The sequence below is a fragment of the Coregonus clupeaformis genome, chromosome 13 (genome assembly GCF_020615455.1).
Source record: "Coregonus clupeaformis isolate EN_2021a chromosome 13, ASM2061545v1, whole genome shotgun sequence".
NCBI classification, from domain to species: domain Eukaryota; kingdom Metazoa; phylum Chordata; class Actinopteri; order Salmoniformes; family Salmonidae; genus Coregonus; species Coregonus clupeaformis.
Genome location: NC_059204.1, coordinates 55,989,517 through 56,058,114, shown reverse-complemented (window position 1 = coordinate 56,058,114; position 68,598 = coordinate 55,989,517). Strand labels below are relative to the sequence as shown.

The following is a 68,598-nucleotide window of genomic DNA, read 5'->3' as shown; positions in this document are numbered from 1 at the left end:
AGGTGGGTGACCAGTTTCAGGAGCTGAGTGAGCAGGGGATAGCTTTGGTGGATATGAGAGGGGATGTGAGTAGCGGGAAAAACTGGGTGAGAGCAGAATTAGTAGTGGCTACTGAGAAAAATTTACATAAATACAGCATATCAAATCCTATTGGTTACTTGAACCTCACTGTCTCATCTACAACAACCTCATCAGCTTCAGATAAGTGGTTACCTGTCTGTCTGACTGTCTGTGGCTTATTTCTTGGTTCTCCTGTTTTATATGGACAACTCCCCCTTCAGCTCATGTGTTTATGCAAACCGTTTATGATTTCACCCACTCTTCACATTGTATGTTTGTTGTTTTAACAATGTAATAACAATTTATAATGTAATATGTGTTTATAACAGTCAATAACAGTGTAATATAACAATGCACAGCACATCTACCAACGCAAAGATGTGTTTGACTACCTTAATCCTCAGACCCCTGATGTGGAGCAGAATGGGGGACAGTGCCATCAAGTGGAATGAAAATAACACACTTATTAGAATATTTAACTTTCAATCATTAATTCGTTTTCAACTCATTTACATGTAACATTGTTGTTTAATAAATATGTCAATGTCCCCTTATTAAAATAGAATGATTGAATCTTTTTTTTTTTTTACCAACCTTGGCAGAGTATTTACAAATAACCTCTAGAACTTAACCATAAGCCTTAATATCTACTAAAATAGCACGAAAAGATGAGGGTAGGATCATAAAAACAGAACGCATCTTGAAACAACAAACTATACCACAATTTGTGATAGTGTTAAAGTAAACCCATTACTTTGTTTTGAAGCTTTTTGCGCGATTTGGGACCCGTTAATGTCGCTTAATGTTGCTTAATGTCGCTGATTCTACGTAGCTATTAAATAGAAAGCACATGAGAGAATACGCCCCTTTCATAATATCTCGCGGGTTTACAGCAGTGAAATACCGCGATAACACAATTTATGCCACTAGAATTGTCTAAATAATATTGATATAATTTATACATTATGAACATAACGCTGGAAATGAATATAATTGAGATAGTAACACAATTTGTTGTTTTCTGTAATGTGTGCAAATCTTAAAATAGTGGGCATCAACAAAAACAATGGTGCATCCCATAAAATGCTCACATGCACAGCACTTGGTGATTTCTACAACACCTCTAATTCCCAAAGAATAACAATCCATGAGAACAACATAACTTCAACATAATTTGGAGCTATACATCATTTGTTTATAAAGTAGGCTATCTTTTGGAAATAAAATTGTTTCAAAAATGGAGAAAAATGTCTTAGTTTTTTTGTTTTTGTTTTAAATAAGTAAAATAAGAGAGTTAATCCTCAATACAGTTTATAAACCATATTCTTCTAAATTAAGGCTGTATTTCGTTGAAATTAGGCCTGCTAGATACAGTATCTACCACAAGATGGCAATCAGGGATAAGCCTTTACTGTCTCGTTCACCAGCCATGTATCTTGTGAAGAAAGGCAAGCTAGACCATTGCATTCCTGAAAGTATTCAGACCCCTTGACTTTTTCCACATTTTCTAAAATGGATTACATTACATTTTCCATCATCAATCTACACACAATACCCCATAATGTCAAAGAAAAACAGGTTTTTATAATCTTTTGCAAATTCATAAAGAAAAAACAATTGAAATATCACATTTACATAAGCATTCAGACCCTTTACTCAGCACTTTGTTGAAGCACCTTTGGCAGCGATTACAGCCTCGAGTCTTCTTGAGTATGATGCTAGAAGCTTGGCACACCTGTATTTGGGGAGTTTCTCCCATTCTTCTCTGCAGATCCTCTTAAGCTCTGTCAGGTTGGATGGGGAGCGTTGCTGCACAGCTTTTTTCAGGTCTCTCCAGAGATGTTCGATAGGGTTCAAGTCTGGGCTCTGGCTGGGCCACTCAAGGACATTCAAAGACTTGTCCCGAAGCCAATCCTGAATTGTCTTGGCTGTGTGCTTAGGGTCGTTGTCCTGCTGGAAGTTGAACCTTCGCCCCAGTCTGAGGTCCTGAGCGCTCTGGAGCAGGTTTTCATCAAGGATCTCTCTGTACTTTGCTCTGTTCATCTTTCCCTCGATCCTGACTAGTCTCCCAGTCCCTGACGCTGAAAAACATCTCCACAGCATGATACTGCCACCACCATGCTTCACCGTAGGGATGCTGCCATGTTTCCTCTAGACGTGATGCTTGGTATTCAGGCCAAAGAGATCAATCTTGGTTTCATCAGACCAGAGAATCTTGTTTCTCATGGTCTGAGAATCTTTAGGTGCCTTTTGGCAAACTCCAAGCGGGCTGTCATGTGCCTTTTACTGAGGATCGGCTTCCGTCTGGCCACTCTGCCCTAAAGGCCTGATTGGTGGAGTGCTGCAGAGATGGTTGTCCTTCTGGAAGGTTCTCCCATCTCCACAGAGGAGCTCTGGAGCTCTGTCAGAGTGACCATCCGGTTCTTGGTCACCTCCCTGACCAAGGCCCTTCTCCCCCGATTGCTCAGTTTGGCCGGGACCTTATATAGACAGGTGTGTGCCTTTCCAAATCATGTCCAATCAATTGAATTTACCACAGGTGGACTCCAATCAAGTTGTAGAAACATCTCAAGGATTATGAATTTCCAAGATGGCGTAGCAGTGCGGTCGTGTTTTCTGTAGTGTCCTTGTGTAAATAGCCAGTTTTTTAGTTTTTTGTCTATTTTGTATATATTTCTCAATTTTACTTTTCATTCTTTAACTAAATATAATTTCCTGCAACCCGCTTTACCCAACATGGAAAGGTTTCTATTATTTCTTTATAACTTTTATCAAGAACCTTAAGCTGAAACTAGTCTAGCTGCAACCAAATGGCTGTGGTAGCCAGCTAGCTAGCTACTTGCTATTAGCCACTGTTAGCGTCTTCACCATTGTCCGTGGCCTGCACTACCCACCAGCCAGCTCTAGCTCTAGCCTGGACAATTTGTCGGCCAGTCTGCACAGCGTGCTATCGACCCAGAGCATATCGGATTTTCTGCCAGAATCACTGGACCCTAGCGCCGGTTCATCGTAACCAGCTAGCTGCAACCAAATGGCTGTTGTTGTTGGCTAATTACCATTGCCCCTTAGCAAGCACCAGTTAGCCTTGAGCTAGCCTCAAGCCAGGCCCATCTCCCTGCTATCTACCTCTCTGTCAACCGGACGGGACCTCCTAGTGTTGACACGGAGCCCCGCCGATCCAACACGACTGTGTTAGGCCTACTGCTGCTAGGTAGCTCTCTCTGCTCTCTCCCTCCCCTCTGTCTGTCCTTGATTGCAGGAGTGAAGTCTGGTGTGCGGGAGTCAGGGTTCCAGCTGCAGCTCATTCACCATAATCACCTCAGCCTTTAAGACCCGGTCAAACTTACCACTCATCGTCAGATCATAGTCAAGACGACCATATATTTGGAACCTGACTCCTGCCTCCGCTTCACTCCTGCCACCACCATCCTGCTCTCCAATACCGGACCTCTCTTTTGGACTCATCACGGACACTAGGACATTACGGTACCACACCTGCCCTGATCTGGATCTGTTACCCTCCCTGTAACCTGGACTTGCTCTTCCCATATATTTGGAAACCTGGACTTGGAACATTGTAAATAAACCTGTTAAAACTTCTATGGCTTCGTGTACTTGTCTGCATTTGGGTTCTTATCCAGTTAAATCATAACAGACTGGTTTTCCAACGAAATCGTCTGATGTGGTTTCAACAGGCTACCCGTTACGACGTCGACCATGAAGATCCATCTGCTAGCCCCGGCCCGCTAGCACACGCAAGCCGGGCCTCTTGCTCGCCAGTGCTGTAGCAGCCCCCGAACTACCTCCGAACTCTCCTATTGCTGTTCACCGGACCTTATGATAACTCAGCTATACAGCTGATGCCTGCTGGACTGTTCCTTTATACAGTACCGCATCCTGTTTATGTTTAGCCTCAGCCCAAACTTTGTCGCCATTACCAGCTGTTGTCTTAGCTCTCTCGAATAACACCTGTGATTGCTTTATGCCTCTCTCCCATGTCAATAAGCCTTGCTTATTGCTGTTTCGGTTATTTCTTATTGTACTATTTCACTGTAGAGCCCCCAGCCCAGCTCAACCTGCCTTAGACAGCTCCTTTGTCCCTACTCCCCAGGCGTTATCATTTGTTGACTTCTGTGACCGTAAAAGCCTTGGTTTCTTGCACGTTAACATCAGAAGCCTCCTCCCTAAGTTTGAGTTATTTACTGCGTTAGCACACTCCGCCAACCCTGATGTTCTAGCAGTGTCTGAATCCTGGTTTAGGAAGGCCACAAAAATTCAGAAATGTCCATCCCCAACTACAACCTTTTCCATCTCGATAGAACTGCCAAAGGGGGTGGGGTTGCAATCTACTGTAGAGATAGCCTCCAGAGCTCTATCATACTATCCAGGTCTGTGCCCAAACAGTTTGAGCTTCTACTTCTAAAAATCCACCTTTCCAGAAATAAGTCTCTCACTGTTGCCGCTTGCTACAGACCCCCCTCAGCCTCGAGCTGTGCCCTGGACACCATATGTGAACTGATTGCCCCCCATCTATCCTCAGAGTTCGTACTGCTTGGTGACCTAAACTGGGATATGCTTAACACCCCGGCCAACCTAAAATCTAAAACTAGATGCCCTCAATCTCACACAAATTATCAACGAACCTACCAGGTACAACCCAAAATCTGTAAACATGGGTACCCTCACAGATATCATCCTGACAAATTTACCCTCTAAATATACCTCCACTGTCTTCAACCAGGATCTCAGCGATCACTGCCTTATTGCCTGCGTCCGTAATGGGTCCGCGGTCAAACGACCACCCCTCATCACTGTCAAAAGCTCCCTAAAACACTTTAGCGAGCAGGCCTTTCTAATTGACCTGGCCCGAGTATCCTGGATGGATATTGACCTCATTCCGTCAGTAGAGGATGCCTGGTTGTTCTTTAAAAGTGCTTTCCTCTCAATCTTAAATAAGCATGCCCCATTCAAAAAATTCAGAACTAAGAACTGATATAGCCCCTGGTTCTTCTCAGACTTGACTGCCCTTGACCAGCACAAAAACATCCTGTGGCGCACTGCATTAGCATCGAACAGCCCCCGCGATATGCAACTTTCAGGGAAGTCAGGAACCAATATACACAATCAGTTAGGAAAGCAAAGGCTAGCTTTTTCAAACAGAAATGTGCATCCTGTAGCACTAACTCCAAAAAGTTTTGGGACACTGTAAAGTCCATGGAGAATAAGAGCACCTCCTCCCAACTGCCCACTGCACTGAGGCTAGGAAACACTGTCACCACCGATAAATCTACAATAATCGAAAATTTAAACAACCATTTTGCTACGGCTGGCCATGCTTTCCACCTGGCTACCACTACCACGGCCACCAGCTCTGCACCCTCCGCTGAAACTTGCCCATGCCCCCCCCCCCCTCTTCTCCTTTACACAAATTCAGACAGCTGATGTTCTGAAAGAGCTGAAGAATCTGGACCTCTACAAATCAGCTGGGCTAGACAATCTGGACCCTTTCTTTCTAAAATTAGCTGCCGAAATTGTCGCAACCCCTATTACTAGCCTGTTCAAACTCTCATTCGTAACGTCTGAGATCCCCAGAGATTGGAAAGCTGCCGCGGTCATCCCCCTCTTCAAAGGGGGTGACACTCTAGATACAAACTGTTACAGACCTATATCCATCCTGCCCTGCCTTTCAAAAGTTTTTGAAAGCCAAGTTAACAAACAGATCACCGAGCATTTCGAATCCCACCGTACCTTCTCCGCTATGCAATCCGGTTTCCGAGCTGGTCATGGGTGCACCTCAGCCACGCTCGAGGTCCTAAACGATATTATAACCGTGATCGATAAAAGACAGTACTGCGCAGCCGTCTTCATCGACCTGGCCAAGGCTTTTGACTCTGTCAACCACCGCATTCTTATTGGCAGACTAAATAGCCTTGGTTTCTCAAATGACTGCCTCGCCTGGTTCACCAACTACTTCTCAGATAGAGTTCAATGTGTCAAATCGGAGGGCCTGTTGTCTGGACCTCTGGTAGTCTCTATGGGGGTGCCACAGGGTTCAATTCTCAGGCCGACTCTATTCTCTGTGTATATCAATGATGTCGCTTTTGCTGCTGGTGACGCTCGGATCCACCTCTATGTGGACGACACCATTTTGTATACATCTGGCCCTTCATTGGACACTGTGTTAACAAACCTCCAAACGAGCTTCAACGCCATACAACACTCCTTCCGTAGCCTCCAACTGCTCTTAAACACTAGTAAAACTAAATGCATGCTCTTCAACCGAACGCTGTTTGTACCCGCCCACCCGACTAGAATCACCACTCTTGGCGGGTCTGACCTAGAGTATGTGGACAACTACAAATACCTAGGTGTCTGGTTAGACTGTAAACTCTCCTTCCAGACTCACATTAAGCATCTCCAATCAAAAGTTAGATCTAGAATCGGCTTCCTATTTCGCAACAAAGCCTCCTTCACTCATGCTGCTAAACATGCCCTCGTAAAACTGACTATCCTACCGATCCTTGACTTCGGCGATGTCATCTACAAAATAGCCTCCAACACTCTACTCAGAAAATTGGATGCAGTCTATCACAGTGCCATCCGTTTTGTCACCAAAGCCCCATATACTACCCACCATTGTGACCTGTACGCTCTTGTTGGCTGGCCCTCACTACAAATTCGTCGCCAAACCCACTGGCTCCAGGTCATCTATAAATCACTTCTAGGCAAATCCCCGTCTTATCTTAGCTCACTGGTCACCATAGCAACACCCACCCGTAATGACTGGAACGAACTGCGAAAATCTCTGAAGCTGGAGACTCTTATCTCCCTCACTAACTTTAAGCGTCAGTTGTCAGAGCAGCTTACCGATCACTGCACCTGCACACAGCCATTCTGAAATTAGCACATCCAACTACCTCATCCCCATATTGTTATTTATTTCGTTAATTTGCACCCCAGTATCTCTATTTGCACATCATCTTTTGCACATCTATCATTCCAGTGTTAATACGAAATTGTAACTATTTTGCACTATGGCCTATTTATTTCCTTACCTCCATTATTTACTACATTCGCACACACTGTATATATATTTTCTGTTGTATTTTTTACTTTATGTTTTGTTTACCCCATATGTAACTCTGTGTTGTTGTTTTTATCGCACTGCTTTGCTTTATCTTGGCCAGGTCACAGTTGTAAATGAGAACTTGTTCTTAACTGGCTTACCTGGTTAAATAAAGGATAAATAAATCAAAAATACAAAACATCTATGGAAACAGGATGCACCTGAGCTCAATTTTGAGTGTCATAGCAACAGGTTGAATACTTATGTAAAAAGGTATTTCTGTTTTTTATTTTTAATATATTTGTACAAAAAATATAACCTGTTTTCACTTTGTCATTATGGGGTATTGTGTGTAGATTAATAAGGATTATAAAAACAAAAATCAATTTTAGAATACGGCTGTAATGTAACAAAATGTGGGAAAAGTCAAGGGGTCTGAATACTTTCCGAATGCACTGTACCTTTAGAAAGTATTCATACCCTTTGACTTCCACATTTTGTTGTGTTACAGCCTGAATTCAAAATATATTAAAATAAAATAAAAATCATACATCTACACACAATACCCCATAATGACAAAGTGAAAACATGTTTTTAGACATTTTTGCAAATTTATTGAAAATGAAATAAAGACATGTATGTAAGTATTCACACCCCTGAGTCAATATTTTGTAGAAACACCTTTGGCAGTGATTACAGCTGTGAGTCTTTCTGGGTACGTTTCTAAGAGCTTTCCACACCTTGATTGTGCAACATTTGTGTATTATTATTTTCAAAATTCTTCAAGCTCTGTCAAATTGGTTGATGATCATTGCTAGACAACCATTTTTAGGTCTTGCCATAGATTTTCAAGTAGATTTAAGTCAAACTGTAATTCGGCCACTCAGTAACATTCACTGTCTTCTTGGTAAGCAACTCCAGGGTAGATTTAGCCTTGTGTTTTAGGTTATTGTCCTGCTGAAAGGTGAATTGATCTCCCAGTGTCTGGTGGAATGGTTTTCCTCTAGGATTTTGCCTGTGCTTAGCCCAATTCAGTTTATTTTTTATCCTGAAAAACTCCCCAGTCCTTAACGATTACAAGCATACCCATAACATGATGCAGCCACCATTACGCTTGAAAATATGGAGAGTGGTACTCAGTAATGTGTTGTATTGGATTTGCCCCAAACATAACACTTTGTATTCAGGACAAAAAGTTAAAAGTTTAGTGCCTTATTGCAAACAGGAATATTTTTATTCTGCACAGGCTTCCTTCTTTTCACTCTGTCAATTAACATTTTAGTCATTTAGCAGATGCTATTATCCAGAGCAACTAAGGTTAAGTGCCTTGCTCAAGGGCAAATCAACCAATTTTCAGCTCTAGGATTTGAACTAGCAACCTTTCTGTTATTGGCCCAACACTCTAACCGCTAGGCTACCTGCCACCCTAAATTAGGTTAGTATTGTGGAGTAACTATAATGTTGTTGATCCATCCTCAGTATTCTCCTATCACAGCCATTAAACTCCGTAACTGTTTTAAAGTCACCATTGGCCTCATGGTGAAATCCCTGAGCGGTTTCCTTCCTCTCTGGCAATTGAGTTAGGAAGGACGCCTGTATCTTTGTAGTGACTGGATGTTTTGATTCACCATCCAACATGTAATTAATAACTTCACCATGCTGAAAGGGATATTTAATGTTAGCTTGTTTTTTTACCCATCTACCAATAGGTGCCCTTCTTTGCGAGGCATTGGAAAAACTCCCTGGTCTTTGTGGTTGAATCTGTGTTTGAAATTCACTGCTCGACTGAGGGACCTTACAGGTAATTGTATGTGTGTGGTACAGAGATTAGGTAGTCATTCAAAAATCATGTTAAACACTATTATTGCACACAGTAAGTCCATGCAACTTATTATGTGACTTGTTAAGCACATTTCTACTCCTGAACTTATTTAGGCTTACCACAACAAAGGGGTTGAATACTTATTGACTCAAGACATTTCAGCTTTTCATTTTAAATTAATTTGTACAATTTATAAAAATATAATTCCACTTTGACATTATGGGGTATTGTGTGTAGGCCAGTGACAAACAATCTCAATTGAATCCATTTTAAATGCAGGCTGTAACACAACAAAATGTTGAAGTCAAGTGGTGTGAATACTTTCTGAAGGCACTGTATGTATTTTTTACAATCATGTTAAGCCCTAAATCATTTGGCCTTAGACCAACAGAGCAGTTTTAGTTGTTGTTGTTTTGTTTTTGTTTTTATCAGGCAGAGGCATTCTAAATTAAAGCATGATGTCTCCTTCACTAAATTAATCTAAATAAAAAACCCTAGTTATTTAATTTCCCCTACAAGTAGCCTATTGTAATCAGTTTTATGTTTCAAAGTCAAAAGGTTTTTGTAGAATTTACATGAAAAATGCATTACCTGTCACGACTTCCGCCGAGGCTGCCTCCCCTCCTTGTTCGGGCAGGTTTCGGCATTCGTCGTCACCGGCTTACTAGCTACTGCCGATCCCATTCTCATCACTCCACTTGTCATGTCTTGTCTTGTCAATCACACACACCTGGTGCTCGGTTGAGCTACTCTTCCATTTGTTATTGCCAAGGTGGAATATTTCCCTTGTGATGTTTTCGTTTTGACGCTTGGTGCGTTTTATTTATGTAAACGGAATAAACTCTGGACTTCGGTGTTTTACCTCCTGCGCCTGACTCCTTCATTCACACCTCATCACATTACCAAGACTTGCTATAACGTTTTTCCTCTGTTAGTGTATTTAAAGTGCACAAACAAAATAACAAGTAAATTGTATTTTGTTATTGATTTGGTTGTTGTTCTAGGACTGACGTTGTTATTTTGGTACATACCGGTATTCTGACACTAAGACATTGAACATTGGGAGGGCTGATGTGACAGACGGCTCATGAAACTCCCTCCACAGCACTTTTCAGCCAGCCACAGTTCAACTACAGCTCATACACATGAGTGCTGCTCTGTTTAGAAAATATTATTCTCATGTGCTGGTCCTACAAGTACACTGGGTTTTAATGAGCAGAAGAGGGTGTCTCCCCCTATCTGCAACCCCCCTTTTCATTGTCTCTGTAAACACAAACAGATGCACACACACACACACACACACACATACTCACTCACATACATGTTCCTCTCTCTCTCTGTCTCTCTGTCTCTCTTTCTCTCTCTCTCTCACTTACTCACTCTCTCTGTCAGACCCACACAATCTACAGACCCACACACATCTACAGACAAGCATACGCACATCACCCCCCTCTCTCCCTCTCCCTCTTCCCCTCAGTTTTCTTCCTCTCTACCCCTCTCTCTCTCTCCATCTCCCCTTGTCTGTCAGTGTGATCAATGGCTTGACTTCCTCCTTTTGGTACGGCTGTAGGCTGTATACAAGAACACAGGACTCGCCTGGTGCTGCTCACAGTTTCACAGCAGCAGCAGCAGCCATCAGTGCTTAAAGACAATTATATCTAGAAAACACGCCGGATTCCCTCCGCAGTCAAGATGAGTGCAGGGGATGTGGTCTGCACCGGCTGGCTCATCAAATCTCCCCCTGAGAAGAAACTAAAGAGATACGTGAGTAGGGGAACAGGCTGGGGGGGTGGCTGGCTGGCTTCTGTGCTATTGTGATGCATTCTACCCAAGCAGTAGTAGTACCAGTTTCTGCTGCAGACAGAGCAGTGTGTGTGTGTATGTGTATGTGTGGGATTATCAGTGATCAACACAGCTGCACTGCTATGCCGTTAGTTCAGAAGATACTGTTGGTTTCTTTTCTGAAATTAAGCTTGCAGAGGCATGTAGAATAATGACCATTATATGCCTTTTTGTAAACAGTGTTTTCATGTAACCTCGCCTGTGTCTTCCTCCTCATTTTTATAGTAGTGGCCATTACATACTGTAGGACATGCTGTTATAACTGCTGGTCATACTGATGTGCATCATTAATGCACTGTGAAAATAGCATTTTAATGTCCTTCAGTAAATGCACATGTATTTTAAACATATCAAACTGCTTATAAACCATTATGTTTACAATTTTGAACTTTGTTTAGAATTTATATTTTTTGCAGATGGGTTTGCCTCTTATTAATAATTCAAGTGCATTATACTCTAATGTTAACATGTCTGGATGAGCATGTTGGACCAGAAGTGAACTGGGACAAGTGCCTGGCAATCTGCAGTGTTTCTGTAGGGGTCATGTGAGAGTGTTGTTGTGTAGGGAGGAAAGGGGGAGGCCACCCATTCTGGGATGTGTTGAGACTGTTGGCCTCTCATTCTGTGAAATGTGGGTGTGTATTGCAAAACATCGGAAGTACTGTCGCTGCCAAGCAGTACAAAATGACCCAACAGGCAGAAATGACCAGGCTTTATGATGGTTGTTTGCACTTTCTCTCTACAGAGGAAAGCAGAGGATGGCTTTTCTGAACACTAGCACAGATAAAGGGGGCAGTGGTAATTCACTGGAAAGAGAGTCACTGCAGAGATACTATTTGGTGGAAAATGGGGCTTTGTGGAGGACACAGACAAACAGGAAGGACATCGTTTTTCATTGCAAGGACCAGACTAACCATACACGAGCAAAGTGTGTGGGCATACATTGGACTCATCACTCCCTACACATAGCAAGTTAAGGTCCAGAGCAGCTAGCTCTTAGAAACACTAATGATCAGACTCAGGAAATCAGATAGTGAAAGTAACAGACAGTTTCAATTCTCCAACACACAGACGTCACAGCTAGCATTGCAAGTGGCCCATGCTGTTGTAAACAAACCCAAATGCATAAGTTAACCACATTTAAATATAAAATAGACAATGCCTGTGCAAGGGTAAACAAAACAAATTAAAGGATCTGTAAGGTAAAATAGTCTCATGTTTTCATTTCTTTATAACATAATAATGTGACATTTTATAAAGAATATCATGGGGAAACATGTTCCAAACAAAAATAGTATGGTTTAGAAACATCACTCTCAATAGAACAGGCCTAGTTTATTTTCCAGCAATGTTGAGCTCGCACTCAATAAGGCCGTTATCACCACAACAAGGAAGTGTTTTTCCGCATGATTCTATAGAGGTTTCTAGAGTGTGAGGATATTTCCCGTTAGTGGGTTAACCTGTTAGTGGGTTTTTGTATTGTATTTATTAAGGATCCCCATTAGCTGCAGCCAAGATAGCAGCTACTCTTCCTGGGGTCCAAACACATTAAGGCACTTACATCACATATAAAACAAAAGACAAAACGGTACTTCATATAACATTATTACACCACTACATATCTACAATACAAAATGTATAATACCACTATACAACAATATTAAAATGTATGTGTGTGTGCGTATGCGTGTTAATTATTCTCACACCATGCATTTTAAATGTGCTTTGACTTACTGAAAATGTACCATTGATGATGAACATGAGCTGCCCTGCTCTCTGTGTCTCTGTCCTCTTTGCTACTTTACTGTGTGATGCAAATGTATATTTACAACTTGTTAACTGTTTATGGTTTATTTGAATATGAGTGTGGGTACAACAAGACAGAGTTTTGGTTTCAAACAAACATTCTAAGCATGTTCATAACTCTCTTGAAAGATCATCACAAAGATATACAATATATTCCTGAAATTGGTGGCTGGTGGGTTATAGCACACATTTCCTTTGTCAACTGAGATAGGAATAATAGTGTAACACACAAAACTACAAAAAGTGTTGTTAATACCACTGCCTCTTCAAAACAAATCACATTTCTTCTTTATGGTAGGTTGTTTCATCAAATTACTCTCAAAGCTCAAAAACAGCTATGATTTAATTTCAGGCCATCCATCCAGTGTTCCATGCCAACAAATCAATGACAGGTAGAATAATGCATGAATCACCTGAATACTGAATTTATTAGGCAACGGTATAAAAATATACAACTCCTGCTAAAAAGGTGGTATTGGAAATGGCTTTAAATAATACATGGGTGAAGTTTGAAAAACAGACGTAGTAGGCCTATGGAAGTCAGTTATTAATATTTGACAGTTAGTATATAGATGGACATATGACTCATAGCCCATGTGAGTGACCATGAAGTCATCACGATCATGACCAAAATGTTAAAGTACTTCAGTTAGGCCTACTTATTCAGTATCAAAATGAAGAGAGTCAGCTAAGAATTAAATTCTCATAGCATTACTGAAAACAAAACCCCTCCTATACTAATCAGTATCCATTCTGGCATGAAAAACCTATCTCAGCAGAAAAAGAGGTTGCCTTTTGAATCGTCCCCAATATGTTAGTGACCCACACTGCAATACAATTAGCTTTTTGTTCGTGTCAGACATTCTCTTCTACATAGAATTCACTTCCTCTTCTCAGCACTTCTGGGAAACGCTGTTGTCAGTTCCTCACAACAACCGTACCAAAAGCAAGAAAAAGAGTGTTGTCTATAGTTGAGGTAAATTAAGGTTGTGTTGCTAAACTTGCCACTGAACGTGGTCAGAAGAGCAGTGATACATTTTCCATAACTAAAAATGTATGTTCCCCGATGAATTGCGTGTGACATAAACTGATTGACACAGGTCACAATGCTGGAAACTACATGAGGATAAAGACAGTGCTTTGTACAAAGAATCTTTAGTCACAGTCAGGGGACATAAAAATAGCTCACATTTTTCTGTATTGAGCTACCATGTTAAAATTGTTCACTGATGGTTCTGTTGATAAACTATGAAATAAACATTGATAGAGAACAGCAACATTATATTTCTGAGGCCTTGGATGAACCTAAAGTCACATAAAAATGCACCAACCATTATTACCAACCAGATATTTCTAAGGTTACTAACCAACTAAGGCAACTAGTCTACATATGTGTGCAGAATAATTGTATTATATTGATTTGTCTATTAGTACATGGTGCAACAGTACAGTATGTTAATCTGCGTAGTTCCCTGTTCCCTAGGCATGGAGAAGACGTTGGTTTGTTCTTCAAAGAGGACGTATGAGTGGGAACCCAGATGTGTTGGAGTACTACCGAAACAAGACCTCAAAGAAGCCCATCCGCACCATCGACCTGAGAGAGTGTGAGGTTCAGATGCAGACGGAGCAACGCCTGGTCAAAAGGGAGTTCCAGAACCAGCACCTCTTTGTTGTCAAGACGTCGTCTCGCCTGTTCTACCTGGTGGCCAAGACTGAGGAGGAGATGAACAGTTGGGTCAGTCAGATCAGGGAGATCTGTCACTTTGGACCTCTGAGTCTGGATGATGGGACAGGTAAGGAACTGGCACAGAAAAACGGTTCATTACAGTTCGAGTTTAAGCGCCTTGGGTGTGAGAAATGCGCTTTACAAATTAAATGAATGATTAGTATTAGTTACAAAATTACATTTATGTGTTCAATTTCTACAAAGAATATGGAGAAACATTGGTATTCAACTTTTGTTGGAGGCTTTCATCCCATGACTGAGTAGGCATGTAGGCATGTTTAGTGAACGCTGTTTATATTCAAGACTGAGATAACATACCATTTAGGTGATAATCTGATGATGACTGGTAAATCAATGAGTGGACAATATTAATTTGTCATGTGCAGTTTTGCATTGCATTTAAAGGAGATGTTTAAATTAGATGTGTTTATTCTCATTACTGCTGCAGGACAAGTGTGATACTGCCTCTAAAGTGTTGGGCCGTTACAAGTTCCTGGGCTCAAGAAATTTACTGATGTCACTTACGCAATGACATTGAAATATGATATGATATATGATTTATTGATGGTAAACTATTTTATGAATAGTATGAGCAGAATATATTTTATTTAAGCTTTATTTAACTAGGAAATACTCTGGAGGTTATAACCTGTTTTGCAAAGGGACCCTGATGTACAGTGCATTCGGAAAGTATTCAGACCCCTTGACTTCTTCCACATTTTGTTACGTTACAGCCTTATTCTAAAATGGATTAAATCGTTTTTTTTCCACTCATCAATCTACAAACAATACCCCATAATGACAAAGCAAAAACAGGTTTTTAGACATTTTTGCAAATGTATTACAAATAAATAACTGAAATATGACATTTACATAAGTATTCAGACCCTTTACTCAGTACTTTGTTGAAGCACCTTTGGCAGTGATTACAGCCTCGAGTCTTCTTGGGTATAAGCTTCGCACACCTGTATTTGGGGAGTTGTCCTGTTGGAAGGTGAATCTTCGCCCCAGTCTGAGGTCCTGAGCGCTCTGGAGCAGGTTTTCATCAAGGATCTCTTTGTACTTTGCTCCGTTCATCTTTGCCTCAATCCTGACTAGTCTCCTAGTCCCTGCCGCTGAAAAACATCCCCACAGCATGATGCTGCCACCACCATGCTTCACCATAGGGATGGTGCCAGGTTTCCTCCAGATGTGACGCTTGGCATTCAGGCCAAAGAGTTGAATCTTGGTTTTCATCAGACCAGAGAATCTTGTTTCTCATGGTCTGAGAGTCCTTTAGGTGCCTTTTGGCAAACTCCAAGCAGGCTGTCATGTGCCTTTTACTGAGGAGTGGCTTCCGTCTGGCCACTCTACCATAAAGGCCTGATTGGTGGAGTGCAAAGCTGTCATTAAGGCAAAGGGTGGATACTTTGAAGAATCTCAAATAAAAAATATACATTAGACCGGTGGAAATTTGTCCTTTGTTCTGGAGTCCAAATTGAAGATTTTTGGTTCCAACCGCCGTGTCTTTGTGAGACGCAGTGTGCGTTAACGGATGATCTGCGCATGTGTATTTCCCACCGTAAAGCATGGAGGAGGAGGTGTTATGGTGTGAGGGTGCTTTGCTGGTGACACTGTCTGTGATTTATTTTGAATTCAATGCACACTTAACCAGCATGGCTACCACAGCATTCTGCAGCAATACTCCATCCCATCTGGTTTGGGCTTAGTGGGACTATAATTTGTTATTCAACAGGAAAATGACCCAACACACCTCCAGGCTGTGTAAGGGCTATTTTACCAAGAAGGAGAGTGATGGAGTGCTGCATCAGAAAAGCAGCCAACAAGTGCTCAGCATATGTGGGAACTCCTTCAAGACTGTTGGAAAAGCATTCCTGCCCCACCTGCCCTGAATGACGCGTCACCACTGTCAAGGATGATCAATGGAAGCAGGATATACCTGAGCTCAATTTCGAGTCTCATAGCAAAGGGTCTGAATACTTACGTAAATAAGGTAATAAATTAGCACAAAAAAAAAATGTCATTATGGGGTATTGTGTGTGGATTGATGAATATTTTTAAAAAATGTAATCCATTTTAGAATAAGGCTGTTAAGTCACAAAATGTGGAAAAGGGGAAGGGTCTGAAAACTTTCCTAATGATAGACACACAAAGACGTATGCACACACCTACCTCAATGTTGTAGCAATAATCAAATCATTTTGCAGAGAGCTTCTGAGTGTTACAGTTTTTTTCAATCGCTTTGATGCATTTTTCACTAGTGTGTGGTACAACTCTTTGTACAACAATCTAAACAGATAATCAAAATTGGTCATGTTTCAAAACTCATTTTCAATTGACTAAGTACAGATGTAGGAACTTAATTTGATCACCCTGTTGCAGGATAACGTTCCTACAATGCAGGACATTTAAAACTTGTTGTGTATTTGAATTTTAAAAAGGCTTCTGAAGTTTGTAATTTCTACTTAAACATTTCTGACTTTATTTTCCCTTACAAAAAATGTATCAACCCCTACAAAGATGTTCATGAATTATAATCCACATAACAATTCACATTTCCTGTTGCTAGAGGATTATTTTCCTGCTTAGCAAACTGGCTCAAATTAAGATCCTACATATGAACAACAAACAAATTCACAAAGTCACTTGCTCACTGCACCAAATAACTCTTTCAATATTCAATCCAAGTATTTTCTTTTCACAATGCAATATTCACATTACTTTTGATATGATTGTCTTGTCATTTTGTTAACAGTCACTTAATCAAACGGCTCAAAACAGATAACTACTGAACCAAAATTATACAATGCCTAGTTTACGTACACTGAACAAAAATATAAACGCAACATGTAAAGTGTTGGTCCCATGTTTCATGAGCTGAAATAAAAGATCCCAGAAGTGATCCATATGCACAAAAAGCTTATCTCTCTCAAATTTTGTGGACAAATTTGTTTACATCCCTGTTAGTGACAATTTCTCATTTGCCAAGATAATCCATCCACCTGACAGATGTGGCATATCAAGAAGCTAAAATGTGCAGTTTTGTCACACAACACAATGTCACAGATGTCTGAAGTTTTGAGGGAGTGTGCAATTGGCATGCTGACTGCAGGAATGTCCACCAGAGCTGTTGCCAGATAATTGAATATTCGTTTATCTACCATAAGCCGCTTCTAACATCGATTTAGAGAATTTGGTAGTACGTCCAACCAGCTCACAACCACAGACCCCGTGTAACCACGCCAGCCCAGGACCTCCACATCCGGCTTCTTCACCTGTGGAATCGTCTGAGACTAGCAACCTAGACAGCTGATGAAACTGGGTTTGCACAACCGAATAAGTTCTGCACAAACTGTCAGAAACCGTCTCAGGGAAGCTCATCTGCGTGCTCGTCGTCCTCACCAGGGTCTTGACCTGACTTCAGTTCGGCGTCGTAGCTGACTTCAGTGGGCAAATTCTCATCTTCGATGGCCACTGGCACGCTGGAGAAGTGTGCTCTTTACGGATGAATCCTGGTTTCAACTGTACCGGGCAGATGGCAGACAGCATGTATGGCGTCGTGTGGGCGAGCTGTTTGCTGATGTCAACGGTGTAAACAGAGTGCCCCATGGTGGAGGTGGGTTTATGGTATGAGCAAGCATAAGTTACGGACAATGAACACAATTGCATTTTATCGATGGAGATACCGTGATGAGATCCTGAGGCCCATTGTCGTGCCATTCATCCGCCACGTTGCGTTTATATTTTTGTTCAGTGTATAAAGTTTGATAACTGCTGAACACTGTACAACTCTATATTTTTACATAAATGTATAAATTGACATCAATTTACATTGGAAGGTCAAAACCAAATCATATATGGATGTGGCTGTAAATACTTCGTCATAACCCTCCATCAACCAGTGTGCTTCAATTGTACAAAGTGGAAAGTCACTCTATGTGCTACAATTAGGAATTAATCCAATCAAATCTAATCAAAGTGTATTGGTCACGTACACAGTTTAGCAGATATTATAGCGGGTGCAGCGAAATGCTTGTGTTACTAGCTTCTAACAATGCAGTAAAATGTCAAACAAGTACACAAATAATCAAAAACTAAAATCAAGAAATCAAGAAATGTCAGAACGAATCCAATTAACAACCCAAATAACACTTTGTCAGTAATCCAAACGCAATCTATGCGTATATACACCAAAAAGGCCCCGTGTAGCTCAGTTGGTAGAGCTTGGCGTTTGCAACGCCAGGGTTGTGGGTTCGTTTCCCACGGGGGGCCAGTATGAAAAAAAATGTATGCACTCACTTAACTGTAAGTCGCTCTGGGTAAGAGCGTCTGCTAAATGACTAAAATGTAAATGTAAAAAGATATACTAAGAATTATATGTACAGCAGTAGATTTATTACAGTGAGCTATGTCAAGAATCCAGCATATAAATAGACGGTGTATATAAACAGTATAACAAAAATGCAATGTACACTAGTAGATACAGTATATTAGAATGAGTTATGTCGAGAATAAAGTATTTAAATACACAGAGTGAAAAACAGTATAAAAGAAACGGGAAGTGTCCAGTCAATGCACTGCTGAAATACCTGGGTTGCATATAACAATATATTCCACTCATTATCTGAATTTCATTGATACACTGTAAGCTGATGTATTTTGTCAAGCAGAGAGACAGGTGATACTGTATCAGTTGAAAAGTCAAATAGAAAAGGTGATCTACACCAATAACTTTTTACTGTAGGCTACTGCTTTACAATACATTATACCCCTATATCGTATGATTTCTTCTACGTACAGTGCCTTCAGAAAGTATTCAGACCCCTTGACCTTTTCCACATTTTGTTACGCTACAGCCTTATTCTAAAATGGATCAAATAAAATAAAAAACTCAGCAATATACACACAATACCCCACTATGACAAAGTGAAAACAGGTTTTTAGAACATTTTGGCAAATGTATTAAAAATAAAAAACAGAAATACCTTATTTACATAAGTATTCAGACCCTTTGCTATGAGACTCGAAATTGAGCTCAGGTGCATCCTGTTTCCCACAGGTCCCACAGCTGACAGTGCATGTCAGAGCAAAAACCAAGCCATGAGGTCGAAGGAATTGTCCATAGAGCTCTGAGATAGGATTGTGTTGAGGCACAGATCTGGGGAGGGTACCAAAAATGTCAGCAGCATTGCAGGTCCCCAAGAACACAGTGGCCTCCATCATTCTTAAATGGAAGATGTTTGGAACCACCAAGACTCTTCCTAGAGCTGACCGCCCAGTCAAGGAGGTGACCAAGAACCTGATGGTCACTCTGACAGAGCTCTAGAATCCTCTGTGGAGATGGGAGAACCTTCCAGAAGGACAACTATCTATGCAGCACTCCACCAATCAGGCCTGTATGGTAGAGTGGCCAGACAGAAGCCACTCCTCAGTAAAAGCAGATGACAGCCCATTTGGAGTTTGCCAAAAGGCACCTAAAGACTATCAGACCATGAGAAACAAGATTCTCTGGTCTGATGAAACCAAGATTGAACTCTTTGGCCTGAATGCCAAGCGTCATGTCTGGAGGAAACCTGGCACCATCCCTACGGTGAAGTATGGTGGTGGCAGCATCATGCTGTGGGGATGTTTTTCAGTGGCAGGGACTGGGAGACTAGTCAGGATCAAGGCAACGATGAATGGAGCAAAGTACAGAGATATCCTTGATGAAAACCTGCTCCAGAGCACTCAGGACCTCAGACTGGGGCGACGGACAGCACAACGACCCTAAGCACACAGCCAAGACAACGCAGGAGTGGCTTCAAATCAAATCAAATCAAATTGTATTTGTCACATACACGTGTTTAGAATATGTTATTGCGGATGTAGCGAAATACTTGTGCTTCTAGCTCCGACAGTGCAGTAATATCTAACAAATAATATCTAACAATTTCACAACATACAGTGGGGAAAAAAAGTATTTAGTCAGCCACCAATTGTGCAAGTTCTCCCACTTAAAAAGATGAGAGAGGCCTGTAATTTTCATCATAGGTACACGTCAACTATGACAGACAAAATGAGAGAAAAAAAATCCAGAAAATCACATTGTAGGATTTTTAATGAATTTATTTGCAAATTATGGTGGAAAATAAGTATTTGGTCAATAACAAAAGTTTCTCAATACTTTGTTATATACCCTTTGTTGGCAATGACACAGGTCAAACGTTTTCTGTAACTCTTCACAAGGTTTTCACACACTGTTGCTGGTATTTTGGCCCATTCTTTAATGCAGATCTCCTCTAGAGCAGTGATGTTTTGGGGCTGTCGCTGGGCAACACGGACTTTCAACTCCCCTCCAAAGATTTTCTATGGGGTTGAGATCTGGAGACTGGCTAGGCCACTCCAGGACCTTGAAATGCTTCTTACGAAGCCACTCCTTCGTTGCCCGGGCGGTGTATTTGGGATCATTGTCATGCTGAAAGACCCAGCCACGTTTCATCTTCAATGCCCTTGCTGATGGAAGGAGGTTTTCACTCAAAATCTCACGATACATGGCCCCATTCATTCTTTCCTTTACACGGATCAGTCGTCCTGGTCCCTTTGCAGAAAAACAGCCCCAAAGCATGATGTTTCCACCCCCATGCTTCACAGTAGGTATGGTGTTCTTTGGATGGAACTCAGCATTCTTTGTCCTCCAAACACGACGAGTTGAGTTTTTTTAACCAAAAAGTTATATTTTGGTTTCATCTGACCATATGACATTCTCCCAATCCTCTTCTGGATCATCCAAATGCACTCTAGCAAACTTCAGACGGGCCTGGACATGTACTGGCTTAAGCAGGGGGACACGTCTCCCACTACAGGATTTGAGTCCCTGGCGGCGTAGTGTGTTACTGATGGTAGGCTTTGTTACTTTGGTCCCAGCTCTCTGCCGGTCATTCACTAGGTCCCCCGTGTGGTTCTGGGATTTTTGCTCACCGTTCTTGTGATCATTTTGACCCCAAGGGGTGAGATCTTGCGTGGAGCCCCAGATCGAGGGAGATTATCAGTGGTCTTGTATGTCTTCCATTTCCTAATAATTGCTCCCACAGTTGATTTATTCAAACCAAGCTGCTTACCTATTGCAGATTCAGTCTTCCCAGCCTGGTGCAGGTCTACAATTCTGTTTCTGGTGTCCTTTGACAGCTCTTTGGTCTTGGCCATAGTGGAGTTTGGAGTGTGACTGTTTGAGGTTGTGGACAGGTGTCTTTTATACTGATAACAAGTTCAAACAGGTGCCATTAATACAGGTAACGAGTGGAGGACAGAGGAGCCTCTTAAAGAAGAAGTTACAGGTCTGTGAGAGCCAGAAATCTTGCTTGTTTGTAGGTGACCAAATACTTATTTTCCACCATAATTTGCAAATAAATTCATTAACAATCCTACAATGTGATTTTCTGGATTTTTTTTTCTCATTTTGTCTGTCATAGTTGACGTGTACCTATGATGAAAATTACAGGCCTCTCTCATCTTTTTAAGTGGGAGAACTTGCACAATTGGTGGCTGACTAAATACTTTTTTCCCCACTGTATACCCAAAGCACAAATCTGGTAAGGAATGGAATTTAAGAATATATACATATATGGACAAGCAATGACAGAGCGGCATGGACTAAGATACAGTAGAATATTATAGAATAGAATACAGTATATACATATGGGATGAGTAGTGCAAGATATGTAAACATGATTAAAGTGAATAGTGTTCCATTTCTTAAAGTCTCCTGAGTGGCGCAGTGGTCTAAGGCACTGCATCGCAGTGCTAGCTGTGCCACTAGAGATCCTGGTTCGAATCCAGGCTCTGTCGTAGCCGGCCGTGACCGGGAGACCCATGGGGCGGCGCGCAATTGGCCCAGCATCGTCCAGGGTAGGGGAGGGAATGGCCGGCAGGGATGTAGCTCAGTTGATAGAGCATGGCGTTTGCAACGCCAGGGTTGTGGGTTCGATTCCCACAGGGGGTATGAAAAAAAGTATAATAATGTAAGTCGCTCTGGATAAGAGCGTCTGCTAAATGACGTAAATGTAAATGTAAAGAGGCCAGTGATTTCAATAGGCAGCAGCAGCCTCTAATGTGCTACTGATAGCTATTTAACAGTCTGATGGCCTTGAGATAGAAGCTGTTTTTCATTCTCTCGGGACAAGTCTCTGAATGTCCTTGAGTGGCCCAGCCAGAGCCAAGACTTGAACCCGATCTAACATCTCTGGAGAGACCTGAAAATAGCTGTGCAGCAACGCTCCCCATCCAACCTGACAGAGCTTGAGAGGATCTGTAAAGAGGAATGGGAGAAACTCCCCAAATACAGGTGTGCCAAGCTTGTAGCGTCATACCCAAGAAGACTTGCTGCTGTAATCGCTGCCAAAGGTGCTTCAACAAAGTACTGAGTAAAAGGTCTGTATACTTATGTAAATGTAATATTTCCATTTTTTACTTTTTATCAAAAATCAATAAAAACCTGTTTTTGCTTTGTCACTATGGGGTTTTGTGTGTATATTGATGAGGAAGAAAAACAATTTAATCAATTTTAGAATAAGGCTGTAACGTAACAAAATGTGGTAAAAGTCAAGGGGTCTGAATACTTCTGAAGGCACTGTATGTACTGTAAGGATAATGCCACTGTAAGACACATTTTTCTCAACATGCTCCAAACTTACATAGGATACAAACAAATTATATAAAAAGAATGGTTTGCCATGAACTATAACATTTTGAAAAAACATATAGTAAAGCAGTGGACAGTGCTGCAGTAAAATCTGACTTATTTTACCCAATTCCGTTACTAGCTATCTTTCTCTGTGAAACTCATAGTGCCATAGACATTACAACTCTCTACATGCATGCAAGTTCAGCCAGGGTGATGCTTGAACAGTTAGAGGGGGATGCTTGAACACTTAGAAACCATGCTCATGTCTCATCCACAGCTCTCCCCCTGGTTTGGAGTTAATAAGAGTTGGCAGTTGGAACATTTAGTAAGACATTGTTGTCTGTATGGAGCAGATAGGGCAGACTACATGATATCCAGACAAAGAGAAGAGATTATAGCTCAGAGGAACAGTAGCAAAACCCAGGCTTACACATAACTGGGAAAGATAACACAACGTCAGACATTCAGTCAATGATATCCTGAACTTGTTGACTATTCAGGACACAAAAAAAGAAGAAAATCCTAAATGTATGTGAACGTAATTCCATCCATTGTGAAAGAAACACGAGATACTGCCACAATTATTTATTTTTATCTGCAGTTTCATGTGCTGAAAAAATAACAAGTTTATGCTCTGCCCTGATGTTACAGTATGAGTCTTATAAATACATAACTAATTAGAGCATTCAATATTCAAAGATGAGTTATTTCTGAAAATATATATTTTTTAAATGTTAGTGTATATCATTGTCTGTAGAAATATAAATACACAAAGTGTTTATAGATCAATCCCATATTATTTCCCCCATACTGATACCCATACTGTGTCTTTATAACTATAATGAACTCAGTTACTGAAAGCCCAGCAGAGATGATTACCAGTGATTAAGTGAAATACTAGTTAAGCAACGTGTGAATGATGATAACATGGATGTTTCCCCTTATACAGTGCTATGAAAAAGTATTTGCCCCCTTTCTAATTTTCTCCACTTTTGCATATTTGTGATACTGAATGTTATCAGATCTTCAACCAAAACCTAATATTAGATAAAGGGAACATAAGTGGACAAATAACACAACAATTACATATTTATTTCATTTATTTCATAAACAAAGTTATGCAACACCCAATTCCCCTGTGTGAAAAAGTAATTGCCCCCTTACACTCAATAACTGGTTGTGCCACCTTTAGCTGCAATGACTCCAACCAAATGCTTCCTGTAGTTGTTGATCAGTCTCTCACGTCGCTGTGGAGGAATTTTGGCCCACTCTTCCATGCATAACCGCTTTAACTCAGTGACGTGTGGGTTTTCAAGCATGAACTTCTCATTTCAAGTCCTGCCACAACATCTAAATTGGGATTAGGTCTAGACTTTGACTAGGCCATTCCAAAACTTCCAATTTGTTGCTTTTTAGCAATTTTCATGTAGACTTGATTGTGTGTTTTGGATCATTGTCTTGCTGCATGACCCAGCTGCGCTTCAGCTTCAGCTCACAGACGGATGGTCTGACATTCTCCTGTAGAATTCTCTGATACAGAGCAGAATTCATGGTTCCTTCTATTAAGGCAAATCGTCCAGTTCCTGAGGCAGCAAAGCATCCCCAAACCATCACACCACCACCACCATGCTTGACCTTTGGTATGATGTTCTTACTGTGGAATGCAGAGTTTGGTTTTCGCCAGGCATTACTGGAACCATGTCGTCCAAAAAGTTATACTTTTGAATCATGTGTCCATAGAACGTTCTTCCAAGAGTCTTGATGATCATCCAGGTGCTTTTTGGCAAACTTGAGTCAACTTTTCGGACGAGATGGGTCCCATTATGCCTGGCGAAAACCAAACACTGCATTCCACAGTAAGAACATCATACCAAAGGTCAAGCATGGTGGTGGTGGTGTGATGGTTTGGGGATGTTTTGCTGCCTCAGGACCTGGACGACTTGCCTTAATAGAAGGAACCATGAATTCTGCTCTGTATCAGAGAATTCTACAGGAGAATGTCAGACCATCCGTCTGTGAGCTGAAGCTGAAGCGCAGCTGGGTCATGCAGCAAGACAATGATCCAAAACACACAATCAAGTCTACATGAAAATTGCTAAAAAGCAACAAATTGGAAGTTTTGGAATGGCCTAGTCAAAGTCTAGACCTAATCCCAATTTAGATGTTGTGGCAGGACTTGAAATGAGAAGTTCATGCTTGAAAACCCACACGTCACTGAGTTAAAGCGGTTATGCATGGAAGAGTGGGCCAAAATTCCTCCACAGCGACGTGAGAGACTGATCAACAACTACAGGAAGCATTTGGTTGGAGTCATTGCAGCTAAAGGTGGCACAACCAGTTATTGAGTGTAAGGGGGCAATTACTTTTTCACACAGGGGAATTGGGTGTTGCATAACTTTGTTTATGAAATAAATGAAATAAATATGTAATTGTTGTGTTATTTGTTTACTTATGTTCCCTTTATCTAATATTAGGTTTTGGTTGAGGATCTGATAACATTCAGTATCACAAATATGCAAAAGTAGAGAAAATTAGAAAGGGGGCAAATACTTTTTCATAGCACTGTATATCCTGATCATATAGATCTCACGCTCCTGTCTGCATGTTCTCACCGCTCAACTAAAACCATTTTATAAGAAAACAAATAGTTATAGCTATGTTCCACTAGTCAGCACATTGCCTCAAACATTCTCAATAGAAAACTCAAACACACAACTCGGAAAGTATTCAGACCAATTGACTTTTTACACATTTTGTTACTTTATAGCCTTGTTCTAAAATTGATTAAATTGTCCCCCCCCCCCCCCTCCATCAAACTACACACAAAACCCCATAATGACAAAGCAAAAACGTGTTTTTAGACATTTTTGCAAAAGTAAAAAAAAAAAAAAAAAGGAAATATCACATTTACATAAGTATTCAGACCCTTTACTCAGTAGTTTGTTGAAGCAGCTTTGGCAGCCAATACAGCCTCGAGTCTTCTTGGGTATGACGCTACAAGCTTGGCACACCTGTATTTGGGGAGTTTCTCCCATTCTTCTCTGCAGATCCTCTCAAGCTCTGTCAGGTTGGATGGGGAGCGTCGCTGCACAGCTATTTTCAGGTTTCTCCAGAGATGTTCGATTGGGTTCAAGTCCAGGCTCTGGCTAGGCCACTCGAGGACATTCAGAGACTTGTCCCGAAGCCACTCCTGCATTGTCTTGGCTGTGTGCTTAGGGTCGTTGTCCTGTTGGAAGGTGAACCTTTGCCCCAGTCTGAGGTCCTTAGTGCTCTGGAGCAGGTTTTCATCAAGGATCTCTCTGTACTTTTCTCAGTTCGTCTTTCCCTCAATCCTGACTAGTCTCCCAGTCCCTGCCGTTGAAAAACATCTCCACAGCAAAATGCTGCAACCACCATACTTCACCGTAGGGATGGTATCAGGTTTCCTCCAGACGTGACACTTGGCATTCAGGCCAAAGAGTTCAGTTTTGGTTTCATCAGACCAGAGAATCTTGTTTCTCATGGTCTGAGAGTCCTTTAGGTGCCTTTTGGCAAACTTTTACTGAGGAGTGGCTTCCGGCTGGCCACTCTACCATAAAGGCCTGATTGGTGGAGTGCTGCAGAGATGGTTGTCCTTCTGGAAGGTTCTCCCATCTCCACAGAGGAACTCTGGAGCTCTGTCAGAGTGACCATCAGGTTCTTGGTCACCTCCCTGACCATGGCCCTTCTCCTCTGATTGCTCAATTTGGCCGGGCGGCCAGCTCTAGGAAGGGTCTTGGTGGTTCCAAACTTCTTCATTTTAAGAATGAAGGAGGCCACTGTGTTCTTGGGAACCTTCAATGCTGCAGAAACTTTTTGGTACCCTTCCCCAGATCTGTACCTCGACACAATCCTGTCTTGGAGCTCTACGGACAATTTCTTCGACCTCATGGCTTGGTTTTTGCTCTGACATGCACTGTCAACTGTGGGACCTTATATAGACAGGTGTGTGCCTTTCCAAATCATGTCCAATCAATTGAATTTACCACAGGTGGACTCCAATCAAGTTGTGGAAACATCTCAAGGATGATTATTATATTATGATCAATGGAAACAGGATGCACCTGAGCTCAATTTCGAGTCTCATAGCAAAGGGTCTGAATACTTACGTAAATAAGGTATTTCTGTTTTTAATTTTTAATACATTTGCTAAAAATTCTAAAAACCTGTTTTTGCTTAGTCATTATGGACTATTGTGTGTAGATTAATTTATTATTTAATCCATTTTAGAATAAGGCTGTAAAGTAACAAAATGTGGAAAAAGTCAAGGGGTCTGAATACTTTATGAATGCACTCTACATGCATGGGCGGCACACACAGACACAATATATGCACTGTATATTGTTTGGAAAAGTTAAGAAGAAAATTGTCTTTATTTTTTTCAATATATACCTGGTCTTTTTTCTTCTCGTTCTTATGTTTTATGGTGCTGGTGAGATAATGTTTATACGCATGTCACATGTTTATACGCATGTCACATGTTTATACATACACAGGTGTTGTGATTATACTGTACCATAGTGGATGTTTTATTAGCAGAGGGGTTGCTCAGTCTGAATAGCTACGTGGTAGGGGCTTTGTTTACAGTAAGGGGGACATGGACAAGGTCAAAAGCATTAAAAGCACTGTTCAAATTCGTCCCACTGCCACCTGCTGGAGATCGTTGACAACTACGTCTCAGAGATCACATTTGTCAAGAGACAGATCAGGATTCCTGTCTGACTCTGGCCTAATTTACATAACATTATCCTGAGCCAGCCCAGAACTAATGTAGAATCTCTCTATTCTTTCTATTTTCTCTCCCCATCCCTCCGTCTTTCACAATCAGAGGAAGGTTTTTTGCACACCCCAACCTCCCAGCAGCCTTCACCTGCTCTCTCCCGAAATATGTCATTCACTTCCAACCATGACTTCATGGCCTATGGTAACAGCAGAGTGGAGATGCCCAGTCAGATGGAACCCAACCATCCAATGGACTACCTCTTCCTCTCACAGTGTGAGACAGGGAGGTTCAGCATCTTTAGGTATGTAGTCTATACCTCTCAAACCTCAAACTGGACACCATATCCACACGTTGTTTTAATGACGATAAACGATAAGCAATGTATTTTCCTTTTTCTTTCTGTTATGAGAATTATTTAACAAACTATTTCAGTGTCTCTGTGCATCTCCCAAAAGGTTGTAATGCCTTTGGATCAAGAAACGGACAGAGTCCCAGTCTGCATAGTCAGAGATGTTTATTCATTGAGAATTCTGTCACAAAATGGTCGTACAATATTTTTATACGCAAACGTCATACGAAAATCCCACCTCTCTGTAGGCGGGCTGTCGTTTTCCACTTTAAAACTGCTCTCCTGACCATCAGTTCACACACACACACACACACACATACATACACACACATACACATTTTCTTATCATAGTCTCTCTCCTCCCTAAATTGGGAGGCCTCTTTATCTTGGTTTCTCAGTTGCCTGTAGACAGTTCTCCTTGTCCACATTGCTAAATAGTAACACAATGTCATAATCTTTACTGGTCCTACACTCACACATTACCAGGTAGTAGATTCTAACACATCTCACACAGTTTCTGAGTATAATAATTAGTCACTACTAAGAAAGTACTAATCATACTTAAAACAAGAACATTTCACAACTATATTTAAGGGTGGAACATTTAGTCATTACTTTTAACCTGTATATATTTTAATTTCTATATCACTTTCTTTTATAGATGCGACAGCTATTCAAACTCTGAGCGATCTCTGGAACAGAATTCATCAGATGCTACTACAGAAGATGTCTTCTCTTCACCTGATCCTTCTCGGTCTCCCTTTCCCCACACTGGACCATCTCTGTCCCCCTTCCCCCACATAAGGACGCATGACCCCCCTTTCAGCGCCCCATGTGGCCCCACGTCATCCTCTTCCTCTCCTCTTCCTCTCCACCGTGCACCCAACGTCTTCCAGTTTGACAAGCCATATTCTTCTGCCATATTGGAGGTAACCACTGATGGACTAACTCCCCCTCCTCTGCCCCCCAAGCCTATACACCTCTCAGAGCACCTCAGTGATGAGGGCTCCCATAGGCCTCTGGGTGGGTTTGGGCAGTGGCTCACAGGCCAACCTGCACTCATCCCCCGGAGGATCTCTCTGTCAGGCCTGCCAGACCACTTTAGAAGAGGTACAGTATATAACCAGCAGAGTCCTTCAGTCTAGGCCCTTCATACCTGGCTCCATATACTGGTATATGTAATACGGTATATGTAATATATACAGCACAACCGCCTTCATCAGTGATATTTCTGTCTTATCTAGAAGACATTGAGGGGAGTGCACTGAGGAGCAGGAACAAAAGGCTCAGTCTTAATTTGGTAAGTGCACATGTACTTGCAATTGATGGGAACTGATAGGCATTTTCAATACTACAAAATGTTTTGGACATAATGTTGTTGGATAGTTAATAGCAGGTAATAATTCTTAACTGTCATTTTTTCCTTCTTGAATGTCAAACAACAATACAGGATTTACAAGTGACTTTTCTACATTATTACATTTACATTTTACATTTTAGTCATTTAGCAGACGCTCTTATCCAGAGCGACTTACATAGGCCATGGTCTACTACACGTTCCTAAGTTGGTCTGGTCTTGTTGTCTTTTTGCAGCCACGTTTCATTGCCACTCAAAGTCCAAACTGCCATGAGGACTCGTACGTGCCCATGGCCTCTCCGCCTGTCTGTGTTGGTGAAGATGTATCGGATGGCTACATCCCTATGAGCCCCACTCCAATCAGCTTCCTCAAGGTTAACGGCAAAACAGAGGCCCCTCTCGCTCCCACCCCCTTTCCCACTGCAGGTCTACCTGGGGATCCAGAACCACCTCCAATCAACAGGGATCTCAAACCACGCAGGAGAGGTAATGAGCAAAAAGGAAGTAAAAAGTAATGTCTAAAGGGCTACATAATATATTCAATCCTCTTACTCAGTAGAGGAAGCACAAAAAATATTTTTTGCTGAAAAGCAAATTGAATAAGGTTTTACATTCTATTGAATCTTGTGACTCTCACAAGACCCAATATTGGATACATGTAGTCTGTGAAAGTCTCCTTTTGGGACAGTATGTGCAGCATGACTCTTTTTGAAATGTTGATATTTCAACACAAATGGTTTTGTTGGGAGAAAAGTAGACCTGATCATTATTGTCCAATAGAGAATTTGAGGGTTGCTTGCCTCACCTCACCATGTTGTTTCTCTGGTTCGCAGCCCGGCCTCCACCACTGGACCTGAGGGGCCTGTCCACTATAAGAGAATGTCCAACTCATATGCCTTTGATCAGAACCATGACAGAGCCAGGGTGAGTCAGATATAACTCTCTCCATCCTGAACTCTCATCTCTCTTTCTGTCCAAATTCTAAAATGAAAAAAAGGAAGACAAACTGGATTAATTTGTTTGTGTGTGTTTGTGTGTTTGTTTGTGTTGTTCCCAGAAATTCACTGCAAGTCCTTCTGGAGAGAAGACAAGGACAGCTGGGAATTAAAGAAGACCAAGAAGCCAGCAGCATTCCAATAGTAAAGTTACCTTCTATATTGACATCACAAATAGTTTCCACAATCTACAGAGAGAAAAAAAGTACCCCAGTCACTTTATAGGTAGACTGCTTTCCTCCACTGCCATGAATAATTCAGCTGTTGTGTCTAAACTCTGAGTTCCAAACTGCCTAAAGCAAAGGAATAAAGGTTTGAGCATCACAATTATTAATTCATGTTTGGGGTACCAATAAAGGCTTAAAATATTACAATTGATCTTCACCTGAAACTAGCAATACAAATGGAAAGTGTTCAGTGTTGGTGAACCATATGACATAACATATTCAGAGACGAATGTGAAGTGAGTCTCATTGTAAGTGAGATTACTTTAATTTCAGGAGTCAAGGCAGCTGTTATTCTCAACAAACGAGGGAGCCACCCAGCCGTGGTTTAGGAGATCAAACCTTGACTACCTTTCACTGGATTTCAATTCCGCATCCCCGTCTCCTGTGCAAAAGGTAAGCTTGATTGAATAAATAGAGGTCAAATGGTGGGAATGGGTTTGTCTCCAAAGCAAGACATGGAATCAATTCAACCATTTAACGGCATTAGAAGTGTCTGTCTTTCACTTTGAGCTGCCACTGGCAGCTTTAAAGGACTTCAAATTACAGTCATCATCCACTGCAATTCCTTCTGGTCATTGTAGTGTGTGTAGGCATATCAATTACCTTTTCATTGGGAAATCCCCTGTACATTAATACAACTTTGTCTCTGCATGCTTAATTGATACACATGATAGTAGACAGATTGGTGTCATACATTTTCATTATTGCTTTTATAACCGATCTAGGGGAAGAATCTGACATTTGTTGCTTTGCTCACTCTTATCGTTCAATCTCCAATTGAATGTGTAATGCGCCTGTATCTAGGCAACGGGTCCTTGGGCGACTCCTTATCTATATTCTGTATGTGACATTTTCCAGAAGTGCCACTTTTGCATTGACTCGTATGTTAGAAATCAAGCCAAATTATTGCTCTCTCACCATCTGAGCAGGGGTGCAGAATAGGTTTTCATTTAAATAGTATTTGAAACACACATACTGGTCAGACCTTAAAACAATGAACAACATACATACATTGTATGTATCATTTTATTTGTTTGGTTTTATTGCCCCATCTTCCATCTGGATTCAATAGCCCAGATGTAAACAATACATTACATTGTGGATTTGCCTCAAATTCAAGCAAATGTGTGATAAGAATGAAATAGCACTTGCAGGGTGTAGCTCTGTCCATTTCCATGGTAATGAATCAGGCAGCTGCATACTGTGAGACAATAATGTCAGTGACTCATTGTTTTGGTGACAAGTCATTCACTCTCAATCTGCAAAAAGACATAGCGAAAGGAATACTAATGCTTTCTTTCAGGCTGAAGCATAGAGAGGACATATTACATGCAACTATAAGACTGTATAATAGCCACTGAATAACTGACAAAACAGCATCAATTTAAAATAGTTTTCCACTCTATGGAAAGGGAAGAAAGGTCATCTATGTTCCTTTAAATTTGAGTCATTTAGCAGATGCTCTTATCCAGAGCGACTTACAGTGAGTGCATACATTTTAGTACTTTTTCATACTGGTCCCCGTGGGAATCAAACCCACAAACCTACCATTCAAAGTGCCATGCTCTACCAACTGAGCCGTACAGGACCCCAAATGTAAGACTGGTAGTTCTATTCTGGATACAGGTTTTGATTGAATAATGTCATCACCTTAGTTTACTGTACACCAACTCTGCTGGGATGTCTTCCAGAAGCCCCTCCTTGCTGATGAACACAGGGTGGACTATGTGCAGGTGGATGAGAAGAAGACTCAGGCCCTGCAGAACACTAAGATGGAGTGGAAGGATGTCCGGCAGTCTAAAGTGTAAATCAGGTGGGAAAAAACATAATGACTTTCCATTTCATAAAACAAGCGGAGCATATGACATTTGTCATAAGAGATGGTAGCTTACCTCAAAGAGAGCAGTTCTTCTTTCATGTACAAAATAAAAGCACTTTGAAATGCATCAGATATAAACATCTATGAGAGAAGAAAGTAGACGGTGCTGTCAAAGACAGTTTAAATCACTGGTTTGTAGTTTGGGGGCATCAGAATTCACTGTACAAATATCACATCAAAGTTACACTGTGAATGTCACCTTACCATGCACTGTGTCACAGTACTGTTTTTGTATTAAATGTTACGCAATGAAAAGGACACTGCTCATCTCTCATTATTTTGCTGAAACAGATTGTATGTATTCTCAATACACAGGAATTCAAGGATGCTGTTTTTAGACGAACAATGGTCTGCGTATGAGAGCATCTTAAACCAAATGATCAGGTGTCTACAGTGCCTTGCAAAAGTATTCATCCCCCTTGGCGTTTTTCCTATTTTGTTGCATTACAACCTGTAATTTAAATGGATTTCTATTTGGATTTCATGTAATGGACATACACAAAATAGTCCAAATTGGTGAAGTGAAATGAAAAAAATAACTTGTTTCAAAAAATTATAAAAAAATAAATAACGGAAAAGTGATGCGTGCACATGAATTCACCCCCTTTGCTATGAAGTGCCTAATTAAGATCTGGTGCAACCAATTACCTTCAGAAGTCACATAATTAGTTAAATAAAGTCCACCTGTGTGCAATCTAAGTGTCACATGATCTGTCATATGATCTCAGTAAATATACACTTGTTCTGAAAGGCCCCAGAGTCTGCAACACCACTAAGCAAGGGGCACCACCAAGCAAGCGACACGATGAAGACCAAGGAGCTCTCCAAACAGGTCAGGGACAAAGTTGTGGAGAAGTACAGATCAGGGTTGGCTTATAAAAAATATCAGAAACTTTGAACATCCCACAGAGCACCATTAAATCAATTATTAAAACATTGAAAAAACATGGCACCACAACAAACCTGCCAAGAGAGGGCCGCCCACCAAAACTCACGGACCTCTGTAGCTCAATTGGTAGAGCATGGCGCTTGTAACGCCAGGGTAGTGGGTTCGATCCCCGGGACCACCCATGCGTAAAAATGTATGCACACATGACTGTAAGTCGCTTTGGATAAAAGCATCTGCTAAATGGCATATTATTATTATTATTATTACCAGGCAAGGAGGGCATTAATCAGAGAGGCAACAAATAGACCAAAGATAACCCTGAAGGAGCTGCAAAGCTCCACAGCGGAGATTGGAGTATCTGTCCATAGGACCACTTTAAGCCGTACACTCCACAGAGCTGGGCTTTACGGAAGAGTGGCCAGAAAAAAAGCCATTGCTTACAGAAAAAAATAAGCAAACACGTTTGGTGTTCGCCAAAAGGCATGTGGGAGACTCCCCAAACATATGGAAGAAGGTACTCTGGTCAGATGAGACTAAAATTGAGCGTTTTGGCCATCAAGGAAAACACTATGTCTGGCGCAAACCCAACACCTCTCATCACCCCGAGAACACCATCCTCACAGTGAAGCATCATGCTGTGGGGATGTTTTTCATCGGCAGGGACTGGGAAACTGGTCAGAATTGAAGGAATGATGGATGGTGCTGAATACAGGGAAATTATTGAGGGAAACCTGTTTCAGTCTTCCAGAGATTTGAGACTTGAGTGATTTAAAGGGAAACATTTAAATGTCTTGGAATGGCCTAGTCAAAGCCCAGACCTCAATCCAATTGAGAATCTGTGGTATGACTTAAAGATTGCTGTACACCAGCGGAACCTATCCAACTAGAGACATACCCCAAGAGACTTGCAGCTGTAATTGCTGCAAAAGGTGGCTCTACAAAGTATTGACTTTGGGGGGTGAATAGTTATGCACGCTCAAGTTTTCTGTTTTTTTTTGTCTTATTTCTTGTTTGTTTCACAATAAAAAATATTTTGTATCTTCAAAGTGGTAGGCATGTTGTGTAAATCAAATGATTAAAACCCCCCAAAAATCCAGTATAATTCCAGGTTGTAAGGCAACAAAATCGGAAAAATGCCAAGGGGGGTGAATATTTTCGCAAGCCACTGTAAGTACAGATGTATATGTAAAAGTACACATGTAGAGCTGGAATCCTAAAGACAAAGACATGCATTAATGCTTCTGCCCTGCACATTGCATTTGTTGTTGTTTTTTAAGTTCTGATGCCTTGGATTGGCAGCCAGCAGGAAAAGTGCAATGTGATCTGTAGTCATGTCCATAGGGATTGAATGGAGTGGTATCATTCAAAGAAGTCATATGAACAGGATGAACATCTCAGACCTGATATTGTGTAACAGTACTGTGTAATTACTGTGTCAGAGGGTACCAATGACTCAAACCACAATACTTCACACTATCTCGATAGGTCTAACTACAGCAGAAAGCACTAATCACTGTGTGCCTATCCTAAACTTGGTAAGGGTGGAGAACTATCTTACAATAAACGGTCTCTTCACAAATGTCGGAAAAGCCATACAGTCTTAACTAGATGTTTCTAAAGATGGAGTTGAACCCATTATTTTAGCACAAGCGGTACCATCTTCAGGTTGTGAGCTTTATTGTTTTAATGTATGCTTTAACATGTCCATGTAATGTATGCAAAGATGCACATCCAATAATGTTTTCATGCTTTAATAAATCACTTTTACCTGACATACAGTAAATTTGTTGTCTTTATTTAGTCATCCACTGCTACAGTAGTAGGCTATACTACATCACTGATTAGTGTAGACAACTGAAAGTTTGTTACACACAACCAGCAGGCTACCAAGTCTACCACTTCCCTAACTTGCCAGCTGGGGGCCATAGTGCAATAATACTGTAGCTTATCCTGAAGTTGCACAGTTTCAAACATAATTTTACTCATAAAGTTTAAAGTCTTCATATAGTCTTTCAACATACATATCTGCAATAAACAATAGATTGATTTATTTACACATTCATTGTTATTCTTTAATAGTAGATATTATAAATTATTTATCTTACAGTTTGGTGTGCTTGTCTTTTAGTACATTATGAGGAAAGGCTAAGGAGAGATGGTCATTCTTTGAGGAAAAAGGAAATATAAACACCTGGCATTCAGAGAAATTAAATCAGATAATGTTGGTGTTTATTCATCGCATTAGAGTTTATGTTAATGCACATCTGTTTACAACAAACAGGGTTCATTACAACTTAAGTTATGAAGGAAACAATCATGTTGACACATTTTGATTTATTCCAAGCCATAGTCACAGAATTAATGATAAATCATCCATAATTATTAATAAAACCCCAAAAAATGAAATAAAAACATCTTAACAATTCGATATTGAAGCGTTTGTTTTCATTATAATGCACTTTATTATAAATTAATGAACATTCAATACATAGATCATCAAGATAAAATGCCTTAATATTAAAAGCGTTTTGTCCTTCAATATTACTGCACACTTTCATATTGCACTTTTATACTGTATTTAGTGCAATATATTAAATCCTAGTAAATTTTTTAGGCATAGAAATATCGTTTTAAAAATTGTTTTTACTCTTTGAATACAAATATAGATAACAAGCTTGACCACCAGCCTTCCCTTTGCATTTCTTTATGTGAAATTCTGGTAAAACTCTTTGATTGAAGTTGCCATCATAATGCCTAGAAAACCCACTGGAACCCCCCTGAAACGTTCCCCATATCCTGCTTCATCTAAGCCCCTGGTGTCAGACGTCAAAAGTGAAGGCTTGAACCTGAAATGACAGGTGTAAATCAGTAATGTCATAACATTGTGCTGGCACTATGAAAGCCACCCCAGGAAAACAACTACCAATATGTTTTTACTGTAGTTCGGCTACAGTGGTATTATTTTCTTGTCCTAACCAATAAAGCTCTCACTATCAAGAATGAACATCACATGAAAATAAAGCCAATGGATATGGGTTTAACCATGGTCATTTTATGGAACTATCGTCAAAGAATTGAATGGTAAGCCTATGTCCAACTCTTATGAGATCGCAATCTTTGTTGAATGACTTGGGCGGTTGAAGGGCATTCTAGCAGACTCTTCTACCTGAAGAAATCACAGGTGCATCTTAGTTAAGTGCAACTATAACCACATAGTATTCTACAATGACTGTGAGGTGCCCAGTGGTAAAGAAAGCACTATGCAATGTACTATATGATAGCTGAATATACTGTAATATCAGGTCTTAAACTTCCATCCTGGTTATGTAAAATCAGTGTGAATGACCATTTAAGAGAACAATTCAAGATGGTATTCCTATCCGACTGAAGTTTCTACATGTAATAAAAATATATACAACATATACTGTACACCCTGTCAACAATATGTAAAGTATATGAATGAGTCACATTGAAGTTGATGATGCTGATTCTCTTTTTCCTTTGACCCGTAAGAATATAATTGCACATAGAACACCTGTAATTGACTTCATCATGCTTTACAAATTAACAAAAATAAAATGTAAATAAATATTCACAAAAACAATACAAGATTGATGAATTTGGCCAGCATTTTACATGTTAACAAAAACAATAAAATAAAATAAGAGAAACCTATAAAATGGCCATTAAGGTCACAGTGAACTGTAGGACACAACCAGATTTGGCATAAAGATCAATGTATGACTAGTGCTTCCTCATTTTTAAATGTGGACACAAAATGAATGTTCAGTTTGTTCTTTCTTGAAACCTGCGATTCCCTTTTTCCAAGGATTAGTAGAGGTCACAAAAATATTCTCACAGTTCAGGAGATAGGAAGGTGTTTTGGTTTTCTCAGGTTCCAAAGGTGTGGTTCGCTGTGGTAGTTGTGTTGGTAGTTGTCATTGCACTCATACAGGTAAAGTGATTATAACAGTACAGTCATTAATGAGATGCTCACAAGCTAAATGTTTGACAATCAAAATACTCTTGGGTCCAAATACTATTGTGTTCAGATTTCCCTTCAAAATAGTCACAATTGAATTAGAATGGTGCTTCTAAAAAAAATAAGGTGGTCTTTCTAAACTATCTCGTCTCTATTTCCTAAAGGGGGTTAACCTGCTGAAGCTCTGCCAGAAGGGAGACTTGCACCTTTCAGGTTCAGGGAATTCAAATTCTGATTGTTCCATGCTGTCTCCTACCAAGTACTGTCCTGGATTCATGGGGTCCATAGGAGGGGGGTATCCAGGCGGCACAGACCTATGGCCTAAAATTTGGGAGGAGAGAGATATTAAGGAGGAGGAGAGAGATGCACTATAGATGGACTAAAAACAGACAATGTTAGCAAAACTTGGTTAAGTGTGTATTTACCTTTCTGTTTGGTCATTCTTCGCACTGTCATTGCCGCTTGCCGCTTCTGATACTCTGATATCTCAAACCCTGAAATATATAAATTATTATTATTTTCATTTACCATTTTCATTTATGTTGTGCAAACCTGTGCCCCCGCACATTGACTCTGTACCGGTACACCCTGTATATAGCCTCGCTACTGTTATTTTACTGCTGCTCTTTAATTACTTTATTTTTAATTTTTTTTTACTTATCTATTTTTTACTTAACACTTATTTTTCTTAAAACTGCATTGTTGGTTAAGGGCTTGTAAGTAAACATTTCACTGTAAGGTCTACACCTGTTGTATTCGGCGCATGTGACAAATACAATTTGATTTAATTACCATTTCTTTCACATACACACCTATTTTTTCATCCTCTTGCACCATCTTGCGTTCCTCATGGAAAGCTCTGAGCCAGCGAAGTTTCTCCTCCAGCTTCTTGGCCAGGAAGATGTGGATCTCATCTGAGTCCTTATTACTCAGCTTGAACGCGTTCTTCACACTCACGTTGAAGTCATCATCCCGCCCATCGACGGCATCAACTACATTGTACCTGTCCATATCGATGCGGCCCTTGTAGTACAGAATGTCTCGTCGTATCAAGTCCTGAGGGAAAAGGAAGGGAGGGAGGAGTAGAAGGGAAAGGAAAAATAAAGTAGAGAGACGATTCTAATTTACTTTGAATCATCTACACTAGTGCTTTGAACACTAGAAAGGCACTGCGAAACCCAGGTGACAGACAGGAAATGAAAAGGCTTGAATTCCTGGCAGCCAGGAAGAAATAAGTGCATTTTGACTAATTGCAGCCTATCAATTTCCCTGTGACAGACAGGGGTCCATGGAATCACCCTGATGAATAATGCACTTTGCTGTAAGCAGCTGCTCCAGATTCCAGGCGTCCCGTCCCCATTAGTGATGCTGCTGCGTACTCCTGTATTCCTTTCCCCTCTGAGAGCTTGCATCACACTTGTCCCAGCTGCCAGCGGTAAACTCTGAGAGCCACAACAGCCCTGTGTACTGTACTGAAGCCTGTCAGCTACCCCTCACTTCTCTTTGGACATGACAGCCTCTCTTATGTAACAACATTGTTGTCATCCACGTCAGAAGCAGGAATCAATCACAGTGCTAAGGGGAGGGAGATCAAAGATAAGACCTCACAGACAAGCAGGGATGACTAGGGATGACTAGGGATGACTCAGGATGACTAGGGATGTACAGTATATCCATCCAGTTCTGTTACATCAAGGGACATAATATTCTGTACAACAAGGTTAATTCCATTTCAGGAGCTGAATTAAAGAATTGTGTTCCTGACCATTTTCTGTCACGCCCTGGCTCTGGGACTCTGTTATGTTGAGCCAGGGTGTGTTGTTTCTATGTGTTTTGTGTTCTAGGTTGATTATCTAGCTCATGTGTTTCTGTGTTGGCCGGGGTGTTTCTCAATCAGAGGCAACGAGTATCAGCTGTTGCTTGTTGTCTCTGATTGGGAACCATACTTAGGCAGCCTGTTTTCCACAGTATTTTGTGGGATCTTGTTCCGTGTTGGTTTTGTATTGTAACCAAGGACTTCACGTTATCGTTTTGTTGTTTTGTTCGTGTGGTGAATCTAAATAAAAGTATGTTCACTTATCACGCTGCGCATTGGTCCACTGTGTATGACGATCGTGACAGAAGATCCCACCATAACTGGACCAAGCAGCGTGTCCAGGAGCCAACGCCAGAGGTGAATCTAATGGATGTCCACCTCGACTGGGTCAAGCAGCGTGTCCAGGAGCCAACCCCAGAGAGGACTCTAATGGATATCAACCTCGACTGGGTCAAGCCGCGTGAGGAGGAGAGAGGTTGGACTTGGGAGCAGAGGCTGGAGAGTCTGGCGAGAGTCATGGAGGCCATAGCCACGGGGGAGAGACGAACCCAATACATTTTTAGTGGGGGGCTCACACCGTGGACGACGGGACTGCTGGAGGCAGATAAGGGGCGAGGTAGTGGACGAGGAGAGAAGGCCACCGGGTTACGGGAGCCATTGGCGAGTAGAGGGAAGGAAAATGTAGAGGCACGGCGAGAGGTACTGAGGTGTGTTGCCAGTCCGGTCCGGCCCGTTCCTGATCCCCGGGTAAGGCCAGTGGTGTGTGTTCCCAGTGCGGTCCGGCCTGTTCTTGTCCCTCGCACCAAGCCTGTGATGCGCGTCGCCAGCCCGGTATGGCCTGTTCCTGCCTCTCGCGCCAAGCCAATGGTGCGCGTCGCCAGCCCGGCCCGGCCTGTTCCTGCTCCCCACACCAAGCCAATGGTGCGCGTCGCCAGCCCGGCCCGGCCTGTTCCTGCTCCCCGCACCTAGCCAATGGTGCGCTTCGTCAGCCCGGTTCGGCCCGTCCCTGCTCCCCGCACCAAGCTAATGGTGCGCGTCGCCGGCCCGGCCTGTTCCTGCTCCCCGCACCAAGCCAATGGTGCGCGTCGCCAGCCCGGCCCGGCCTGTTCCTGCTCCCCGCACCAAGCCTGTGGTGTGCGTCGTCAGCCCGGTCCGGCTCCCCGCACCAAGCCTGTGGTGCGCGTCGTCAGTCCGGCACAGCCCGTGCCTGGGTCACCGGTGCCTGGTCAGGTACCGGTCAGCTGCTCCACATCGGAGCCTAAGCAATCCGATCCACCGATGTCCAGTCCAGCTCCAGCCAGCGGGGCCAGACCGGACCAGGGGCGCTACGGAGGGTGGTGGTCAAGCCCGGAGCCGGAACCGCCTCCGAGGAGGAATGCCCACCCGGCCCTCCCCTGTTCGGTTTATGTTTGGCGCGGTCGCAGTCCGCGCCTTTGGGGGGGGGTACTGTCACGCCCTGGCTCTGGGACTCTGTTATGTTGAGCCAGGGTGTGTTGTTTCTATGTGTTTTGTGTTCTAGGTTGATTATCTAGCTCATGTGTTTCTGTGTTGGCCGGGGTGGTTCTCAATCAGAGGCAACGAGTATCAGCTGTTGCTTGTTGTCTCTGATTGGGAACCATACCTAGGCAGCCTGTTTTCCACAGTGTTTTGTGGGATCTTGTTCCGTGTTGGTTTTGTATTGTAACCAAGGACTTCACGTTATCGTTTTGTTGTTTTGTTCGTGTGGTGAATCTAAATAAAAGTATGTTCACTTATCACGCTGCGCATTGGTCCACTGTGTATGACGATCGTGACAATTTTCATTTCAAGCTACAAGTTTGTGAGAGCTACCATCATATTTGAATGACTAAGCTTTTAATAAGACACGTACCTAAAGAATGGGATTGATTGAGGGTTTAAGAGCTAAACACTTCATTCATTTAGAATTTCTTAACATGACATTTGAGAATCTCTCAAGACATTTTGAGCTCTTGGATGCATTTAAGAACTTCATATTTTTTTCTTGAGATGCTTCTTTTTTTCATAGTTGTAGAGTTTTGTGAATATGACTCAAAAGTCTTGTTGGTATTGGGGAGTAAAGAAGAATTGCTGTCATATAAAATATCAAACAAGCCTGTTTGGTCATAAAAACTGTAGTCATACTGTCCTAAAGCTCTGTCTCTGTCACCACACTGCTGAGGCTAAGCATTTTCTCTTCCAATCCTGTGACTTTGTGTTTTGCACAATAAATCATTACCCCTTAGGCACACTAAGCTGGTGACGTGACTCTCTTTTTCAAGCAGTGACCTTCATTCGCCTTGAACCTGGGAGGTAGAAACACACCTACTGATTTTGCTGCCATGTTTTATTCACAAACAAATTGATCAATGGATCAGATTTTAAGCTAATTCATGCCAACTGTCTGCAAAAGAGAGGAGTTACATAAGCACCTGGGTGTGCCAAGACTGGTTTCGATCAATTAAATAGCATTTGTGACCCAGATGTGGCCACCTTACCTTTTTACACAGAACCATTTGATGGTCGAACAGGAAGAAGACCCTGGTCTGACTCCGCCCATATGGCTGGTAGATCCATGACATCTCCCCAGTGTAGACCAACTCTGAACTCCTGTCTAGAATATCATCCCCCTGCACAGAGAAATACAAGACGGTCAGATCTTTAAACAGGATCAATAATAGTCTGTGATACATAGTCATCAAAACCGAATCCTTTTATGCTTATGACATTAGAAAAGTGGCTGATAAGATACTGACTGGTAAGACAGGCTTCATCTCATTAACGTTGACTCTTTAGATCATATGAGAATAATCAAATACATAAATAGTGACAAAGTAAAACTCTGGTGGGTTTTTAAAAAATGGAACTTGACATAATTACAGTACCTCAGTGAAAAACTCTCTTCAACTAGGTCAGAGTGATCTGATAACGCTAGCTCTCTCACTCTCGCATCAAATACAGGTTCTAGTCTAGCAACACAGATCCATCCACTTCCTCTTCTCACTCCTGACTAGCTTCATCCTGATGAAATGGAGTGCTTCAAAACGCCCTGTGTTTTCTTATTTCATCAAAAGAGTAATGTTCCAAAAGGAGAGATTGGAGAGATATATTTTCCTTTAAAAAAATAAACAACAACTTCTTGCCTCTGCAAGCCTTCACATAGGCTCTACGTGACAGCTTATCAAAATAGGTGCATTGTAAAATACAAACTCTGACCTACACAAACTAGTGCAGTAGCAAAGGAGTGAGTTGACAGAGCAAAACATTAAACTAAAGCGGCATGGTGTATGCTTGTCCCACAGTACTTGTTCGTTCCTCAGCCCTGTCACCCTGTCTCAGCCCTACCTCCCAGTCCAGCACAGACGCCTGCCACTGTGCTATCTTGTCAATGTTTTCCAGGCGACGCTTCCGCTCGTTAATCTGCTGAGTGACATTCCGCATTACGGCCAGCGCTGCAGCGACATAACGGTAGTCACTACAAGAGGAAGGGAGGATGACACAGTGTTACAGGGGTGGTGACTTAATAAAAATAAGGAATACAAGGTCAACCATAGTACTGTAGATAGTCAGGCATGCAAACTGTGCCACGTCTCTATCATAGACTTCACTTCACAAAATACTTTTAGTTTAGCATCCACGTCTAGGATCCTCACACCCTCATGGCACCCTCATGTCTCCTACAACTAGCCTGAGAGCAAAAAGGACCATTCATTCCAGAAGGATCTTTATCAGTAGAAACATCCATCATAACACAGAGGTGAATGTACATTTTTGATGTGACATTGAGGCTGAGGGACAGGTACCTATGCTCCTGGACAGTATACTTGAGCAGCTCTGCCAGCTGCAGAGGGTACTTGCAGATCTTCTGGACGGGCGTGAGCAGGAAGCCATCAATGGCGATGTCAATCATCTGCTGCACCAGGCGACACGCCTCGAAGAAGTGCTGATAGCGGCCATCCTTCATCAGCCGAGAGAGCTCCATGCAGGCATCCACGTGGTTGTTGCAGTACTCCGAATATATCCAAAAGCCATCTTGCTGTAAACAGATAAATGTGTACAGTATGTCTGAAATGCAGAAACAAGCTACAAATGTTTATATTTTTAGGAGTTCACAAAAGTTGAAGTTGCCATTGAAACTAATAACCAAAGGGAACTCCCATCATCAAGGTTCTCAGATGTATGACAAAGGATGAGAAAATGGGCATGTACGTATGATACACAAGGTTTACTCAAATCTATTGTGAGAGATTACATTTAAAAAACACTTGAAATCCTGAGAGATACAAAAATGCTTACATGCTCTAGGAAGCAGGGACCTATTTCACTGAGATGAGGTTCTTCTGTATTGTACTGCTTCTCCAGGTCTCTGACGAAGCCCATTTGAAACCTGTAGATATCTTCAATGTTCCCAAATATGACCCTCAACTGGTCGTCGTTGAACATGTCTCTTCTTTTTTTACATTGCCGGAAGTAACCCTGACGCAGCAAAGAAAATAAGAAATAAATGTTTTGTTTCGATCCAATATTAGCTATTGCATTTCAAAGGATAGTATTGCATTGATGTTTCATGGCATCTGAAAAAATGTTTTACCTGTAGGGCATTTAAATAGTTTTGTGTTAGCTTTAAAAAAGGCATCAGTGCCAATGATTGCATCATAGTCATTATTTATTCAAATAAAGGCAGGGAAAATGGCTACAGCTCTATAAGCAAGAGTCTCAGTTATGTAACTCATCCCCTCTGTGGGAGCTTATTTCTCAGATAACATTTCAAATCATTCATGAAAAATCATATAGTTTCACACTTAAGGGACCCATCACACTTCAATACCCAGTCACCTACACATTACGATTTGCCATGTGATGTTGCTTAAACACTTTTTTTTTCTCTGCGTAATTTTCAGTTGTGATTATGTAATATTTCTGTGGGAACAGAGGGAAAACTGATTTAAAAACTCATAGATCAGATAAGAGCTTTTTGAGTACTTTTTCATGTACTCTCCTGGGTGCATTGTTTGACAGAGACAGGCGGAGCGTGAAATATATGGCGTGCTTGTTACTATATATGCTGGGGAAGAGTGCAGTGTGATGGGAGGGATGCCATTTCTGAGCCCAGCACCAGCACTTACAGGTCAGCATCCCCAGTCATCACTTCTAATCTCTCACTAAAACACTGTAGCCATGTCACTACTCTTTAGAACACCATCACCCTCTGCGGGGTCGGAACCACCGGATGCATCCGGTAAAAAGGCGACACTCCATCTTAACTCCTCCTCCGCATTTACTGGATTGGTTCAACAGTGCAGAAGATAACCTCTCCCGACAGTTTTATTTCTCTCGTCAGGACCAGAAAGAAAAAAACGCCGCTCAGGCGTTTATTTTACGCCTGCCCTGCTACGTTAGGTTAGAACACCATTGACTGAAGTTTGCCTTTGAGGGACACGGGAAGCACTGTACTGCATAAATATAAATATAAAGAAACTTCTTCAACCTTCATATTTCATATTGGATCATCACTAGTAACCTGGCTGTTCTTGCTTTGAATAGTGGTTGGATAATGATCTAAAACAAGGTAATTGTCTATAACCTCTGCCTCACATATGCCCTTCAGTCTCTGGAAGATGTCCTCTAGCCAGCCAAGCCTACCTCACATATGTCCTTCAGGTGTTTGATGTAGTGACGCTCTGTGCTCATGATCTCATTGATTATGTTGGCCCTCATCTGGTCTCTGTCCTGGGCGGGCTGGCCCAGGCAGAGGCAGTCACTGCTGCTGGGGCTGGCGTCCGCATGGCCGTTCTGGACCTCACTGGGGCTGGGGCTAGCCCCTTCAACTGTCTCTACCGCCGTGCTCTCCTGTTGGTTCACCCACAGCTGAGGACAGCCAAACACAAAATGTCAGCCTGGACAAATATTCGGTAGCATCAACAATCAGGGTTGGGTTGTAAGTATATGATCTAAAATATAATTAAAATACAAAAAACAACACCATACTAATTCCAAAGCCATGGGACTTTTTCTCCCAATTTAAATAAATGTTCAATGCCACTCCTTCAGTTTAACACTGTGCATCATAATTAGATTTGACACAACACCTGTTACAAAAATACAAGTATACAAATATCCATATACTGTCTTCATTCCTCTGATGCACCTGTAAAAGAGGTACCTGTCCAACATTTTTTGTCATTGATCTTGAATTTTAACGAACACATTGCAGGGGGTAAAAGCCTTTACATTGAATTGGTTGAGCTAAAGCAACAGTATGCATCGAATCTAGAAAAATAAACAAGCATGAAATTGCAGGTTAGGCTGAGTACATCACATAGACTGCACAATAGAGCTTTAAGCATGAGCGCTCACACGATGTAAGTGTCACGTTCGTCGTACCGCCCCGTCGTCCATGCCGTGTGCCCCCCCCTAAAATTTTTTTTGGGTTGCCTCTCGTCCGTCCGACGACGATACAGATTACGCCGTTGCTCCTCTCTCCGTCGCGCCTCTACCTCCCAGGTCCAGGACCCCTGCCCATCCAAAATCTGCTCCCACGTCCAGGCTGCCTGCTCCTGGACACGCTGCTTGGTCCTGTGATGGTGGGTTCTTCTGTCACGTTCGTCGTACCGAATAGACCAAGGCGCAGCGTGATGAACGAACATGTTTATTTATCTATAGTGATAAATACTGACAATGAACAAAACAACAAACGACTCGTAACGTCCTAGGTAACATAGACCAACACAGAACAAGAACCCACAAACACAAAGGGAAAAACAGACAGTTTAAATATGGCTCCCAATCAGAGACAACCAGCCACAGCTGACACTCGTTGCCTCTGATTGGGAGTCACTCAGGCCAACATAGAAATAAACAAACTAGAACTCCCAACATAGAAACAGAACACATAGAATGAACACACCCTGGCTCAACATATAGAGTCCCAGAGCCAGGGTGTGACAGTACCCCTAAAGGCGCGGACTGCGACCGCGCCTCAACTAGAGCAAAACAGGGGAGGGCTGGGTGGGCATTCCTCCTCGGCGGCGGTTCTGGCTCCGGCTTCCCCACCACACCCTCCAATACTCCCCCCATAGCGCCCCTGGTCCGGTCTGGCCCCGCTGGCTGGAGCTGAACTGGACGTAGCAGGAGCGGTTAGCTTCAGCTCCGTTGTGGAGCAGTTGAGCGGTACCTGATTAGGCACCGGTGACCCAGGCACTGGTTGTGCCGGACTGACGACGCGCACCCCTGGCTTGGTGCGTGAGGCAGGAACGGACCGACCGGGCTGACGATGCGCACCCTGGCTTGGTGCGTAGAGCCGGAACGGGCCTCACCGACTGGACGACTCGCACCCCCTGGCTTGGTGCGTGGAGCGGGAACGGACCGACCGGGCTGACGATGCGCACCCCGGCTTGGTGCGTGGAGCCGGAACGGGCCTCACCGACTGACGACTCGCACCCCTGGCTTGGTGCGTGGAGCAGCAACGGGCCGGACCGGGCTGACGATGCGCACCCCTGGCTTGGTGCGTGGGCCGAACGGGCTTTACCGGGCTGACGACTCGCACCCCTGGCTTGGTGCGTGGAGCAGCAACGGGCTTTACCAGGCTGACGACTCGCACCCCTGGCTTGAGTGCGAGTAGCAGGAACGGGCTGGACCAGGCTGACGACTCGCACCCCCTGGCTTGGTGCGAGTGGCAGGAACAGGCTGGACCAGGCTGGCCGACTCGCACCCCCTGGCTTGGTGCGAGTGGCAGGAACAGGCCGGGCCGGGCTGGCGACGCGCACCGTAGGCTTGGTGCGAGTGGCAGGAACAGGCCGGGCCGGGCTGGCGGCGCGCACCGTAGGCTTGGTGCAGTGGCAGGAACAGGCCGGGCCGGGGCTGGCGACGCGCACCGTAGATTTGGAGCGAGTGGCAGGAACAGGCCGGGCCGGGCTGGCGACGCACACCGTAGACTTGGTGCGAGTGGCAGGAACAGGCCGGGCCGGGCTGGCGACGCGCACCGTAGACTTGGTGCGAGTGGCAGGAACAGGCCGGGCCGGGCTGGCGACGCGCACCGTAGACTTGGTGCGAGTGGCAGGAACAGGCCGGGCCGGGCTGGCGACGCGCACCGTAGACTTGGTGCGAGTGGCAGGAACAGGCCGGGCCGGGCTGGCGACGCGCACCGCAGACTTGGTGCGAGTGGCAGGAACAGGCCGGGCCGGGCTGGCGACGCACACCGTAGGCTTGGTGCGAGGGGCAGGAACAGGCCGGACCGGGCTGGCGACGCACACCGTAGGCTTGGTGCGAGGGGCAGGAACAGGCCGGGCCGGGCTGGCGACGCGCACCGTAGGCTTGGTGCGAGGGGCAGGAACAGGCCGGGCCGGGCTGGCGACGCGCACCGTAGGCTTGGTGCGAGAGGCAGGAACAGGCCGGGCCGGGCTGGCGACGCGCACCGTAGACTTGGTGCGAGTGGCAGGAACAGGCCGGGCCGGGCTGGCGACGCGCACCGTAGACTTGGTGCGAGGGGCAGGAACAGGCCGGACCGGGCTGGCGACACACACCGTGAGGCTTGGTGCGAGTGGCAGGAACAGGCCGGGCCGGGCTGGCGACGCGCACCGTAGACTTGGTGCGAGTGGCAGGAACAGGCCGGGCGTGGACGCGACTGGCCGAGACTGGCAGGAACAGGCCGGGCCGGACTGGCGGCGCGCACCGTACACTTGGTGCGAGGGGCCGTAACAGGCCGGACCGTACTGGGGACACACACCACTGGCTCTACCCCGGGATCTGGAACGGGCCGGACCGGACTGGTAACACACCCCAGTACCTCTCGCTGTGCCTCTAAACCTTCTTTCCCTACTTTGACCAGTGGCCCCCGTAACCTGGTGGCCTTCTGAATACGCCCCTTTTCTGCCTCCGTCAGCCCCGTCGTCCATGCCGTGTGCCCCCCCCTAAAAATGTTTTGGGGTTGCCTCTCGTCCGTCCGACGACGATACAGATTACGCCGTTGCTCCTCTCTCCGTCGCGCCTCTACCGTCTCACACCATGGCCGGCGATCCATCCCGGCCAGGATTTCCTCCCAGGTCCAGGACCCCTGCCCGTCCAAAATCTGCTCCCACGTCCAGGCTGCCTGCTCCTGGACACGCTGCTTGGTCCTGTGATGGTGGGTTCTTCTGTCACGTTCGTCGTACCGAATAGACCAAGGCGCAGCGTGATGAACGAACATGTTTATTTATCTATAGTGATAAATACTGACAATGAACAAAACAACAAACGACTCGTAACGTCCTAGGTAACATAGACCAACACGGAACAAGAACCCACAAACACAAAGGGAAAAACAGACAGTTTAAATATGGCTCCCAATCAGAGACAACCAGCCACAGCTGACACTCGTTGCCTCTGATTGGGAGTCACTCAGGCCAACATAGAAATAAACAAACTAGAACTCCCAACATAGAAACAGAACACATAGAATGAACACACCCTGGCTCAACATATAGAGTCCCAGAGCCAGGGTGTGACAGTAAGGCAGATATTGGGAATTTAAAACAGAGTTTTGCTATTGATAAATGGGACAGTTGATAGACTGCACTGCATAATCCCTGTGTTTCAACAGTGGCTCCCGAAAGTCTGTTTCCCATTGGAGCCATGTTCAAATTGATAGTGATAGACCATGTTATAATGTAATCTAATGAACAATATAAATATATACCACATACAGTGCCTTTAAAAAGTATTCATACCCCTTGACTTATTCCACATTTTGTTGGGTTACAGCCTTTCTTCCTCACCCATCTACACATGATACCCCATAATGACAAAGTGAAAACATGATTTTAGAAATGTTTGCACATTTATTGAAAATGAAATACAGAAATATCTAATTTACATACATATTCAAACCCCTGAGTCAATACTTTGTAGAAGCACCTTTGGCAGCGATTACAGCTTTGAGTTGTCTTGGGTATGTCTGTATCAGCTTTGAACATCTGGATTTTGAGATTTTGCAGACTTTCTCAAGCTCTGTTAAGTTAGATGGGGAGCGGCGGTGAACAGTAATCTTTAAGTCTTACCACAGATTTTCAATGGGATTCAAGTCTAGCCTTTGGCTGGTCCACTCAAGGACTTTCACATTCTTGTTCTGAAGCCATTCCAGCGTTGCTTTGGCTGTATGCTTGGGGTCATTGTCCTGTTGGAACATAAATCTTCGCCCCGGTCTAAGGTCGTTTGCACTCTGAAGCAGGTTCTCATCAAGGATTTGCCTGTATTTGGCTTCATTCATTGTTCCCTCTATCTTTACCTGTCTCCCAGTCCCATGCTGCTGAAAAGCATCCCCATAGCATGCTGCTGCCACCACCATGCTTCACTGTAGGGATGGTGTTAGACCGGTGATGAGCTGTGCCTTGTTTTCTCCAGACATAGGGCTTTGCATTCAGGACAAAAAGTTAATTTTTTTGTCTCATCAGACCACAGAATCATTTGCATTATGCTCTCATAGTATTTCCCGGTTGCTCAGTTTGGTCGGACGGCCAGCTCTAGGCAGAGTCTGGGTAGTTCCATATTCTTTAAATTTCCCAATGATGGAGACCACTGTGCTCTTGGAAACTTTCAACACTAGAAATTGTTTTATACCCTTCCCCAGATATATGCTTCATCACAATTATATCTTGGAGATCTACAGACAGTTCCTTGGACTTCATGGTACAGTTTCTGCTCTGACATGCACTGTCAACTGTGGAACCTTATAATGACAGGTGTGTTTCTTTCTAAATTATGTCCAAACAATTAAATTGGCCACAGGTGGACTCCAATGAAGTTGTAGTGACGTGTCAAGGATGATCAAAGGAAATTGGATGCACCTGAGCTCAATTTGGACTGTCATAGCAAAGGGGTGTGAATACTTACAGTGAGGGAAAAAAGTATTTGATCCCTCTGCAAAACATGACTTAGTACTTGGTGGCAAAACCCTTGTTGGCAATCACAGAGGTCAGACGTTTCTTGTAGTTGGCCACCAGGTTTGCACCTTCTCTTTGCAGATCTTCTCCAAGTCATTAAGGTTTCGAGGCTGAAGTTTGGCAACTCGAACCTTCAGCTCCCTCCACAGATTTTCTATGGGATTAAGGTCTGGAGACTGGCTAGGCCACTCCAGGACCTTAATGTGCTTCTTCTTGAGCCACTCCTTTGTTGCCTTGGCCGTGTGTTTTGGGTCATTGTCATGCTGGAATACCCATCCACTACCCATTTTCAATTTGACAGTACATGGCCCTGTCCATCGTCCCTTTGATGCGGTGAAGTTGTCCTGTCCCCTTAGCAGAAAAACACCCCCAAAGCATAATGTTTCCACCTCCATGTTTGATGGTGGGGATGGTGTTCTTGGGGTCATAGGCAGCATTCCTCCTGCTCTAAACACGGCGAGTTGAGTTGATGCCAAAGAGCTCGATTTTGGTCTCATCTGACCACAACACTTTCACCCAGTTCTCCTCTGAATCATTCAGATGTTCATTGGCAAACTTCAGACGGGCCTGTATATGTGCTTTCTTGAGCAGGGGGGCCTTGCGGGCGCTGCAGGATTTCAGTCCTTCACAGCGTAGTCTGTTACCAATTGTTTTCTTGGTGACTATGGTCCCAGCTGCCTTGAGATCATTGACAAGATCCTCCCGTGTAGTTCTGGGCTGATTCCTCACCGTTCTCATGATCATTGCAACTCCACGAGGTGAGAACTTGCATGGAGCCCCAGGCCGAGGGAGATTGACAGGTCTTTTGTGTTTCTTCCATTTGCGAATAATCTCACCAACTGTTGTCACCTTCTAACCAAGCTGCTTGTCGATGGTCTTGTAGCCCATTCCAGCCTTGTGTAGGTCTACAATCTTGTCCCTGACATCCTTGGAGAGCTCTTTGGTCTTGGCCATGGTGGAGAGTTTGGAATCTGATTGATTGATTGCTTCTGTAGACAGGTGTCTTTTATACGGGTAACAAGCTGAGATTAGGAGCACTGCCTTTAAGAGTGTGCTCCTAATCAGCTCGTTACCTGTATAAAAGACACCTGGGAGCCAGAAATATTTATGTTTGAGAGGGGGTCAAATACTTATTTCCCTCATTAAAATGCAAATCAATTTATAACATTTTTGACATGCGTTTTTTTCTGGATTTTTTTGTTGTTATTCTGTCTCTCACTGTTCAAATAAACCTACCATTAAAATTATAGACTGATCATTTCTTTGTCAGTGGGCAAACGTACAAAATCAGCAGGGGATCAAATACTTTTTTCCCTCACTGTATAGAAATGAAATATTTCTGTATTTCATTTTCAATATATTTGAAAAAAAAATCTAAAAGCATGTTTTCACTTTGTCATTATGAGGTAATGTGTGTAGATGGGTGAGAAAAATATATATTTAATCAATTTTGAATTCAGGCTGTAACACAACAAAATGTGGAATAAGTCAAGGGGTATGAATACTTTCAGAAGGCACTGTAGTTCTGTAAATTAACAGTTTGCATATATTCACATCAAACACAAATATCAGGACTCAATAGAGCAGGGATGGCAACTGGTCGTGTCCCGCGGATCAATAGTAGAATACACAAGGTGCAATTTCGAAATGTGGTTGTGCATCAGCAGTTTGTCTCTTGTTATCTGAGTCACTGACAGTCACTCCATTAGCCTATGTCAGCATTTTTTTTATTTAGATCGGTAAATTAGTGTAGCGGCCAGCTATCTAAACATGTAGTAATCATGGTCGAATTACCAAATTACCAAAAACATTTGCTTAGGGCCTCCAAAAGATTAAGGCCGGCTTTGACTGCATGTGTGGGTATGGATGTGGGTATGCAGACCCGCGAGCCACTGTGGCCCCTCATGATGAGTTCAGATTTTTGGTGGCCCCTCAAAGTTACCCATCCCTGTGAAGAACCCTCACAGTGAAACACCCAACTTGTCAAAAAGTTTTTGTTATTCATAAAGTGCTGTGACTATGTCTAGTAGAACAAAGCAAAACCTTTCTGTCATGTTGCTGTGGTTATTAAACTGAGAGTGATATGGAATTCCACCTTTCCTTTTTAATTGTCATATTATGATATTACAGACTGAAGGTGGATCTGTTGGACACGGATTAGGTGTTGGTTAACACACACACAGATAAGAAATAACATTGCATTACAAAAGCGATAAAACCATGAAACAATGAATATGATGTCCTTCTACGCAGTATTCACTGTTAGATTACAATCTGATACCTCCTAGTTGAAGGAGTTGCAGGAGTTGTGAGCGCATTCGCGCATCGGTTGCTTGAAGGCATCTCAAGGAATGAGCTGTCACTTTGTGTAATCCTCAAAGGGAACTAATTTTAGCATCCTTGCCAGAGAACACGGGGTAGGTAGCTGACTCCTAATGCAAATCTACTTAATCATGATGTTTTTCAGGAGAATACAAATTTCAAAGCCAGCCATGATGCAACTGTGTTGTTAATGGGCACATTGCCCTCTAGGATATGAGGGTACTATGTTCCCATAGAATTATCTTATTATTTTCTTTCACACAAAGAGAATCTACACATTAAATGAGGTGTGATCAGTCTGTAGATTCTGTCAAATTAAAAAAAGATGAGGCTGAAACATTTACTCCAGAGAGTTTTGCTCAATCATCCCGACATATCTGACTGTTTGTTTGCAAATATGAGGTAGTTGCTTAACTTTGATGGTGGTCATTAACCCCATGAGAACAGCTACTGTAAGTTAGTTATTGGTTGTGCTGTTTTGTCCTTCACCACTATTTGGGTAGCAAACCATACTTTGAGAGGCTGCACATAAAGAAGATGGGTATAAAGCACCTCTGGCATATGCCAATATATGTTACAAACACAAGACCTCGCCATAACAAACACAGACAAGGCCTTCACCCAAGCTGGGTATTCTAACTGGAAGAATGCTACTGATAGTACCAAAGGATTTGATGCACCACCACCAGCTCCAAGCAAACGACGAAGTTAGGAAAGTACAAATCTCCAGCAAAATCTGGTGGACAGTACAGTAGGCCAGGAGAACTATAGGAGAAGAGACGTCTTCAGCACGTGTCAGAAATGTCAGAACGATTTTGCGAACGCATCAGCCAACTGGTGGAGGCCCTGTGTGTCCTTGACCCAGAGAGCCATGACTTTCTAGATGTGAAAAAGGTAAAACAACTGCTGGATCTAAGCAAAACAGATTTGGTGGAAGCTGAGTTTAGTGTTGCTCGCCAGTTTTTGCAGACTGAAATCGCACGCTCTGGCACCAACTGCATTAAGTACTGCAGTGCATCTCCTCCTCATGGACTGCACCAGATTTGCCAGTTCTTGCTGTGAGATGTTACCCCACTCTTCCACCAAGGCACCTGCAAGTTCCCGGACATTTCTGGGGGGAATGGCCCTAGCCCTCACCCTCCGATCCAACAGGTCCCAGACGTGCTCAATGGGATTGAGATCCGGGCTCTTCGCTGGCCATGGCAGAACACTGACATTCCTGTCTTGCAGGAAACCACGCACAGAACGAGCAGTAAGACTAGTGGCATTGTCATGCTGGAGAGTCATGTCAGGATGAGCCTGCAGGAAGGGTACCACATGAGGGAGGAGGATGTCTTCCCTGTAAAGCACAGCGTTGAGATTGCCTGCAATGACAACAAGCTCAGTCCGATGATGCTGTGACACACCGCCCCAGACCATGATGGACCCTCCACCTCCAAATCGATCCCGCTCCAGAGTACAGGCCTCGGTGCTACCCTCATTCCTTTGACGATAAACACGAATCCGACCATCACCCCTGGTGAGACAAAACCGCGACTCGTCAGTGAAGAGCACTTTTTGCCAGTCCTGTCTGGTCCAGCGACGGTGGGTTTGTGCCCATAGGCGACGTTGTTGCCGGTGATGTCTGGTGAGGACCTGCCTTACAACAGGCCTACAAGCCCTCAGTCCAGCCTCTCTCAGCCTATTGCGGACAGTCTGAGCACTGATGGAGGGATTGTGCGTTCCTGGTGTAACTTGGGCAGTTGTTGTTGCCATCCTGTACCGGTCCCGCAAGTGTGATGTTTCGGATGTACCGAAACATCACGTGGTCTGCCATTGCGAGGACGATCAGCTGTCCGTCCTGTCTCCCTGTAGCGCTGTCTTAGGCATCTCACAGTACAGACATTGCAATTTATTGCCCTGGCCACATCTGCAGTCCTCATGCCTCCTTGCAGCATGCCTAAGGCACATTCACACAGATGAGCAGGGACCCTGGGCATCTTTCTTTTGGTGTTTTTCAGAGTCAGTAGAAAGGCCTCTTTAGTGTCCTAAGTTTTCATAACTGTGACCTTAATTGCCTACCGTCTGTTAGCTGTTAGTGTCTTAACGACCATTCCACAGGTGCATGTTCATTAATTGTTTATGGTTCATTGAACAAGTATGGGAAACAGTGTTTAAAGCCTTTACAATGAAGATCTGTGAAGTTATTTGGATTTTTACGAATTATCTTTGAAAGACAGGGTCCTGAAAAAGGGACGTTACTTTTTTAAGCTACATTCTATTATGGTTTTCTTGGTAGCCTATTGGTTTGTGTTGTTGTAAATGGAACTGTACGTATTGGAAACGTGTTTATGGTAGGCTGGCATTGCTTAAATGATTACGTGGGTCGAATTTGATTCACAGAAGTGTATTGTGCCATATTACAACGTGTTGCTGAACTCATGAGCGAGTGCCATGATTTTCCATGTTTGAAGCGGGCCTGTATAGGCCTATTTATTTGGCAAGACAGCTGTGCATGGCTGCATCTCACTGTAGTAGGCTGTAGGCTGCTGTATGTTTTGGTTATTTATGTTTTGGTTATTTGGATCTCCATTCGCCTTTTGTTTACTTTAATGTAACTAGCCTAAATATAGATTGTGCCATGCCTTTATCGATCTGATATTTTGTTTACTAGGCCTACTACTTGGTACCGCTGTTTTGTTCTGTTCACATTTATTCGCATTCGCAGTTGTGTCGGTATTCTAAGCCAAACTGCACACTTAGAAAAAACTGTGCTATCTAGAACCTAAATGGGTTCTTCGGCTATCCCCATAGGAGAACCCTGTGAAGACCATTTTTTGGTCCTGGGTAGAACTCTTTTGGTTCCAGGTAGAACTATTTTGGGTTCCATGTAGAACCCTTTCCACAGAGGGTTCTACTTGGACCCCAAAAGGGTTCTATCTGGAACCAAAAAGGGTTCTACCTGGAACCAAAAAGGGTTCCTCAAAGCGTTCTCCTATGGGGACAGCCGAAGAACCCTTTTGTAACCCTTTTTTCTAAGAGTGTGCTATTCAGTATTTTTGTTTGCATGCATGAATAACTAGGCTACTACTTTCATCATTTATCATTATTTTGGTAAGATAGCTGTGAGTATGGCTGCATTCACATATGCTGTTTGAATAGGTGAATTGCTCTATCTTGTAGCCTCTATTCATTACCAAAACGGACTAGCTTTAGGGTGCTGTTCATTGCGCTGATACAGCGCAGCAGAGATAGGCTACAGATTTCAGATCCTGGCGCTGGGTCTGTCTCAGTGCTTGATGGTACTCTATGTACATGGTTTATCTCAGCCTGAGTACATTGTCCACGGGTGTCTATTTAGGGCCAACTCTTTCTGTTTCCATTAACCAGTGGACAAAGACTATATGATAAATTCATAGGATGGGCGCAAGAATCCAGAAATACTATTAAGATTTTAGAAAATGTACTGAAAATAACTTTCAACATGCCAACAAATCCAGTTACATAAAATAACCATTAAATAGCTTTTATTTGAGTCACTCATCAATCCTTGCTCTTTTTATCCACCTGTTTGATATGCCCTGTCCTCTGCTAAAAGGGTGGTCATACATGTTTCATCATTCAGATCTGCGATTAATCAGTGCCTCAGTACTCACTTTTCAGTTTAGTGAGAGAGCAGATAGTGAGAAAAAGAGTGAAAGAAGAATGAGAGAAATAGAATGTGTGAGAGAGAGTGGAGAGCAAGGCAGAGGCCACCACTCACTTTCAAGGCCAATTTGGAAAAGGTTTCCTACACCTTTCCCAAGTTGATAATTAACACATTTCTATTGTTTGTTTAGATTCTGATGGAAGCACTTTATCAATTAAGAATTAAGAATAACTATTCTTTATATTTGTTTGAGATACCATAGTTGAACCTTAATGCCATTAAAAGCTTGACACTTGAAGCATGGTGTTGTCTGCAAATGGATCAGTAGTATCAAAGCGACAAGATGTTAGATATGGGGTGGTTCAATGTGCAGTGAGATGCTTGTTAAATACTTGCTGAAACTATTAAACGCACCTTGGTAGTTGTGTTTTGGAACCTTGGAGCTGCTATAGGGTTGATATAGAAAACCTGTTTTGTTTGAGGTTGTGGTAGGTGGGGTTCAACCTTTGGAGAGAAAAACATGACAGACTCATTTTTACAGTTAGCAGATTGAGAAGGTTAGTAGTGATAACCCCCCAAAGTATTAACTTCTCACTTTTCTTCTTCTTGTTTTCACAGTATTTCATTTGGAGAGTAAATATGTTCAGTTCCTGTGAGATTACCATGGCATAATAATATTTTTATCAATCTCAAAATATCATCATCATCAAAGCCTAAAATATCTGCCTTCAAAACGGGGCAGTCGATCAACAATTATCAATGATAAGGCAATGGCAAATTAGTAATGGGGAAGCTACTCTGAAAATATAGTTTACCAAGCTACCAATTACTTCACACTGGAAGAAGGTAAGCTACACTAAAGCTACCCTGAAGAAAAAATAGTTTACTTAACTAAAGTTACTTTGAAAAAGTAGTTCACTTCATCCAAACTACTTCGTGAAAGATTATTATATAGATCTGAAATTTCTACTAATTGCAAGAATAGATCACTTTGGGGTCATATGTTAACATAATGTGTTATTTAGCCTATTATCACAAAAATTATGTTTGAAGTTAGAATTAGGCAGGTCTGATGCCGAAAAAGAAAGGAAATTATTGCCTACTTTACCCTTCTTTTATTTTTGCAAAAAAAATGTAGTGTGTAGTTCCAGTAGTTAGCTACACCGCTACATGGCAAAAAAAGTTATTAACTCCTGAAAACACTACCTTGATTTGAATTTAGTTCAACTACCACCAAGCTACTGCAAAATGTAGTTGTTTACTACTCCCCAACACTGATAATCCATCACACCATTGTGCATATGTGGTGAACCCTTGTGTACTGGTTGAGAGGCAAGACACGGTGCAGCAGAGAATGAGAAAATCGTTGATGGCTCCACTCACCCTCACAAAGCTGGCTGGGAACCATCCTTCTTCATCGTCAATCTGTCCCCACCACCAGTCCTTATTTGATGCATCGAGGACCTTGATTACATCCCCCGCCTTAAATGCCAACTCCCTGTCGGCCATGGTGACATGATCCCATACTGCCTCAGCGCTGACGATGGATCCTCCACTGATCAACTGTGGGAGAGGGGTGAGGGGATAGGGGAGAGGAGAGAAGGGAAGTGAGATGGGAAAGAGAAGAGAGGAGAGGGAAAATGGGATATTGGGGTGAGAGGAGAGAGGGGGTAGAGGGTAGAGGGAAAATGGGGGGGGGGTGAGAGGGGAGGAGAGAGGAGGGTAAGGGCTCATTAGTACTCTAATTTTCTCATTCAACTTCTAGCAAAAGGGCAGCAGGGCACTGTCAAGTCTTGGCGACCATATCTGATTTTTGACCAACTTATCTACCTACAAATTTTTTGTATATATAAACTCAGCAAAAAAAGCAACGTCCCTTTTTCAGGACCCTGTCTTTCAAAGATAATTTGTAAAAATCCAAATAACTCCACAGATCTTCATTGTAAAGGCTTTAAACACTGTTTCCCATGCTTGTTCAATGAACCATAAACAATTAAGGAAACATGCACCTGTGGAACGGTCGCTAAGACACTAACAGCTAACAGACGGTAGGCAATTAAGGTCACAGTTATGAAAACTTAGGACACTAAAGAGGCCTTTCTACTGACTGAAAAACACTAAAAGAAAGATGCCCAGGATCCCTGTTTATCTGCGTGAACGTGCCTTAGGCATGCTGCAAGGAGGCATGAGGACTGCAGATGTGGCCAGGGCAATAAATTGCAATGTCCGTACTGTGAGATGCCTAAGACAGCGCTACAGGGAGACAGGACGGACAGCTGATCGTCCTCGCAGTGGCAGACCACGTGTAACAACACCTGCACAGGATCGGTACATCCGAACATCACACCTGCGGCACAGGTACTGTTGTAAGGCAGGTCCTCACCAGACATCACCGGCAACAACGTCGCCTATGGGCACAAACCCACCGTCGCTGGACCAGACAGGACTGGCAAAAAGTGCTCTTCACTGACGAGTCGCGGTTTTGTCTCACCAGGGGTGATGGTCGGATTTGTGTTTATCGTCGAAGGAATGAGCGTTACACCGAGGCCTGTACTCTGGAGCGGGATCAATTTGGAGGTGGAGGGTCCGTTATGGTCTGGGGCGGTGTGTCACAGCATCATCGGACTGAGCTTGTTGTCATTGCAGGCAATCTCAACGCTGTGCGTTACAGGGAAGACATCCTCCTCCCTCATGTGGTACCCTTCCTGCAGGCTCATCCTGACATGACTCTCCAGCATGACAATGCCACTAGTCTTACTGCTCGTTCTGTGCGTGGTTTCCTGCAAGACAGGAATGTCAGTGTTCTGCCATGGCCAGCGAAGAGCCCGGATCTCAATCCCATTGAGCACGTCTGGGACCTGTTGGATCGGAGGGTGAGGGCTAGGGCCATTCCCCCCAGAAATGTCCGGGAACTTTCAGGTGCCTTGGTGGAAGAGTGGGGTAACATCTCACAGCAAGAAGATGCACTGCAGTACTTAATGCAGCTGGTGGCCACACCAGATACTGACTGTTACTTTTGATTTTGACACCCCCTTTGTTCAGGGACACATAATTCAATTTCTGTTAGTCACATGTCTGTGGAACTTGTTCAGTTTATGTCTCAGTTGTTGAATCTTGTTATGTTCATACAAATATTTACACATGTTAAGTTGGCTGAAAATAAACGCAGTTGACAGTGAGAGGACGTTTCTTTTTTTGCTGAGTTTATATATACAGTGCATTCAGAAAGTATTGAGACCCCTTGACTGTTTCCACATTTTGTTACGTTACAGCCTTCTTCTAAAATTGATTAAATTATAGTTTTTTTCTCATCAATCTACACATAATACCCCATAATGACAAAGCAAAAACTGAAATATTACATTTACATAAGTTTTCAGACCCTTTACTCAGTACTTTGTTGAAGCACCTTTGGCAGTGATTACAGCCTCGAGTCTTCTTGGGTATGGCGTTAAGAGCATGGCACGCCTGTATTTGGGGAGTTTCTCACATTCTTCTCTGCAGATCCACTCAAGCTCTGTCAGATTGGATGGTGATCGTTGCTGCACAGCTATTTTCAGGTCTCTCCAAAGATGTTCGATTGGGTTCAAGTCCGGGCTCTGGATGGGCACCTCAAGGACATTCAGAGACTTGTCCCGAAGCCACTCCTGCGTTGTCTTGGCTGTGTGCTTAGGGTCATTGTCCTGTTGGAAGGTGAACCTTCGCCCCAATCTGAGGTCCTGAGTACTCTGGAGCAGGTTTTCATCAAGGATCTCTCTGTACTTTGCTACGTTCATCGTTGCCTCGACCCTGAGTAGTCTCCCAGTCCTTGCCGCTGAAAAACATTCCCACAGCATAATGCTGCCACCACCATGCTTCACCGTAGGGATGGTGCCACGTTTCCTCCAGACGTGAATGTCACGGATACGGCCGAGGCTGCCCCTCCTCCTCGTTCGGGCAGGCTTCGGCGGTCGTCGTCACCGGAGTACTAGCTGCCACCGATCGATGTTTCTGTGTCTCACTAGTTCTGTCTTTATTGTTCGCACCTGTTACTCATTAGGCTTATTAGTTTCCCTATATTACCTCTGTTTTCCCTCCTGGGTGTGTGCGTGATTGTTCTTTGTTACGTCGTCTGTTGAGCTGTTGTTTTGCTCTTCCCTGCGTGGAGGGTTTGCTATGGTTTACTTGGATTCTAGTAAAGCCATTTATCTCTCAGTTCTGTGTCCTGCGCCTGATTCCGTTTCCCTACTGCACCCAGACGCTGACAGAATCACGCACCCGTTATGGAGTCAGCAGGCACGCCCGATCCCAGCGCTTCGGTGGAGGAACGCATCCACCAGCACGTGACCATGCTGCAGAGACTAGGTTCGGCTCTGGATCAAGTGATCAACACCATGGATCGATGGGAAAGAGTCTGGTTTTCTACACCTCCTCCTTCGCCGATTTCTCTTCCATCAAGATCCTCAAACCCTGGGTCCAGTGGTATTCGGCTCTCGCTCCCGAGGGAATACGATGGGACAGCTGCCGGGTGTAAGGGTTTCCTGCTCCAGGTGGAACTTTACCTGGCCACCATCCACCCGGCTCCCTCGGGTTACGAGAGTGTGTCCGCCCTCATCTCCTGTCTGTCGGGCAGAGCCCTGGAATGGGCCAACGCGGAGTGGGGTGGAATAGACGCTGAGTCCGTTCGTTATGAGGATTTTACCCACCGTTTCCGGGCCGTATTCGATCATCCGCCTGAGGGGAGAGCGGCGGGGGAGCGTCTGTTTCACCTCAGCCAGGGAAGGAGGAGCGCACAGGAATTCGCCCTGGATTTCAGGACACTGGCAGCCAGCGCGGGATGGAACGAGAGGGCCCTGATTGATCACTACCGATGCAGTCTACAGGAGGACGTCTGTCGGGAGCTGGCCTGCAGGGACACCAATCTTAACCTGGACCAGCTGGTAGATTTATCGATCCGGCTGGATAACCTGTTGGCTACCCGCGGACGTCCAGATCAGGGTCCGTCCAGTCCATCCCCCAGCACTTCCGAGTCCACACCTATGGAGCTTGGAAGTGCTGATGCGGAGAGACCGAGCAAGGGGGTGGTCTCCTGCACCAACTGTGGCCGCAGAGGACACACTGCGGGCCGGTGCAGGAGAAGACCCTCATGGAATCGAGGCAGCAGGCAGGGTTCTGGGGGACCATCCCAGGTGAGTAGGCACCCAACTCACCCAGAGCTCCCTGTTGCTCACATGATGATTAATGTTATGTTCCCTGAGTTTTCCTCACATTCCCAGCATAGGGCACTCGTAGATTCCGGCGCAGCTGGGAATTTCATGGATAGATTGGTTGCACATAGATTAGGGATTCCTATATTGCCGTTAGATGTGCCCTTCCCCATACGTGCCCTAGATAGTCGCCCATTAGGGTCAGGTATGGTTAGGGAGGTCACAGCTCCACTTCGGATGGAGACACAGGGGGGTCATGAAGAGAGAATTAGTCTCTTCCTTATTGATACTCCTGCGTTTCCCGTGGTGCTGGGCCTTCCCTGGCTAGCCACCCATGACCCCAGTATTTCCTCCGCCCCCATTGGACATTGAGGGGGCACCGGCGTACTCGGTCCGTTCCATCATGGATTCGAGGCGTCGGGTTGGAGGCCTGCAGTATCTCGTGGAGTGGGAGGGGTACGGTCCGGAGGAACGGAGCTGGGTTCCCAGGAGGGACATCCTCGATCCCTCCCTGTTAAGGGAGTTCCATCATCGTCATCCGACTCGCCCTGCTCCGCGTCCTCCTGGCCGTCCCTGAGGCCGTCCCTGAGGCCGGTGTTGTCAGGGGGTACTGTCACGGATACGAACGAGGCTGCCCCTCCTCCTCGTTCGGGCAGGCTTCGGCAGTCGTCGTCACCGGAGTACTAGCTGCCACCGATCGATGTTTCTGTGTCTCACTAGTTCTGTCTTTATTGTTCGCACCTGTTACTCATTAGGCTTATAAGTTTCCCTATATTACCTCTGTTTTCCCTCCTGAGTGTGTGCGTGATTGTTCTTTGTTACGTCGTCTGTTGAGCTGTTGTTTTGCTCTTCCCTGCGTGGAGGGTTTGCTATGGTTTACTTGGATTCTAGTAAAGCCATTTATCTCTCAGTTCTGTGTCCTGCGCCTGATTCCGTTTCCCCACTGCACCCAGCCGCTGACAGTGAAGCTTGGCATTCAGGCCAAAGAGTTCAATCTTGGTTTCATTAGACCAGAGAATCTGGTTTCTCATGGTCTGAGAGTCTTTCGGTGCCTTTTGTCGAACTCCAAGCGGGCTGTCATGTGCCTTTTACTGAGGAGTGGCTTTCGTCTGGCCACTCTACCATAAAGACCTGATTGGTGGAGTGCTGCAGAGATGATTGTCCTGCTGGAAGGTTATCCTATCTCCACAGAGGAACTCTAGAGCTCTGTCAGAGTGACCATTGTGTTCTTGGTCACCTCCCTAACTAAGGCCCTTCTCCCCCGATTGCTCAGCTTGGCCGGGCGGCCAGCTCTAGGAAGAGTCTTGGTGGTTCCAAACTTCTTCCAGTTAAGAATGATGGAGGCCACTGTGTTCTTGGAGACCTTCAATGCTACAGAATGTTTTTGGCACCCTTCCCCAGATCTGTGCCTCAACACAATCCTGTCTCGGAGCTCTACGAACAATTCCTTCGACCTCATGGCTTGGTTTTTGCTCTGACATGCACTGTCAACTGTGGGACCTTATATAGACAAGTGTGTGCCTTTCCAAATAATGTCCAATCAATTGAATTTACCACAGGTGGACTCCAATCAAGTTGTAGAAACATCTCAAGGATGATCAATAGAAACAGGATGCACCTGAGCTCAATTTCAAGTCTCTAAGCAAACGGTCTGAATACTTATGTAAATAAGTTATTTCTGTTTTTTTATTTTTCATAAATTTGCAAACATTTCTAAAAACCTGTTTTCGCTTTGTCATTATGGGGTATTGTGTGTAGAATGCTAAGGACATTTTTTATTTAATCAATTTTAGAATAAGGCTGTAACGTAACAAAATGTGGGAAAAGTCAAGGGGTCTGAATACTTTCCGAAGGCACTGTATATACATTACAGGTCAAAGGTTTTAGAACACCTACTCACTCAAGGGTTTGTCTTTATTTTTACTATTTTCTACATTGTAGAATAATAGTGAAGACATCAAAACTATGAAATAACACATATGGAATCATATAGTAACCAAAAAACTGTTAAACAAATCCAAATATATTTTATATTTGAGATTCTTCAAATAGCCACCCTTTACCTTGATGACAGCATTGTACATGATTCCATATGTGTTATTTCATAGTTTTGATGTCTTCACTATTATTCTACAATGTAGAAAATAGTAAAAAATAAAGAAAAACCCTTGAATGAGTAGGTGTTCTAAAACTTTTGACCAGTAATGTATATATATATTTTTGTACAAATTACCAGTATTATGAAGAATTAAACATCTTCGATTCATTGTGATTAACCTAACAAATGGGACGTTATAATCAATGCCAATGTGATAAACACATTGTGGATTACTTCTTTTTTTCAATTTGTTCAGATTTGCTCTAATCTTCTCCAATATTAAATCCACCCATTAGTGCCCAGACAAACACAACCAACTGTCCCCATCCATATAATTTCCAACACTAATTAAAAGACACCCAAGTTTCGTTCCACCATCGATCATACCACCAATGGACACTACACTATGATTAAGTATAAGATCGAGTAGTTGGTAGAGACGACTCAGCGATGATATCCTAACAGACACATGCCTGTTTGTGTCCACCCTCAGGGAATACCTCCTTCTACAGATTATCAATCTCAATCTGGGGTTTAGACATTAAAGTGGGGAGATCTAAAACTGCTCAAATGAAGTCTAATGAAGAGGAATGATTGTGTTTATATTTCTCCATCTGTATTGCCACTGTAAAAGCCAGGTCAAACAAAACAAATTCACAGTTTGACGACCCTATTAATTGCATCACCCTCAATGGAGTAAAATATTTTATTACACCTGTGCCACTTTTGTCTTGCCCCTCCCTCTCACAAAATGTCCCTGGATTTGTCGGCAACATCTGTAATTGGCCTTATTCTGTCTAAAACAGATTTACTGTACTGTACATAATACACTTCTCCCCAGTGTAAAAGAGAAATGTTACATAAGATGATCAGTAGTACACGGTTCAGTCAAACTACTACGAAAAGCAGTTAAAGATGCCCAGAAAAGAGGGAAAGTCAACCAAATCTTTTATTTTCTCAACACTCAACATTTTACAGTATAGTGTAAAAAGCTGAATATAAACATAAAGGCTAGCCTATAGCACTAGAAAGCTTTGTGTAGTTGGCTGGAGTGCGATGCAGGCAAAGGGGAGCCGGAGCACCATATTGAAACAGGGTGCAGACTGGTAGATGCTACATTGGTGCCGTGACCCGGATTACACAGCTGAGCTGTTATGGTTGATAAATCCCTAAAACATAGCCATAGTCATAATCCCAAAACAAGCAACAAACTTTGCCATAATTTGTGTTTTACTCAACAGCGTTTCTATATATAATGCAGAGAAAAACTCAAATTGACCTTCCCTCCATTCACATTTTAATGTCATGACCTATTCCAGGTTACAGAGGGCCAACTGACTTTATGTAGGCTATTAACATAATTAACATTTCTTTAAACAAAGTTTATGCAATAGACCACTGGTGCCCTTGCCTGAGCTCTGAAATCCTAATAACATCATGAGTGAAACAAAAAAGGTGATAGCTCAAACAAAGAGAGATACAACAGGATGAAAACAGACAAGCGCTCACAGTAATATACTAATGAACAAGTCAACATGTCCCTGATAAATGTGTCAAGAGTGCTCACTCTCCACTATAACTCACAAGCTCAAGAATATAAAGAGGTATTTTTTGCTTCACATGCATCTCCATGTGAATGCACCCCTGCCTGCATTAAATATGCACACCCATGTGTTGATATGACAACCTACCTTTGGCTTCCTCATAATACAACTAATGAATAACCATGTTTTTTTTTTTTAAAGGAATGTCTGCATACTGACAGTAATAGTGTTATTACACTCTTGCCTTTTTGCAATACAGCTATTTTATCTCCTGTGAGACTCATTGCATCACAATTTTTTCCCCTGGGACCCTGTAATATGAACTGTAAGCGTTCCATACAGCAGAGAAACAGTAGGTATATATTGCATTAGGTTGCAAACACACACACACACACACACAAACACACACACTTACACACCACAAAAACATACTGTCATATTCATAGCATCTGTAGAATTGTCACTATGAAAAGGCAAACTGCATTATATTAGGCCTACATTACAAAACAATATCCATATAACCATTTGTCATACTATTTAGGCCTACCCATTGTCAATCACTTAATGGAAATACAACCATAGGCCTATGTGGCACCACGGGGCCTACAGTGAGATACAGTAGAAGCATGGAAGAATGTACACAAGAGGGTCAATATTGAAGAAAAAAAGCAAGACAGACAACTCTACATTTGATAATAAATAATTACATTACTAGGCTATATGCTAGTTCGTTTACAGTATGCTAGATGATGCTTTTTGTTTTCATCGCGCCCACTAGCTCTAATACATGACATATTGGGCAGTACAACATGTTATCTACACAGCCATTTAGAGCTTACATGCTGAATAATGACGTTATTCTAATATATTATATTATATTATTCTAGTCCATTGAAATCGCGTCCTTTCAATCCTACCAGATCAAGAAGATTCTGTGATAAGGCCACATTTATTTTAACCGAGCACCATTGCCAAGTAGGCTAATCAACAGAACGGACAAGCGGGATGTGTCTTACAACATGCCAATAAAAATGAATTTACAACGAGAGAACGCCGAGGCCAAGGAACCTTTCCTTAGAATGTATAGCACCAATCTGACGCTCCGTGACTGCCATATCCTACGATGGCCGACATGTTAAAGAAAAGGTAAATCACAAACAAGATAAGGTAAGATAGAATATACCAGCGCCATTCATATCGTGATGAGGCCATGTTGAAGCCCTGTGTGTCCCTCCATAAGAACGCGCATTCGCTCCCACTTCCTCGCCTCCACTGCACGCCGTGCGTAGGCTAGACTACTTGTGTATGGGCTGCGATTATCCATACGCGCACTGAGGCACAGTATCAGCAACCACTAACCACACAAACATAAGCATCATATACGATGATGATTAAGACCAAATGATAATTTTCATATCCAAGGTCATAATGTAGTACATGAGCACTGCAAAATGCAATCGGTTAAGGTGCAGATTATTGTACACCAACATTTTGTGACTGTTCATCATTTTATCCAAACTCAAGAAAAGATGTATAAATCTCTAACTACTTCCCCTTTCACATAATACTGTATTCATGTTTATAACTCTCTTACAGAATCATCATCCTCACCATCATCATCCTCATCATCATCAGAGTCTCCACCGTTAGTTCCCCTTCCACTCTGACACCCGTAGTCCGCTAGTTTCCCGATTTGACGACTTGAGTGCCGTTTTGCATTAGCAGGTATGGTCTTTGCATGCACTAAAATTGTGACGGTAACGTAGCCACTGTAGAATGCTGCTGCTGCAACTCTCCCTGCGTAGTGGGGAGCAAAAGCCTGGGCGGTGCTTCATGCATAGAAGAACAAACCACAGGCGCAAATTGGGAGCTCATCATTTATTGTTACTATCTATGCTTTAAAATGGGTGTCCTAACCTCGTGATGCTTGCTCATCAAAACATAGTTACAATCACAGCCCTGAAATATTAAACAAAAGGAACATAAACAGTCACTGTATGGTGGTTCTATTGGACAGTGCCAGTTTGCAATTCAAATGTCAAAATTTCATTACAGGCCTAGGCTACTGTAATAATTGATAATAGTAGGTATTTGTCAAAAGAAATGTTGACATCCACCCACTTGCACCACTCCACACAAATCATTAAGAGGGGTCTTAACAGTAGGATAAATCATTTGTAATTTGTCTCAGTGGAGATTAATCTCTCCTATTGGCTCGTGTGCACCTCTCACTCCCAATCCCCATGGACTCTGAGCTCAAGAGTTCACTGGACCCATTGCTGTCACTCCTGTAACTCTCAGAAGCATGATGAGAGAGGTGAATAGTAGCACTATCAGCCTTGGGAGTCTCAGACTTCCACCAACACAAACTTCAGGGGAAAAAACTCACAAGAATAATAATTCAATTGAACAATAATTCAATAAATTAAATAGGATCAATTAAAGCAACACAACACAGGATGAGGAGAAAATATGCTTTAGGCTAATAGGACAAGTTGTTGTGGATAACCAGCAGCTTTTCTGTCCCAACACACCCGTACAGTTCATTCTACCACTGAGTGGCCAGGTGGACCACAGACTGAGTCCTCATGGAGATTCCAGGAGACCAGCGGTTGTGTGGTCTTATCATTGCCAGCAGGTAGAGAGGAGTGGTTGAATCAGAAGCCAACAATAACTGGGAGCTTGTGTGAAGAGATGAAAAAAGGGGTGACATGGGATTTCTTTAAGAAAAGCACAGATATACAGTATTTAGTCCACAAAGTCCACAGACAAGACCTTTCAATCAACATCTCTTTGTTGGCAGCTATTTTAAAAAGAGGGGGGGAAACATAATATTGTTTTGACCTCAATACTAGGCTTCTGTCTGTCTTTGCAACTCATCTGAGGATAGGAAACGTTTCATATTAGAATCAGAGGAGTCTCCGCTACCCACAGATGACTATGTGCCTGTACTTTTCAAATGGTAGTAGCTCATTATCTGGAACCAGATACATTCACTTCACTGAGGCTCAGTGACAATGACAGCACATAAGTAACATTTTTGCACAGTTTAAAAATGAAACAAACATAATTAGTGAGAACTTGCTATTTTTACTGTCCCACAATGGTAGAATATGCTTTTAGAATAAGCTTTCACAAGATACTGTGTAACGGAAAGAGGAGGTCGAGGTAGGGGGATGGTGTGGAGGGGTACTGTAGAAGTCCAGTGAAATCTAAAACCAGGGAGACTGCTGCATTAGAGTGGGGCTAAATCACTGCAGTGGAAAATCTACATACTTCTACTACACAGAGCTGCGGGAAGTAGGGGTGCTGAGGGTGCTGCAGCACCCCCTAAAAAATAAACAAATATATATATTAATATATATATATATTGTGACGTCACGAGAGGCTACACAGCTTTCAGCGGGATTGCTCAAGTAGTGCAAGGAGACAAGGTTCAAACAAAACAAGGATTTTATTATAGGTCTTGGGAAATTAACGAAAATATAACAAAATTCTGATCTCTTGTGGCTCTTTAAGGGTTAACAGTTCCGGGATGTCTCTTCCACATCCAAAATCATAATTCTCACTCGCTCAGATAACTTTTCCCCAGCCTTACTGTAGTCCACGTTGCAGCTAGTGGCCAACCCAGCAAAAAGTCCTTCCAAATGTCTCTCACGTATTTCCACAGGTGCATATATCCAAAGGTGAG

At 43.1% G+C, this 68,598-nt stretch overlaps 2 protein-coding genes across 5 annotated transcripts; one reads left to right on the top strand and one right to left on the bottom strand.

Moving 5' to 3' along the window:
• Window positions 1–10,340: 10,340 nt before the first annotated feature.
• LOC121579945 (GRB2-associated-binding protein 3-like) lies at window positions 10,341–32,989 on the top strand. 2 transcript variants are annotated; one of them, XM_041894955.1, is made up of 11 exons: window positions 10,341–10,712; window positions 14,080–14,389; window positions 27,828–28,023; window positions 28,733–29,181; window positions 29,316–29,371; window positions 29,665–29,914; window positions 30,262–30,352; window positions 30,486–30,567; window positions 30,924–31,043; window positions 32,342–32,463; window positions 32,845–32,989. In XM_041894955.1, the coding sequence occupies exons 1-10, from the start codon at window positions 10,641–10,643 to the stop codon at window positions 32,456–32,458; spliced, it is 1,743 nt and encodes a 580-aa protein (XP_041750889.1). In that variant the 5' UTR covers window positions 10,341–10,640; the 3' UTR covers window positions 32,459–32,463; window positions 32,845–32,989. The 2 variants fall into 2 exon arrangements, with proteins under 2 accessions (XP_041750889.1, XP_041750888.1); XM_041894954.1 differs by having other exon boundaries at window positions 32,342–32,989.
• A 2,641-nt stretch (window positions 32,990–35,630) lies between these two features.
• On the bottom strand, window positions 35,631–66,718 carry LOC121579943 (rho guanine nucleotide exchange factor 9-like). 3 transcript variants are annotated; one of them, XM_041894951.2, is made up of 11 exons: window positions 66,519–66,717; window positions 57,463–57,642; window positions 56,494–56,583; window positions 44,857–45,081; window positions 43,510–43,689; window positions 43,017–43,249; window positions 42,559–42,688; window positions 41,712–41,843; window positions 38,213–38,456; window positions 37,826–37,894; window positions 35,631–37,721 (listed from the first exon to the last, which is right to left on the bottom strand). In XM_041894951.2, the coding sequence occupies exons 1-11, from the start codon at window positions 66,537–66,539 to the stop codon at window positions 37,552–37,554; spliced, it is 1,674 nt and encodes a 557-aa protein (XP_041750885.1). In that variant the 5' UTR covers window positions 66,540–66,717; the 3' UTR covers window positions 35,631–37,551. The 3 variants fall into 3 exon arrangements, with proteins under 3 accessions (XP_041750885.1, XP_041750886.1, XP_041750887.1); XM_041894952.1 differs by lacking the exon at window positions 66,519–66,717 and adding an exon at window positions 66,091–66,200; XM_041894953.1 differs by lacking the exon at window positions 56,494–56,583 and having other exon boundaries at window positions 66,519–66,718.
• Window positions 66,719–68,598: the final 1,880 nt, after the last annotated feature.

Coding starts and splice junctions, on each gene's coding strand:
- LOC121579943 (XM_041894951.2), bottom strand. CDS start 66,539: ATGATGATGAGGATGATGATG. Junction 45,082..56,493: donor TCCAAAACACAACTACCAAG/GTGCGTTTAATA, acceptor GGCTGTCCTCAG/CTGTGGGTGAACCAACAGGA. Junction 38,457..41,711: donor AAATGGTTCTGTGTAAAAAG/GTAAGGTGGCCA, acceptor CTTTTCCCTCAG/GACTTGATACGACGAGACAT.
- LOC121579945 (XM_041894955.1), top strand. CDS start 10,641: ATGAGTGCAGGGGATGTGGTCTGCACCGGCTGGCTCATCAAATCTCCC. Junction 10,713..14,079: donor AGAAGAAACTAAAGAGATAC/GTGAGTAGGGGA, acceptor CCTGTTCCCTAG/GCATGGAGAAGACGTTGGTT. Junction 29,915..30,261: donor TCTCAAACCACGCAGGAGAG/GTAATGAGCAAA, acceptor TCTGGTTCGCAG/CCCGGCCTCCACCACTGGAC.